Source organism: Coenobita brevimanus, chromosome 33 (assembly GCF_032717465.1).
Source record: "Coenobita brevimanus isolate Jiangsu-jjx chromosome 33, ASM3271746v2, whole genome shotgun sequence".
NCBI classification, from domain to species: Eukaryota; Metazoa; Arthropoda; class Malacostraca; order Decapoda; family Coenobitidae; genus Coenobita; species Coenobita brevimanus.
The window spans coordinates 41,217,491-41,284,369 of NC_136986.1; the positions used below are offsets into that span (position 1 = coordinate 41,217,491).

The 66,879-nt window shown below is 40.2% G+C and overlaps 3 protein-coding genes and 1 non-coding gene across 4 annotated transcripts; 1 reads left to right on the plus strand and 3 right to left on the minus strand.

The window, feature by feature from the left end:
* Window positions 1–12,579: 12,579 nt before the first annotated feature.
* LOC145395739 (uncharacterized) lies at window positions 12,580–16,801 on the plus strand. Its single transcript, XM_080269276.1, has 3 exons — window positions 12,580–13,117; window positions 14,485–14,761; window positions 15,242–16,801. Exons 1-3 carry the CDS (start codon window positions 12,962–12,964, stop codon window positions 16,561–16,563), a joined length of 1,755 nt encoding a protein of 584 aa, XP_080125402.1. The 5' UTR covers window positions 12,580–12,961; the 3' UTR covers window positions 16,564–16,801.
* Window positions 16,802–28,051: 11,250 nt separating this feature from the next.
* Window positions 28,052–28,170, minus strand: LOC145395984 (5S ribosomal RNA). The gene has a single exon (XR_013896711.1). It is a non-coding gene; the product is annotated as a 5S ribosomal RNA (ribosomal RNA).
* Window positions 28,171–29,102: 932 nt separating this feature from the next.
* On the minus strand, window positions 29,103–37,325 carry LOC145395740 (leucine-rich repeat-containing protein 58). The gene is made up of 4 exons (XM_080269277.1): window positions 36,705–37,325; window positions 33,330–33,546; window positions 29,976–30,177; window positions 29,103–29,301 (listed from the first exon to the last, which is right to left on the minus strand). The coding sequence occupies exons 1-4, from the start codon at window positions 37,310–37,312 to the stop codon at window positions 29,105–29,107; spliced, it is 1,224 nt and encodes a 407-aa protein (XP_080125403.1). The 5' UTR covers window positions 37,313–37,325; the 3' UTR covers window positions 29,103–29,104.
* A 2,611-nt stretch (window positions 37,326–39,936) lies between these two features.
* LOC145395909 (equilibrative nucleoside transporter 1-like) lies at window positions 39,937–60,345 on the minus strand. Its single transcript, XM_080269434.1, has 9 exons — window positions 60,246–60,345; window positions 54,920–55,001; window positions 53,759–53,913; window positions 52,406–52,551; window positions 51,608–51,840; window positions 50,032–50,254; window positions 47,550–47,635; window positions 46,608–46,807; window positions 39,937–45,896 (listed from the first exon to the last, which is right to left on the minus strand). Exons 1-9 carry the CDS (start codon window positions 60,254–60,256, stop codon window positions 45,785–45,787), a joined length of 1,248 nt encoding a protein of 415 aa, XP_080125560.1. The 5' UTR covers window positions 60,257–60,345; the 3' UTR covers window positions 39,937–45,784.
* Between the last annotated feature and the right edge of the window lie 6,534 nt (window positions 60,346–66,879).

The following is a 66,879-nucleotide window of genomic DNA, read 5'->3' on the forward strand; positions in this document are numbered from 1 at the left end:
TTCGTATTTGCCAGGATTAAGTTACAAACACCCCTGCAAATGGTGAAAATCTGTGAGTATCTGATGCCCTCACAAAGGTGCCTCTGAAAATTATAACCTAACTACATCCTCCTAACAAGAACATGAAAGACAGAAGGATGAAGAGTTACGACAGCATTTTACCCAATCACTATAATGATGAGAAATAGGGAGGTGAGTATGGAAGTTAAGAAGTCACTGCATGATAGTATTGTGATCCCTACTCTGACATATGGAAGCGAGGCATGGACCTTGCAAGAAGGGAACAAGTAAAGAGTGAGAGCAGTGGAAATGAGTTACTTGAGAGGCGCATGTGGAGTGACGTGGAGGGACAGGTTGACGAATGAAGAAGTGAAGGAATGCTGTGGGGTGGATGTGGTTGAGAAGATTAGGAGAAATACACTGAGGTGGTTCGGACATGTGAAGAGAATGGAGAATGAAAGACTGACTACGAGGGTGTATGTAGGTGAGGTGGAGGGAGGAAGAGGTAGACCAAGGATGAGGTGGAGGGATGGAGTTGAGAGGTATATGAGGGAGAGGGGGGTGAGTTGAGGGGAGGGTAGTCAAATGGTGGGTGACAGAGCAACTTGGAGGCGTTTTGTCTGCGGCCACCCTTTGCGGGATTAGGGTGTTGGGCTATAGATAGATAGATAGATAGACAGACTATAGTAACACCCTTTCTTTTTAAAATTAGGCTACAACCAAATTATTTTATTCAACTTACAAAAGATCTTCAGTGGTAATAGGTTCTTTTCAGTAGGATGACATACCGGTAATACTGAACATTTTTTGCATTCTGGATATTAGCAGATGGTTTTATCGTGTTTAGTATTTTCAAACTATCTATCTATCTATTGCCCGATGCCATAATCCAGTAAAGGGTGGTCATTTGTCTCTGAGTTGGTTATTTTACAGGGAGGGGCACTAACCCTCCACCAACCCACTTATTGACACATAGGGAAATTTTAGAGGGTTTAAATACAAGAGATAATGATAATAGTACAGTACCAGTCAACAGATACCGGTACCGATATTTCAAACTGGAGGGTTTAGATACACCAAGAGATGACAATAACAGTACTGGTCAATGGATACCCATAAAAGATAATGAATCCATACCAAGGTGATGACTTTGGGTTTTCCCCTTCAATAAGAAAGGTTATTTCTAAGGTGCATTAAAGTGTCTGGAGGTAGCAAGAATACACAAAACTAATACATCGGCATAGTAAAGGGTTAATCAAGCTATAGCTAACCCCTACAAGTTTTAAAGTCTCCAATAAACTGAATAAAATCATTTAGTGGTGCGAAAATAATAACATGTGGAGAGGATGGAGAGGGAGAGACTGACAAGGAGAGTGTATGTGATTGAGGTGGTGGGGGGGAGAGGTAGGGGGAGGCCAAGGATGAAGTGAAGGGATAGAGTTGATAGGTATATGAGATGGGGGAGGGGATGAGCTGGGAGCAGGGCAGTGAAGTGGCAGGGAATAGGGCAACATGGAGGCAATTAGTTTGTGGCCACCCCTTCTGTGATTAAGGCATCTGGCATTAGACAGACAGACAGACAGAAAATAACATAAAAATACTCTAATGGAACAAGGTAACTTCTTCACAACTGGGGATTTCGCAAGAACTACGGTAAATAAAAACATCTGACACTTGGATGAATAAAATGACAAGGATGATGTCAAATACAGTACAAAGAATTAAATCCATTCAATCCAGTAATTCATTTTCACTAATCCTGATACCACTGGGTGATTTTATTCAGCATAGGACCGACATTTCTTCCTACAGGGATTTAATACAGCTTTCATTAACACCTTCTTCAACAGAAATCCTTCCTAAACAGAATGAAACTATCTGAAACCAGCGAGAATGAAAATGAAATTACATCAAGAAAACAACAGTGCTAATGGATGCTGTTTCTACTAATTCAAAAACAAAGTGTCTCTCCTACAATGAAAAAAATAATCTGGCGGTAACAAGAGTATAATACAAGACATCAGCAAATTATAATGGTTAAGCATAGGATTAGTGCCCCTCCCTGTAAAACAATTAACTCTAAGCCCTTGGCCACCCCGTCTGGGATACATGGCATCTGGCAATGAATGAATGAATGAATAATTATGTCTGAAGGGGTGGATCATCTATTTACCATACTGCTATGTATTAGTACTTTTTTTCAAATTTACATTATTATTAGACCCTCAGAAGTATAACAGCCCATTTCAAAGCTATTTTTTTTTTTTTTTTTTATAAAAACAGAGGAAGGAAGAACAAATGAAGAAAAAATAATCCATACACCAGATTACTGGTATCCACCATTCATAAAAAATCTGTAACAGTTGGACTTGAACAGCTGCAGGTTGAAGTTTGGCAGAAAACAACTCCAGAGAAGCGTATTTATGGCAAGAATGGCCAGCCACTCACTCCCGAGCATCATTTTATGTGAGCAATAAACCCCAACTACCGTACCGCTTGGATATTCACGTGTTTAGAGCCACATCAGACTGAAGCATCTTAACTCACCAGACAACCAGGCACCGACCTGGCTCTCATAAAGTAACCACTGAATGTAGTAAATGGTTTCCTTGGTTACAGACACCTTGTGGCTTGTCACTCAAAGCAGAGTCACCTAAAAGTCATACAGTACTACATCCAGAGTAAAGACGGTATTTTACTTACTATAAAGTAAGAGGATATTTTACATATTATACAACATGGTGTCCTGCAGAGTAAGGTATAGCGAGCAACAAATCAATTACCCAGTATCTTATCTCTCAACCACAAAGACTGTTACCACACACGTCCAGTGTTCTTTATCTATACCTACATTAGGCTAGATTAATTTAGATTAGATAAGATTAGTGTCAGTAAAATTTTCCCAAGACAAAACATAATTGTGAGTAACTTTTATTTATAGTAGAAGTTATAGTCCTAGGCTCATCTGAAATGTTAACCCATTGGGCTGCAGGCTTAAGTTGTCCTCCTCCTGCAGTCTACCATCCTCCTTTTGGAAGATAGCGAGAGAGTTGAGGGATGTTTGTGTACCTGGGCAGCTCCACAGTCCAGTTATATCAGTGCCACCACATGAAGGCATCCCTCTCCAGTACCACTCTTTATTTGTACTATCCCCTAACAATTCTAGAGCTTATGGCTGGTTTCTTGTCATCTGAATACTAAAAAACAAGTCTCCTGTAATCCTCTAACAACAAACCTCCACTACTTTATTCTTCCTACTAATAGCAGGTTATACAGTATTCAACACAGGAGCAACTAAGGAATTTATTCTTATTATTACTGTATTATTATTATCATTATTATTATTATTGTATTGTTCTTATTATTAATACAGTATTATAACATTATCATTAATATATTATTACCAGTATCATTATTATTATTATTATTATTATCATTATTATTATTATTATTATTATCATTATTATTATTATTATTTGGGGGACAGGGCGAGAGGTGATTTGATTTTGTCCACCCCTTATGGGATTACGGCATTAGGCAATACATAGGCAGATTATTCTTATTCTTATTATTATTATCATTTTTATTATCATTATTATTATTTCCAAGTGTTACTGTCTCCTATCTGTTTTATTGAGCCCTGGAGAGACTTAAAACTAAAGGGATTTGAGACAGCTATCATACCCTCCCTCGTGACAAGAGATGCTGGAACGGGACACCTTCATCTAGTGGCACCAACATAACTACATGTGTGAACTGTCGGGTTAAACAAACATCCTTAAACTACTTACATTTCCTCCCCAAATAAATATGGTGGTTGCAGGAGCAGGGCAATTTAAGCCTGAATTCAAGGGTTAATGTTTCAAATGAGCACAAGGCTACAAAAACAACAACTACAGTATATGAGATCCTTTGTAAGATGAATGACACTGTCTGAAGGGAACAAAAATAAAACACAATGAATGACATACAAGTGATGGGCTTAACACTGCAGATGGAGTCATAAAAAAACACTTGGTAAAGCAACGACCATTTAAAGACAGGGGCTCGTCCCATCAAGGAAGACTATCTACTCAAGTATTTGAAAAATAAATAAATAAATAAATAAATAAATAAAACCCTTAACTATAATGGGTCCTTAGTCAAATAAAATAATTCAGACACTGCAAAAAATAATATAAAATTCTTACCCATTAACTGCAGGTCTTTTCTAAACAGAACGAAACTGTCTGGTTGTTACAAGAATACACAAAATATGGCATCATTTTATTGAATGGGTTAAAACTACATAAAGTATTGCATCATAATGTATCTGATGTAACATGTATCTCTATTTGTATCGTTCTATTTCATTTATAAAAAGGCTTGAACAAGCTTGCATGCGCCAGCCTTGGTCAACTAATGGCTATTCTCCATGCCACACGATCTCTGGCGGCCTCCCTATTCGATCCCTCATTCCTGAGGTCACACTTATAACCTCATCCCAGGTCTTTTTCAGTCTGCCTCTCACAACCCTATCCCAAGCATTCACACTTCTCATTTTCTACACTCAACTGTCATCTACCATCCTCTCCAAATACCCAAACCTTCTCATTCTACCCCTCCTCAACACCAATACAGTATAGTCTTAAATACTGAAGCTTCATGCAACTTAATTCCTTAAATATGAGGATGTACTTTTTCTATTATGGTGTTCTTCCAACCATTAGTCAGTTTCATTCAATTTAAAGGAGACGTCACACTGTGAAGGAGTTCATGAGGGCTATATCTAATTCCTTCAGTTTGAAAAATCTGTTACAAACTAAACTAAAACTGTCAGAAGATTCCAGAAAATAAACAGCGCATACCTATAAAAATATATAATCAACCTGATGGAATTAGACACATAAAAATATGCCAGTACATACTAAGAAAACAAGTGCCTGTTGAGTACTGTAGTGCTGCACCTGACCTTTCACTGCACTCATCAAAACTGAGCCCTTTAGGTGAGGGCATCCTTTTTACTTAGTTTTAGCTAACTTCACACAATTTTATTTACTTCTTAAGACCCCCCAGTAATTAAGGGTATTACTGAATGCTGTCTAACTCATCTCACTTCACTAACAATAGTCTCTCCTAAGCTGAATAAAGAACAAAACAATATGAAAAATCTGCATACCAATTTCTGTACATCCTCTAGCATGCCGAACAGTGGTAGTTATTTTGCATGTGAAACGTCCCCCCAAGCTGAATTACAGGTGTACCATGATGTGAAAAACAAGCCACAGTATGTGACAGCAGGTTTACTGAAAAATTTCTCCATTTAACAAAGATTACCGTACATACCAGTATCCTTTTTACATAGCTAACACGATCATTTTTCCCAACTGCACAAACTTTACGCTCTTGTATTTAAGGACTTATTGCCAGGGCTTATGAAATAAAAAAAAATGAAGAGAAATGCCATTAATTTAAAAAACAATATAGTGAAAACCTTTATCATCATTCATTCATTGCCAGACGCCAGGTATCCCAAACAGGGTGGCCAAGGTCTTAGAGTTAATTGTTTTACAGGGAGGGACACTAATCCTCCACCAACCCCACCTGACACGTAGAGATGCCAACAGCATCTGGTGTTCCCAGGCGGTCACCCATCCAAGTACTAACCAGACCCAACGTTGCTTAACCTTCATATTATTTTTCTGGCACACTGTGAAGGCTGTTTTGCATGCGTTTTATCAAACCCTTGAGTCGGGGGATGTCATTTTAAGTTTATTCTTACTATATTCTGATTATTTAATTTAGCTTATAACAAATTCTTCACAACTGATGGGTTATACACAGCCTTAATAAACCCCTTCACTACCACAATGCTTCCCTCAGTAAAAACAAACAAACAAACAAATAAAAAATATCTGGATGAAGGAAGAATAAACGGTAAATTTTCGGAATTACAGTACATCCATCTAACTGACACTGAAATTAATATGCTCATTGCTGAATTTATGCAATTCTAAGCACTTTCTCTTATATAAGCTTTCGTCACAAATCCTTATCTTTGTACTTAAGAAAAGGAGATGAGGAGGAGGAGTCTCTAGCTCCTATCTCCGTCTTTCATTGCATCTAACTTAACCTAACCTAACCCAATTTAAAATCGTCTGGACGTAGATTCAATAACAGACACAGCTACGAGACAAGCAACCCGCACTCCCACCCCTTACCTACTTAGTACTAAAAAGTGCATTTGCGACGGATGTATACAGAAGATAAACTGATGAAAATTGCATAACTAAATGACGAACACATGAATTTCATGCTCCGTTAGTTGGGTATAATTCTGAAATAATACAAATAACTTAAAGGATGCTACTCGGATGAATAGTGAAAACTTCAATTTTTATCCTAAGCAAATGCAGCTTTTAAGTTTTTTACCCCATCCCCTCTCATTTAGGCAACTCGGAGGCTTGTTCATCTGTACATCAATGGGGTTACTGCAACTCTTACTGATATAGTCCATGTTCAGGTGGCCCATCCCTCACAAAATTATCTTCACATTAACATTCTTTCAGTCTGATATTCACAAATTTTTTCCCCCCATTTCAAGTTATGAATTTCCAGTTTTTGCTCCTGCTTATTCTGTTCAATGGCATTTTTCATACTTTGTCCTTCCTATCACCAAAAATTTCATTCATTTTAGGAATTACTTTTTCAACTGAAGGGGTTTTCTACGGCTTTTGTACATCCCTTATGCTCGTCTTCTTGGCAGTTAAAGAAGCTTCCTAACACCTCTTCCTTACTGATTTATTTTTGGATATTGCTAGCTAATATCATTCTATACACTATCTATGCAGAGTATGGTGATACTGGAAGGATTTAAGTAACACAGAAAAGGTCAAGAAGGCATAATACATTATTTACGCTGGGTATGGCAATATTGGAAGGATTTATGTAACACAGGTCAAGAAAGCGTAATAAGCAAAATAAGTCACAATGGAAGATGTGTTAGGGAGCTTCCATAACTGATGAAAATATTGGTCTTAGTCACTCAAGGTCTCTCCTATGCTGAATAGACTCACCCAGTACATGTATAGGCAAAACTAGAACCAACATAAAACATCCCTGGACTGAATGAATTAATAGTAAATCTGAGGCAAAAAATATGATAATTAATATTTGCCTAGTTGTAAAAGAAAATAAGCTAGCCATATGCAAGAAGAAAAGTGGCATTATTTGGAGTAAACGTACTTGCAACTCAGCATGATTAGTTTTTATCATCTCATTATCTGAGGGAAACTATTTTACAACTGCTGTTCATCTATAATGCTTAACAAATCTGATTCAAAATTATTCCCCCATCTTTTCCTACCCCTTTCTTAATAATTTACTTGTTTTCCACACTCCAGTTGTACAAACTTTTAAGCATAATTTACTGGCTGTCAGGTATAATTCTTTTCCCACCAAAGTAATAAACTAGAGATTTCAATACAGTAGTTTCTATATATTGGCCAAAAACAATGACAAAACTACATAACATTAACATAATAAAGACGTACTGCTTAAAATTCAAGGTGATAAAAAAGCAACTCATCTTTAAGACATTCCAAAAACGACAAAGAAAAATAAAAAGGTCAAAACGAAAAGGCCACATTCATCCAATTCCCACATACCAATAAATAATCTCAAAAACCAAAATATCACAGTCATGCTTTTAGTTACGAGTGAAAGCAAGGTTAAAGAAACTCAAATGTAGACTCAAAAAAGCACATGTCTCAAAATTCGTAAAAATGGCCAAAATACCCGCTCTCCTCGTGTAAATAATCGTGAATAAACTTACCTTTGGCGTTCTGATGACCTCCATGCCTGTGTCAACGTCGAGTAGCGTAAAATCACGTTATTTTCCATCCACCAATCACTCGCCAAACGTCATCAACAACTCCCATCTGTCAGTAGTTCTTAATGATAACTGTTTCTGAGGCGGTTCTGTCAGGGATTACCAGAGTTTATTAAGCTCCCATACTGATAAACTGGTATCATAAAAAAATACTGTGCCTAACGGGAACTTATGGGAATTTTTGGCTCAGTGTATGAGGATATTGGTAATTGAGTTAGTTTTTAAGAAATGGATAAACAGGCAGACGACGGATGTAAACATTGGTAGGACATCTGGTGACCGAGTCGTGAACTGATGGGCGCGTTGTTTGAAACTTATATTAACCTTTGCTTGGGAGCTTCCTCGTTTTTCTTAATAATCTAAGTTTTCTTGCCATTGTTTTACTTGGTTTACCTTTCCCTGTCATTCCCTTTTTCTCCTCTACCATCTCCGATATAATGTTTGTAATGTATCTTTGCTATGAGTATGTATTCCAAATTTCAAGTCTCCTAAAAATTTCAAAGCTTTTACTCTAACATTGTGAAACGGTTACGATCTCGTATTTTAGCTTCAGCTTTATGAAACTAGAATCCCACTTGATGTCAGAACTGAGGACTGATAAGTATGTTTGAAGTTTCAGTAATCCCCTGCTCATTACTGTATCCTAGAACTGCTATCATGAATGCTGAGTTGTATTGATACATTAGCATTTAAATGACCTTTGCTACGAAGAAATGCTATGAAAAGGATGTAGAGCCGTGCTATTGTCTTTTCCTGTCACTTAACTACGTGAAATACGATGAAAAAGGACGAAAAGCAGGGTCAAATCAGAGCAAATAGAGTCTATCTATCTATCTATATACCTAGGCTGCTTCCCCCAAGGAAAGGGAGGTAGCCGAGACAGGACGACTCACTCTCCATTTACTCATCCATTCAAACACATTCATTCGCATCTTAGCCCCAAAGGGGAGAACGGACAGATCCTCACCGCATCACACCGCACAAGGGTCAACTGCGCAATGCAAGCAGTGACATCCACAGCAGGGCCCGACAGCAGAACTGGTTTACCCCTGCCACATCACAACAGACCCATCCCCTTACCCGCACCTAACCTGACTAGCTGATCAGACCAAATGCGGGAGAATATCCCCTCAGGGCTGCGTCATCACTTATTCATTCACAATTTCTCTCCATTTATTTCTGTCACGCACAGCCACTCTTCCTTGCTCAACAGACATCCCTCTGGCATCCAGCGCTCTCTTCACACTGTCCATCCATCCTATTCGTGGTCTTCCTCTCAGTCTTACACCTCTCACATCAGATCTAGTTATCTTTTTCACCAATCGCTCATTATCCATTCTCTCCTTTATCTTGGCGAAAATAAACTATGCTCCCTTTAATACCATCGAATTAAAGATTTACTGTAGATTGGTTTATATTTTATTATGCATGTTTACCTCGCTTTTTCCTTCTGATTTCAAAGTGGGAATAATGATGGTACGAAGGAAACGTGGTAACTTCTTCACCACCACTATCATCATCAATATTATCATCATTACCACCACCATTATCATCATCATTACTACCACAATCATCATCACCGTCTTAATCACCCTCTCTCTCTCTCTCTCTCTCTCACACACACACACACACACACATACACACACACATCCGGGGACATTCTCAAAACCTTTATGTCGTGACGTGTGTGATTCATTCTCATAACCTCACACTCGCACATGCCACACACACACACACACACACACACCTTATCCATGACTGTAGCAAGAATAAGGTACATCATCATCATCATCATCATCCGGAGTCTGTTCAGTGCAGGACATACTCGTACTGTAGGTTTCTGACAACTGGATTAGAGAGAGAGAGAGAGAGAGAGAGAGAGAGAGAGAGAGAGAGAGAGAGAGACGCCTTCTCACTGTGGCGCCGATGCATCATGTTGGTCGAGCTGCCGGATGCACTCATGGTGGACTGCAGCGTCAGTGTGTGGTGGCAGCAAGAATATATTTTAAAAAGGACGCAACCGTGGGGGGAAAAAAATGAAAATAAAGACCGGTAGCTACACAAATGAATCCCATAAATCCCAAAATGTCTGTCCGTATTTCATGCCTGGTACTTGCACACGATTTCACTCGCCCGAGACAAGCCCTTTCGTTCTCAGAGTTTCATTGAAGACAACAGCAAACCCCTGAAGTACGAATTTCCTAAGCTGAATAAGGTACTCTGGGGAAAAAGTGACGGGAGTTATTGCGTAATCCGTCTGTCTGGTTGAGCAGACCCATCAACCGCAGGAAAGCAGTTGTCCCTGAAGGGTAATCCCCTGTAATGAACAGAAATTACGGTACAAAGCGCCTCGCCTCAGCGAGTTGCGGGGAAATGTTGAATTTGGTTCTGTATGAACGCATTTAAGTCTCTCAGTTAACAAGGGCACAAGAGCAGCCCCCAAATCACCCGCTTATTTGAATATATGACTACCACCCAGCTTTGTAAATGGCTTCGTGGGCTTACAGGAAGGCATTAAGCCACTCAGTGTAATTCAGCCACCTGAAGAAGTAAGAAAACTAAGAAAAAATGTCAGGAGGGATGGAAGAAGTAGGAATACAGGAGCTCAGATACAGAAAAATAATGATAAAGGTGAAGGAAGTCATGGCAGTGAAGTTAAAACTGGACATTGCTAACTACACTTACAACCAGCTTTTCCATGTTTCTGTGAAGGCAGGAAGTGTTATATGCCCAGTAACGTTTTGACGGAGACTGAGATTTCGCAACCTCACTCTCTAAGATTTATTCTGCATAATTATTACACCTCATTAACCCTTTGTATATTATAGATCTAAACCACGTCAATAATTAAACGATGTAACTAATATATGAGACAATGCTAAGCCGTACTATGCAAAATAAGTCGATACGGAAAAAGTGATTCGAAACCCCTTTTTCTGAAACTGGCACTTGAGTCACGGGATGACGTCAGAAGATAGCACACAAAGATCATCTCCCCACATCCTTTCATAACAACATCCCTACTTTCGTTATTGCTATTTTTGCTGTTGTTTCTCTCTCTCTCCTAATGGTTAAAGAATGTTCTCGTCCTGTCATACACACATTTGTTATATTTGTAAAACTATGTCAGAATAACACAACAAAATGACCATATCCCTTCACATCAGCCTTCCTCCCAGCTTCTGCACAACATACATTACATTCTAGCTTCACATAGCACCATCAACAACAAAAACATCACATCATCATTCTCAAACACGCAAAATCCTACCTGAGACACATCATCATCATTAGCAATTCCCAAAGCAGACGGAGTGGACGAGAATCCATAAACAGAAAAAACAAAACAAAACGTAGTAGTAGCAGGACTAGTGGTGGTGGTGGTGGTGGTGGTAGTAGTAGTAGTAGTAGTAGTAGAAGTAGTATGTCTAGTAGTAGTAGTAGGCCTAGTAGTAGTAGGAGGAGTAGGAGTAGTAATAGTAGTAATGCAACCCCAGGCTCGTTTGCATGTGAATCCGACAAAAAATGTAGTAGTAGTAGTAGTATAGTTGTAGTAGTAGTACTAGTAGTAGTAGTAGTAGCAACCCCAAGCTCGTTTGAATTTGAAACCGGTGACGGGGACGTTTGTAAAACCAGGCAGCTCCACTACACATCCATACCGGTCCACTACGTGAAGGCCTCCGTCTCCACCACCATGTCTGTACTGAAGTGGTTAAAGGATATCTACAGAGGAGCGGAAAAGCCCCACACTCCCTACCAAGTACCCGTGTGACGTTTATCTGTATGACACACGGGAAGCAGGGCAGTTGAAGGAGTGATAGTGACGCCGAAGACATCACACAGGCACGGTGGGCGACTGTGGCGAGATGGCAGTGAAATAAGAAGAGAAATTAATGAAGTGACGCAAACAGTGATGTACAAGAGATATATTTGTAACGGCGACGAGATAACGGTTAAATAAGAAGAGAATTTAGCAGTGAAGTAACGCAGACAGTGACGTACAAGAGATATATTTGTAACGGCGACGAGATGACGGTTAAATAGAGGAGTTAAGTAGTGAAAAAAACGTAAACATTGAAGTACAAACGAATATTTTTGTAAAGGGACAAGTGCAAAATAATAAAAATCAAAACATTGGCGACGGAGCGAACTGACAGGATTAACCAAGAAACATACGAAAAAATAAAAATAAAAAGTTGATATAGTGAAATAACTGAAAACTAAACGATGATTTTTGTGGAGCGACAAAATTGGATTACGAGTTTCAAAGGAATTCGTGTACTAAATGACTTTCAAAGGAATTCGTCTACAAACTGACTAGATTTGAAAGGATAGATAGGTAGTGCTGCTCAAGGATATTCTTTCTTCTCTATCTCTTGGTGACGTAAAACTAAAAGATGGCTTTCCAAGGAGGGGCAAGTGACAGTGAAGAGGGGTAAGTGTGGAGTACTAAGAAGAGAATAATTTATTGACGAAGAAGAAGGAGAGGGAAAAAGAAAAAGAAGGTGAGCTTTTAAATCCTCTCTCCAGTCAATCTTAGCAATACAGAAAGGGATGTAAATTAGCTATTGAAGAAGAAAGACAGGGCATCATCCAAATCCTCTTCTTAATCAACCTTGGTAATATAAAAAGGGAAACAACTTATACCTTGAGAAATGAGGAAGGAGAAGTAGCAGCAGCAGAAGACGAAGGAAAAAAAGAGGAAGGAACATCAGCAGCAGGAGAAGTACAGAAGAAAAGAAGAGGAAGAAGCAGCAGAAGAAGAAGAAAAGAAGAGGAAGAAGCAGCAGAAGAAGAAGAAAATAAGAGGAAGAAGAAGCAGCAGAAGAAAAGAAGAGGAAGAAGCAGCAGCAGAAGAAGAAAAAGAGGAAGAGGAAGGAGCAGAAGAAAAAGAGAAGAGGAAGAAAGAAGAAATTAAGAAGAGGGGGCATTCAGATCCTCTAGAAGAAAAAAGAAGGAAGAAGCAGCAGTAGAAGAAAACAAGAAGAGGAAGAGGAAGAAGCAGAAAGAAGAGAAGAGGAAGAGGAGGAAGCAGAGAGAAGAAATTAAGAAGAGGGGGGCATTCAAAACCTCTCCCGCATCACCTACGCAATGCCCTCCCCAGTGAAGACGAAGGCGGTGTGGGTGTGGGTGTGGGTGTGTCTGTGTTTTGCGGGGACGGAAGGTGTTGTAAGAGTGAGTGGGGGGACTTCATTCTGTTCCTTAGCTGCTCCACTACTGCGCTGCGTCTTTGCCAACACTACGGAGGTGAGACAGACAGATGGATAGATACATAGATAAGGTGGATAGATAGACAGACAGACAGATAGATATATATACTGAAAGATAAGGTGGATAGACAGATAGATAGATAGATACAAATAAGGTGGATAGATAGATAGATACATACATACACACAGAATGATAAGGTGGATAGACAGATAGATAGATACATATAAAGGTGGATAGATAGATAGACAGATGCATAGAAAGATAAGGTGGATAGACAGATAGATGGGTAAGGTGGATAGACAGATAGATGGGTAAGGTGGATAGATAGATACGGTAAATAGAGATGCATACAGCGGATGAAGATAGATTTAGCAAAAAGAAATAGATATTCTGACACGTATAAATAGATAAATATACTGACAAATAGATAAAATGATACCAATCGAGACACTAATAAACAAATTAAAATATACACACATACATAAAGACACATACATACAAATATATACAGGCCTACATACATACATACATTACGTGACTGATATATAGTGGTTTTCTTTTTTTATGTATCTCACTATACTGTAAACCTATATGGAGAGAGAGAGAGAGAGAGAGAGAGAGAGAGAGTATAATGAGTCAGCCGTGTGTAATCCGTTTTCGCAGTATACATTTTCCTAATTCTTTTTTTTTTTTTTTCTGGATTCCATTTACCACAATAAAAAGTTACATAAGGCTAGGATGGTGGTGGCGGTCGTGATGATGATGATGATGATGATTGATGATGATGGTGGTGGTGGTGGTATGATGATGATGATGATGATGGTGGTGGTGGTGGTGGTGGTGGCGGCGGTGATGAAAATTCTCTTTCCTGTGTGTGTGTGTGTGTGTGTGTGTGTGTGTGTGTGTGTGTGTATGTGCATACGTGTGTGTGTGTGTGTGTGTGTGTGTGTGTGTGTGTGAACTGTACAAAGGACTTCCAGTACTAATATAAAGCAAAGATACATAACTAACCAACGAACAGAAATGGGGAAGGTGACGTTGAAGTGGTCTTGGTGTTGAAGCGGTCTTTGAAGTGATCTTGGTGTTGAAGTGGTCTTGGTGTTGAAGTGGTCTTGGTGTTGAAGTGGTCTTGGTGTTGAAGTGGTCTTGGTGTTGAAGTGGTCTTGGTGTTGAAGTGGTCTTGGTGTTGAAGTGGTCTTGGTGTTGAAGTGGTCTTGGCACTGGTCTTTGAAGTGGTTTTGACAATGAAGTGGCTTGAATGGTCGGAAGACGGAAAGATCAAGAAAGGCGGGACACGAGAGGAGGACCGAGAGAGAGAGAGAGAGAGAGAGAGAGAGAGAGAGAGTCATTGTCTTCACCCTTTTGTATGTGAAATCTGAACCACGTCTCATCATAACCTGCAGGATGTCGAGCTAGGGAAGGTGGAGGCGAGGGTGAGGGAGGTGAGGGTGGAAGCGGCCCTCGTTCTCCGCGCCTTTCCCGAGTGCCATTTGAATCTCCAGGTTATGTCATCATCGAACGTCACTCTGCAGGGCGGCGGTTCACCCAACGCCACGACTACATCAGGCAATAATGCTTCCTCTGCCACTCCTTCAAATAACACCACTGCCATTCCTCCACGTAGCATCTTTTTTCCTACTTCAAGACGCATCACCTTTCCTGCGACGTCGTTGAACTATGGTAAATCTTTGTTTCTTTTTTTATATTATTTTTTGCTATTTAAGTCTATGATATATAACAAGAACTGTTGGTCAAAATTCTATCGTTAACTTTAAACCTGAATTTGCCAGTTATCTCAATGCACAGCACCAATTACAAAGCAGCAGTAGTAATGATTGTAGTGGTTGTAGTAGTAGTAGTAGTAGTATTAGCAGTAGTAGTAGTAGTAACAGCAGCAGTAGTGGTTGTAACCTATGGCTCATCAAGACATGAACCCATCTACCTGAACCCAGTGTACTGATGGCTGAAGCTACCCTTTTCCTTAAGTCCACCATCTTCCAACTGAGAGATAGGGAGAGAGCTGAAGGACGTTTGTATGACCAGGAAGCAGAATCACAAAGTTATAATGACACCACCACATGATATAAGAGCTATAACAGTTCCCTGAGTTACAGTGAAAACCGACTGTGCAGTATATCACTTATGCTGTTTCTTCATCAGGCAAGGAACAACTTGACAGCAGAGGAGGTTCAGGAGTTGCAGATTCTCCAAACAGTGCTACTGGAGGACATGTGGATGAGGGTCAGTGTGGAAGGAAAATTTCAGTCACCCAGTCAAAGGTCCTCTGGATAAGGGGAAAGTTTGAGAAGGCTGACTTGCAACTGAGTCAAGTGCAAGAGGTGAGTGGGGAGATCAGAAGGCTGGACGTGCACCGATCCAGTATAACCAGACTAGACATTACAGCAAAACAGGTGAAACTCAAGGACAGCAAGGTCTGGGCAATACGTAGGCTGGAGGTTGAAGAAGGGATGCTGTGGAAGAATGTGGAGTTGAATCGGATAGCTCGGACTGGACTAACCATCTCAGGGCAGAGTGAAGAATACAGCTTTGCAATCAGTAACACAAAAATGGGTGTGCTTGAGGGTGGGGCAGTGCAAGTAGCTGGGGTGCGTGTGGCTCTAAATGACATCAGCGTTGGGGTGATGAATGAAGGGGCACTGAGAGTGGAGCATGGAGGGACACTAATCCTAACCAATGTAGTGGTGCAACATGGGTCACACTCCTCCCTGGTACTTGGTCCAGATGCTACTCTTATCCTGGACCATTTCACCCTAGACAAGGAAACCATCATACACCTGCAACTATCCACAACTGGTGCTAACACCACTATCCTTCCACTCCTGGCACTCAAACCTCAACAGACTGTCGAGGCTGCTTCCCAGCCAATCTTTGAAGGGTTCCCCTGGTACTGGCTGATTATAATGACAGTGGTTGGCCTCATAGCTGGGTTAGTTTTGGGCACAGCAGCCATGTGGCGACCTAACTTGGCCAAAGCCCTGCCCTTGATCTCCCTGGGTGACCTGCTCAGGAAGGAACGGGCACAGGAGGAAAATGAAGGCTACATCAATGAGACGCTTCACTCACAGTGCCTTAGCCGACAAGACTCTGGCCTCACTTCCTCCTCCTTTGCTTCCTACACACCTGGACGGGAGCGACTATCCTCTCTGCAATCCCCATCAGATCAGCAACACTCTTGCCGAAAGTCAGATGTCCCTGCCGCCTGCCTTCAATCAGACCTCCCACCCCCTAATCGACTATCACACCTCCTACCTTCGGGCCAACACTCAGGGCTCTCATCTTCTTGTCGGCAATCCATTACCTCACCCTCCTGCCGTCCCTCCGATCCACTACCCCCTGTGCCTACCACCGGTAACATCTACGAGGTCATTCACCCGCCTGCCATCCAACAGGAGATCATCTATGAAAATGCTGATGCACTGATGGCACCCAAGGCTAACAGCACTTATATGGAAATGAAGTAAGGCTTTATAGGACTGACCTAAAATATTTCTAGCTGAGGAAGTGCAAAAGCAGAAGGGTCTGTTAAAAAATGGATACAAACAGCTCAGTGAAAAAATAAAAAGAGTAAAAGTCTTTGAAAAAATGGTGGAGAGAGAGGAATACAATAATGTACAGTATACTGCTGTGGAATTACACAACAGAAAAAATTCTGTGAAAGAGAAAGAATTGCATGAAAAAGTCATATAGTAGAGATGCTTAATCACAGAAAGGGATATTGGTAAACAAATTTACATTAAAAAACAAAAACAAAAAGTGTAGGAACCATACAATCAAGAAATGAGACTGAAAACCGAAAATTCTGAGTTGCTAGTGAATAACCCCGGTTTTTCTGGACAAGCAGACCCATCAACCACAGGCAAGGAATCATCCCCACAGCCCAGTTCCCATGTGGTAGACAATGCCTCACTACAGCAAAGTACAGGAAAGAATGTGGTTTTGTTCCTGGATGGACACCACATTTGCATTCTTCCACACAGTGAACAGGGGCATCATAGTAGGTTTCACATCATCCCATTAATTGGTTATGTGGTTACATGTGACCATCACATAGCACTGCATCCGGTTTGTACAGTCTCACTCAAAACAAAACATGCTATCGAAAGCCGTGTCACTTCCCATCCGCTGCGTAGCTAGCATCGCATCCAGTCTGAAACGGCCTTTAGGCTTGTCATTCAGTGTTGCACCACCTAAAGTGGAAAGAGCAATAAATGGTGACAGGAAGGATGAGAGAAACAGGAAGAGATGAGGGCAGGCAGAAAAAGAATGATAAGCATGAAGAAATAGATTGCACAACATCAAGTAAGTGGATAATGAGTACCACCTGCCACCAAAATATAAATAAAATAAAACAAATGAAAACCAAAACAAACATTACTACCAGCAGACTACTGTAAATATTCAACTTACGAGAGACACACCTAAACGTGACCTTTAAATTAGCATCCTATTTATCAGTCCTTCCAATATTCTTGCTACTGCCTTCAATTTTATTCTGCTTATGAGTAGCCACTTCAGTACGATTATGTTACTCATGCTCGTATCATACTACCTTCAAGAAATTTCATTCACCTTAGGAAAAGACTGGAAACAGACTCCTTTCATCCCTTCAATACGGGTGGTCTTTCCGAAGGTGAATCAAAACTTCTGGAGGCAGCACAGAATAAAATAAACGGACATAATTGCAGTGAAAACAGAGAATAAAATGGACATAATTGTAGCAAAAGCAGTATATAAAATGGACATAATTGCAGCAAAAGCAGAAAAAAATGGACAAAATTACAGTTAAAACAGATAATAAAATGGACATAACTGCGGTGAAAACATAATAAAATAACTGGACATACCTGCAATGAACGCAGAAAATAAAATGGACATAATTACAGTGAAATAGGAAATAAAATGGACATAACTGCAGTGAAAAGATAATAAAATGGACATAACTGCAGTGAAAGCAGAAAATAAAATGGTCAAAATTACAGTGAATGAACAAAATGGACATAATTGCACTGAAAGGAGAATAAAATAAATGGAGATAACTGCACTGAAAGCAGAAAATACAATGGACAAAATTGCAGTGAAAGTAGAAAATATAATGGACATAACAGCAGCAAAAGAATAAAATAAAATGGACATAACTGCAGCAAAAGCAGAAATAAAATGGGCATAACTGCTGTGAAAATGGAATAAAATGGACAAAATTACAGTGAAAGCTGAAAATACAATGGACAAAATTGCAGTGAAAGTTGAAAATTAAGTGGATATAATTGCAGCAAAAGCAGAAAATAAAATGGACATAATTGCAATGAAAAGCAGAAAATAAAATGGACATAATTGAAGTGAAAGCGGAATAAAACAAACAGACATAACTGCAAATAAAGCGGAAAATAAAATGGACATAATTGCAGCAAAAGCAGAAAATAAAATGGACATAACTGCGGTGAAATAGTTAATTCGAAAACCACATAGGCTTCCCGCTGGACCGACCCATATTTTATGCCACAAAAGGTCAGGAAAATGTCATGAACAGGATAGAACATAGGATGTGCTCTGCCTGACATTTGATTAGTCACTTTTATCTGGGGTGAGAGAGAGAAAGAGAGAGAGAGATTGAAGTGATGATGATAATGAATACAGAGGGAGAGATACCAAATCACCACAGTACCACAGAAAAGAAAGATACTGGGGATTGCCAGATGCCATAATCCAGTAAGGGATGGCTGTTTGTCTCTGAGTTGGTTGTTTTACAGGGAGGGGCACTAACCCTATGCCAACCCCCTTACTGACACGTAGGGAACACGTATGGGTTGGTTATACAGTTACCACCCAGCATTGTAAATGGTTTCCTGGCTTGCAGGAAACCATGAGGCCTGTCACTCAATGTAAATCCACTTGAAAAGGATAAAAAGAATTATAAAGTGATGGGAGAAGAAGGAAGAGAGGAGGGCAGACACAGAAAAAAAAATGATAAACGTGAAGGAATAGGTAGGCATCACTACATAAAGTGAGTGGATGATGGTTGCCACCACCTACCACTCACTGCAGTCAATAAAGGTGAAAATACATGACACTTAAATATATTTGATTTATTAAGCAGCATACAAAATTCAAGATATCAAGAACTCTAACTCAGCTGCCTATATACTGTGCTGTAAGCCAACAAACGAAAGCTTGTAAAAATGAATCCTATGAACACAGTAGTATAGTTACTGTATTATTAATGCTGTGCAACATGCTTAATAAAAGATATATCTGTACAGTATCATGAATTACTATTAGCTGAGTACTTTCTAAACAAGAAGACACATGTTTGCATAGAGGTACAATATCATTTGAAATTCTAAATATTTAATTGACCACTTACTGCACTGCCATCCCTCATACATGACTTGCTGATGACAAAAACTCTCGAGTGCCAAGTAACATCCTGAACACAACATAGCAGACCATCAGTATTTGTGGGGTTAGGTTCAGGAAACTGCTGTAGGTCCACAAAGCAGCAAATATCTCTAACGGACTCCCAATTCTTTATGCTATGTAAAGAAAATCATGCAGAAACCACCCCAAGCCTTGTTTTAAATATAATAAAAATGAAGAAGCCTTTATATGCATTTCACTTTCCTGTAACACTCAATATCAAGGTCAGGGAACAGAACTTGAAACCAGATGACCTGACCATATCATTTAAGAATAAACCCAGTTCTTTACATGCATTACCATCACAGCCAAAAAGAGTACAGTATGTGATGCCTGGGAGCCACAGTACGGTATGTAAACATGTAACAAAGGTTTACGATTTGCAGATACAGCATAATAAACGTAACTTCAAAAATCGTATAACCGAGGACAATCGCTAGCCAACAACCAGTCTCATTTTACCTTGCTCTAGTCCTGAATTGTCCAAGGCTAGGCTACAACAATGCTGATCATTTAAGCCATAGGAGAAAACCCTACAGTACATCCCTGGCAGTGTTTGCATAATAAATCCTCCTACCCCTCAACACCGCCTCTTGGACCATAACCATAACACAAGACCTTCCACAAACCTCCCATCACCATCATCCCTTGGATCTCAATCATACCACAAACCCCCAACCATCACCTCTGGGATCTGAATCATATTATGTTAACACAAGGCCCTCCCTAACCACAAATGCCCATCACCAATCACCATGCTCTGTAAACTGCTATGGGCTACTATACTTGTGGAAAAAACAGCTGTATCTCACACTGTACTTCATCCACCTTATACTGGCCTAATTTCTGTCCTTTTGCAGCCCATTTCCCTTGTCACAGTGGCAGAAAGAGACAATATTATGGCCCTACAACCTTCCCCTACCATTTCTTTGTGACTAAACTATATTCTAAATTTCTTGTCACAGCAAAGATGGACAGCAGGCAATTTTTGGTCAAGGTAAGGTTAGCAAAACATAGCAGACATTCCCTTTATATCCATTCATCATCCAATCCCTTACTAACCATTTTTATCCAGTGTGTAGGGGCCCAGGGCTAGGCGAATCAGTCAAGACAATTAACCCATTTACTTGAATGATGTATTTTTCATTATATTCTTGTTACCTACAGACAATTACTTAGCAAAGACTTCTCCAACTGAATGGATTAATAATGGCTGTATTTTATCTCATGTATCATCTAAGCTGAATTAAACTACCTGGAGCAACAAGAATAAGCAATCACTGGAATGAAGGGGGTTACAGTGAAGGTGGTCAGTCACTCACCCCTGAGCAGAGTTATCATGAAAGGAAACTTGGACAGTAAAGGATGATGGTATCTGTAGGTTTATGTACTGGTATACAGAGACAAGGATGGCTAGATGGATGAGTGCTGTGTATGTTTTCCTTAATGACAGAACTGCAATTGGAAGAACTTTACATGAACAGCTCAGAGGTTAACTGGGAACCGAATGCACTGATGATGTGATGCACAGTAGGAGACTAAGGTAGTCTGGATACGTGGAGAGGATGGATGATTAAACTGGGTGAAAAGATATGTCTGAATGTGGTGCGCAGAGGACCAAAAGGAATATCTCACAAGACTTGGGGTAAGGCTCTATAAAAATGACATCACAATTATGGGACAGAACACAGATGCTGGCAGAGATCTTGAGATATGGACAGCCTCCATAAGATGAACAAGACTGACACATAGAATTCTCTCTCTAAATGAAAGGAAAGGAATTTTTTGATAACATCACACAAATATTCTTCAAGTAACAGAACCCCTATACAGCTGGTGTTAAAATTAATGTGAAGAGAAATTATCACACTGTTGGCAAAGATATACTCTATTTCTGAGCAGTTTGGCCAATTAATTTCAGTGAGAAGCTCACTGGCAAAACCAATCACAAATAAAGCTTGTCCATAGCTCACAGCTCTTTTTATCAACCTCCGAAGTCATATATAAATTCAAAATGTACTCTCATTGAGCTCTTGCCTCTCCTGACACTGAAAGGGCTCTCCCTCCATGCTAAGGGATCTTTGTATGTGGCAGGTGTTATGAGTGTAATGCTGTATGGTAGTGAGACCTGGGCAGTAATGGAAGAAGATATTTGTAGGCTCAAACATAAAGAAATGACAATGATAAGGTGGATGTGCAGTGTGTCCTTGACTGCAAGGCCTGAGGGGGCTAGGTTTATGATGGAAGGGTTGAGTGGAAGGAAGGGACTGGAGTGTATTGATGTTGTGATGAGGAGGGGTAGATTGAGATGGTTTTGGGCAAGTGGAGAGGATGGGGGATGACAACTGGGTGCAGAAAGTGAGAAGTGTGAACACTGAGGGTAAGGCTACAGGAGGCAGACAGAAAAAGACCTGGAACGAGGTCACAGAATGTGACCTCAGAGAAAAGGGACTGAATAGGGAGGCTGCCAGAGATAGAGGAGAATGGAGAGTTAATGACATAGAAGATGACTAAATGGCTATAGCACAAAGGTGTCGCAAAAGCAACTTAAAGCATGTTTCATTCGGATGATTTTTTTTTTTTTTTTTTCCTCTGGGATGAAACAGAGAATTTTTGAGGGCTAAAAAAAAAAAAAAATGACACCACACTTCCTCTCAACAAATATCCACAATGAGGTTGGTCATGGTACAGCTGCTTGTCATTTTTCTTTATTACTTACTATTCTATTTTAACGGGATACTAAACCAAACACCAAAACCAGCTATGTACTTCCCAACAGTTGCTGGATACTGTTGGGAGAAAAGAAATCTATGATGCATAATAAGATCTGTAATAATGTGTGTCTCAGCTTTGGTTTTGACTACATGTTCAGCTGCGTTTTCAACCTAAATACATGAACCCAATCCAATACAGGTGAGTCCTGTTAATGGGATATGTTAATGTGGGATGGCTCAGATGGCAAATACTTATGTAATGGGTTGAAAAAAAGGACAGCGAAACTTGTATAGCTGAGCACACAACTCATGGGAAAAATATGGACTGACCCAGCTAGTGTCACCAAATTTGAGTCTGTGCCTCCCATTCCCATACCATCAGTTTCTTGTATAGTGGATGCTCGAATAACGTGATCTGCCTGCATAAATCTAAATCTCCCTAAATAACAATATATGAAAACAATCTGTCATAGTCCTAAGTTCATCTGAATAACAGTATATGAACACAAAGTAATATATACCTAAATTCATCTAAATAATATATGAACACTATTATAAAGCTAAATTAATCTAAATATGCTTGCCATGGAACTTATCACAGGGATACTAACATATTGCAAGGTAGCGGGCACAAAGCAAACAGGCATTATTCACTTACAGTATCAAATTTCAAATGCCATATTATAAAACTTATATCTACATACATCCATCCATCATCCAATCCTATGTTGCCCCATGAGAAGCGTTGGAGCCAGGGGCTAGGCAAGTTGGTCCTGACATTTAAGATGGGAGTGACCAGCCTCACTCATCCCTGAGTAGCATTACATGAGCAATAAACGCCAACCACCCTTTGGATATAAGTCTGCACCCACTCAATCCAACTGGGATGCCTTAATTACCCACTAAACCACCAGGCACCATAATTTGGTTATATGGTTACCACCCAGCACAATAAATGGTTTTCTGGTACAGAGGAAACCATTTGACTTGTTACTCAGTGTAGAGTCACCCACAGGCAGAAGGATGAGGAAAGAATGAGGGAAAGAAAGACAGAAGAGGGAGTGTGAAGTCACCCATACACAGAAGGAAAAAAGAATGAAGGAAAGAAAGACAGAAGAGGGAGTGTGAAGTCACCCACAGACAGAAGGAAGAAAGAATGAAGGAAAGAAAGACATATATAACATACACAAAAATTACACGTTTCCCTGTACTGGGGTAGGCCAGGATACAGCGGATGTTTTCTATGGACTGGAAGCTAAACCAAGTGCCAAAACCAGCTAATTACTTTCCAACAGTTGCATACAACTGTGGGGAGAAAAAGAAATTTGAGATGTGTAATAAGATCTGTAACAATGAAGGAGTTTCTGCTTGGACTATGACTCTATGTGCAGTTGCTCAGATGAAAGACCATCAAGTGACACTATTTGTGGCTGAATGTTTCCTGCCTTTGAGTGATGATTGTGTGGCTAATTAAGGTGACTGCACCCATATCTCACTCTCAAATTAGTACCTCAATTAGTCAATCGTAGGCATCCATCTCGTACCTACAATAATAACTAGTCATACTCAAATCACACTTATCATTACCACCAAATATGAGATAGGAAACTAATGCTAACCTGCACATACCTCAATTAGATAGTGTGTGTCAGTTGGTATAATGACTAAAGAAAGTAGGATGTCCCACACAATGCAGTACAGTTTAACATAACCAATATAAAACCTAATTTACCTACGGTATCCATTTATTTATTGCCAGACGCCTCAATCTCGTAAGGGGTGGCCACAAACAAATCGCCTCCATGTCGCCTTGTCCAATGCCATTCACTGCCTTGCTCCCAGCTCACACCCCCCTCTCTCATATATCTCTCCATTCCATCCCTCCACCTCATCCTCGGCCTTCCACTCCCTCTCCCCCCCTCCACCTCACTCGCATACACTCTTCTCGTCAGTCTCTCGCTGACTACTACTGAATATTCAACAGAATATAACTCACCTACCTGCATCAGTGATCAAATTATTATCACATGAACGAGCATATCAGTACAGTATAGACTGACATGATTCACATACCTTATCTTAAAATGGGTTCATAATGCTACATGTAACAGAAAAGAGTAATCAAAAGCTCATGAACACAATAACAGTGGCATAAAATTAAGAGATACAACACAATATCAAATGTCATAAGAACTATGTAGCTTCAGCTGATGCAAGTGATTTAACAGTGAAGTATCAGTACTGTATTATATTACCAAGGCTGCACAAAGACTTAATGGTCTAACTCTAACTTTTCTGGAAATGCCAAGCTAAAATCTCAGCCTGTTCTGTAATGCAATGTCATATTTTTGTTACTGCCAAGTACATTCAGTCAGACCAGATGATCTACAGCACTGAGATGTCGTCAGAAACTATCCCAGGTAATGTATTCAGTACGATGACAACATTCTTCTCCTTTGTACTCATATCAGTTAATTTAATTCAGCTCAGATAAGACCTCTCATTGTGGTGAAGTTAAGTCTGGAAAGGGTCTCCCTCATCCTAATAAATCTCTCTAGCAAAACCCAAAATACCTAAATGACATATTCCTTTACAGAGCTAAGGAACACAGCTTCATATTAATTTATCACATAAGGGTCACTCTCAGCTGACTTTATACTTCCAGTGTTATCCTTACCATGTATACACTAAATACATATGTTTCCATCCTATTTATACATGAAGAGGGTGCAGGTTATGATGAAACTGCCTTATCTCTCCAATAAACAAAAATTCTTCCACTTCCTTATACACGGTTCAACACACAAACTGGCACATAACTCACACTGAGGGAACTCTTCACTGAACACTTCAAATGAGGAAATATATATCAAGCACTTCAGAAGGTTAGAATGATAAGTAACTGCATGACAAGTAACTGAGAGGCATATGAGGGAGGGGGGAGTGAGTTGAGGGGAGGGCAGTCAAATGGTGGGTGACAGAGCGACCTGGAGGTGTTTTGTCTGCGACCACCCTTTGCAGGATTAGGGCGTCCAGCTATAGATAAATGGATGTATGGCACTAATTCCCTCACATACCTTGCTGATTTCTTTCCCCTAAATCTCTATGCTACTCAGTCCTTTTGAAAGAACAGGAAACTGAAAGATGATAAAGATGATTTATGATGATGATGATGATTTAAAATTATACAAGTTTTAAATTCTCCAAATGTCTTATCATACAGTATACTCAACTACTGTAATAAGTTCTAAATTCTACACAATGACATCATACAGTACAATAACTACGACACATGTATAATATTGAACCTTGCTGGCATTCGGTGAGCTTTTTTTTTTTTTCTTTCTTTCAAATGATCTGTTCTGAAAAATTAAACTGCAATTCACCACCAATAACTATTAAAACTCATCACATCTGGCATTAATCCCTACAAAATAATAATGATTCTTTATCATTTCATTCTTAACCCCTTCAATCCAATAATGTATTTTCTATTTCAATCTCGCCATCTCCAAAATAATGTACATGGCTTGGAGGAGCTTTTTCAAACAAGAGTGGTTAGATACAGACTCCATAAACCCTTTCATTATTTGCGGTCTCAAGAAATTTAATAAAATCTAATAAAACCATCTGGAAAGAGCAAGACAAATGTAAAATACTACCTCACAACAAAAGGAGTTAATATTAGCAAAAGAACTTTATTCTGATTCGTAGAGGCTTTTCACTGATGCAGCCTTAACTAAAATAGCTCTCCCCTGAACTGCATATAATCATCCTGAAGTGGCAAATACAGGGTCGAAGGGTGGTCCAGTAATGGCACTCAAGAAACTTAGCTTCCAATAGATGTTGTGGGAATGGCTCAGACTGCTGGTGCGGGCATGCGTGTGGCAGTGGGCGTGGGAAACAAATAAATGATGCAGGGTAAAAACTGACAATGCTGGGCTGTCCCCACAACACACGAAAAAACTGACCAGCATGGTGTACCAAGTGTTATATGTGGACCACCCTCTCTCAAATAAACAGGACATCACCATACTCAAGATTAGGTTTTCAAAATACCTACATCATACACTTCCAATAGGCCTGTAACCTACATAAAATTTCTATATCCATCTGTATAAAATTTCTATAACTCTGTATAAAATTTGATATACAATACTAAATACTATACATTATCCTTCAGTAATATATCCTACTTATTGCTATATATATGTACTGTAAGTGTAAATTGTAACATGCAGTTTTCACACACCTTTCATGGGCTTTTCGTGAAGGGTTATGAAGGACAAATGATCCACAGGGGACGAGGAACACCACCTTCTGTCTCTGGGAAAGTGGCCCACCCCCACCCAATGCTTTTATATGGGGTTATAGGTGTAGGATGGCTTTTGGAGTGGTAGGTGAGGTGTGTGTGTGTAAAAATCGTGTCTTTGAGGCTGTGTCTGTAAGTGAGAGAGTCTGTATGTCACTGAAGAAGCCTTACGAGGGTGTTGATATTTAAGAACACATTAATGGACAATACTGTACCCTCATACACTTAAGGACACACTACTGTACCCTCAGCTACTTAAGGACACACTACTGTACCCTCAGCTACTTAAGGACACACTACTGTACCCTCAGCTACTTAAGGACACACTACTGTACCCTCAGCTACTTAAGGACACACTACTGTACCCTCAGCTACTTAAGGACACACTACTGTACCCTCAGCTACTTAAGGACACACTACTGTACCCTCAGCTACTTAAGGACACACCACTGTACCCTCAGCTACTTAAGGACACACTACTGTACCCTCAGCTACTTAAGGACACACTACTGTACCCTCATACACTTAAGGACACACTACTGTACCCTCAGCTACTTAAGGACACACTACTGTACCCTCAGCTACTTAAGGACACACTACTGTACCCTCAGATACCTAAGGACACACTACTGTACCCTCAGCTACTTAAGGACACACTACTGTACCCTCAGATACCTAAGGACACTACTGTACCCACAGCTACTTAAGGTCACTATACTGTACCCTCTGAAACTCTAAATAATATACACAACTATTAAAGATCAAATTTCATCATACAAAACAATGCCATTCACTAATATACTGCAGATATAAGTAGTATGTAGTATAAATGATCATCTGAAAAGCAAAAAATATATAGGTGTAGATAAGCAGAGTATTTAACATCAGCTACAAAAAAGATGTTATTTGGAAACAAAATATACTAAAAAAAAAAAAATGCCAAAGATATCTACACTTGGACAATTTCTCTGCGTCATTTAATGTGAGTCAAAGTTTCGTATACACTCAGTGTATTATCAGTTACATGAGGAAGCACTAAGGAAAATATTCCTCAATTTACCCCTGCATGGGGATGAAGTGATTTAGCTATGATAAACTGTATATATAAATATATATATATAATACATATACAGTATACATACTATATATATATATATATATATATATATATATATATATATATATATACAGTACAGTAAAACCTTGATATAATGGACTTCAACAGCCCGGAATTTGCTTTCATCGGACTCGAGGACCTACCGGACTAAATTCCTATATATCAGAAAAAGTTTGATAATGCCAGAAGCAGTCCGGACTGCCTGACCACTTCAGCTATGTTCACCACAATAAGGCAAATAAAAGACATGTTTGTCAGTGTACAGTACAGTATCATTCATTCATTCATTGCCAGACGCCATGTATCCCAAACGGGGTGGCCAAGGGCTTAGAGTTAATTGTTTTACAGGGAGGGGCACTAATCCTCCACCAACCCTACTTGACACGTAGGGATGCCAACAGCTTCTGGTGTTCCCAGGCGGTCACCCATCCAAGTACTAACCAGACCCAACGTTGCTCAACTTCGCTGATCGGACGGGAAGCGGTGTACTCAACGTGGTATGGCCGTTTATTATATATATTATACTATCTGATTAATGTAGTGATGTTATAACACAGTACAGTACCGCAGTGGTAGCCAAAACAGTTTAAAAACCATTCATGCTATCCAGACTAAAGTCTGATATATCGGAAAAAGTCCAAGTTAGCAGGGGGAAGTCCGGATGTTGCTTTTATCGGAATTTCGCAAATTTCGGAGAGGCTTAGGTCCCAATTAGTCCATTATAGTAAGGTCTTCCTGTATATATACCATAGTGAAGGAGTTAACTTTCAGTTGACACTGCAAAAGATATGTTTCCCACCAAAATCTGAATACTTGGTCTTGGCATAAATACATAAATTCTATAATGATTGTACATTCATTAATTACTTCCACATTTGATTACTGCTGCTTAAAGCATATCAAAGTATTCTACAGGCTTAATTTAGTTAATACAATTCTCAGCAGGAAAATACATAAAAAATAAAAATGACTGTGGGTTGTCTCCTACATGGCTTTGAATATTTCATAACATCTCTTCCTTGGCGCTTTCTTCTGCATACTGTACTACTCCTCAGTGGGTGCTGGAGAGGGATGCCTTCATGTGGTGGCACTGATAAAACCAAACTGCTCCACTACCCAGTTGTACAAAAATCTCTTAACTCCCTATCCCATAAAAGAAGGATGGGTAGGGCCATGTAATGAGGAGGATGGAGGTGAGACGGTAGCATATGTATTCTGGGTGAGAAGAACCACCTAAGATCACCCAATCCTGAACCTCCAAAAGAGTTATATATGCAGTGTACACTCCTATGGGAAGAGCTATTACAAAATGTCTGAAGTCAACAGGAATACAGTCCTAGCCTAAAAGAGAGAGAGAAAAAACAAAATCACTACTATCCAAGAAGTGGCTACCGTACCCTACAAGAAGAAGAATAAACAAGACTACAGAACCATCCGAGAAGTTGTTACCCCAGGAGAACACGCTTCAGTCTGGCTGCAGGAGGTTCGTCCTCCTCACTCTCTGACTCTGAAGTGGCGCGGTAGTAGTCTGGGGTCTTGGAGGAACAGCGTGAGGAGCAGAGGTAATGCATCAGCGGCAAACGGTACATCCCACAGAAGTCAACAAACTTAATGTGTTCCACGCACGATGTGAAATACATACCTGGAAAAATTGTAAACATAATTAGGATATAGCTGTGACTTCCTGCAGTTATACAGTTCATTTATTTTACCTAGGAAGTGCTTTTTCGTCCTTCTGCAGCTTTTTTTTTCCCAAACCTCAAAGGCAGAATATACTACAGTTCTACAGCCACTGCACAGCACTTCATGACCAGCACCACATTCTTGTGTTAATTTCATTACAAAGCAGCACTGACGATAGTGCTATGGCAATTTTACACCTAGTTAAAGTGAACAGAGTGCAGTTACTGTTAAAAGGTTAGGGAATTAATAAAGGAACAGTTTCTCTCAGTTTACATACCAAGGAATAAAACAAATGAAAAGAGCTGTGCTTTTTTTGGACTAATCCTTGGCTTATAATGAGGGCTCCCTGTATAGGAGGGATGGTGTTGCTGTCGTCCCAGGTTCATTTGAATGCCAATCTAGTGGACTGCAGACTGATGCTGCCCTTCTGCAATTCACCATCCTCCTTTCACGGGATAAGAAGGGAGCTGGGGGATGTCTAACTAACAACTACCTGGTTACCCTGATGCCAGTGTGTGAAGGGAAAATACTGGTTTGTTCCTAATTTGTTTCTCTACATCATCCAACAAAAATGACCTCATAACTCATGTCTACACCTGTCTAAATACAACATATAAAACACAGACAACTCACCTTTACATTTAGGATTAACACATCTTTGGCCATTACTCAAGTACGTAACTAGCGTGTGAGGTAGGTCGTAGGACGTGTACGCTACCCGTTTGAGTTTGATGACCCGAGCTGCCAGTTCAAGGAGGGAGGGAGGATTGTACATGAGCTCACGCGCACACGAATTGACGAATCGTGTTACCAGAGGGTTATCACGCAAACTGAGCTGCAGGAAGAGTAGAATTGAAATACAATTACTCCCGACAATATTTAAGAACATTTGGATACTTTTTTTTTTTAGTATTTGTAAGTTTTTTTCTTTTCTTTTCTTCTTTCTTTTTCTTTACATCTCTATGATACTGGTACACCCGGCAACAGTTCCACCTGGGCCCCCCAGTAGCGAAATATAGTAGATGTGGCAGCAGTGTGTGTGTTTGTTCGTCTGTACATGCTCGAAAAATGTTCGGATCGTCAACTATCTCACTCCATTGTGAATGTGATTCGGCCTTTGAGTTCACTCCATAGATGGCGGTGTGTGGTTATGGGGGAGACACAGGAGGTCAGGACGGTAGGTGGGTCGGAGTTGGGGGGGACGAACAGCTAGGTTGTTTGTATTGGACATGATAATAGTTTTCCCAGCCATTATCGTGGATCGTTTCAGGTTACTGACACTTTGTATTCCTAACAATAAAAAAAAAAATGAAATATTGTTGCATTGCTACCAGTTACAATATATTCCACGATGATTGGATATCCTCCATAACTTATTCCCCCCCCCTCTCTCTCTCTCTCTCTCTCTCTCCCTCAGGTCATTAAGTAATCAGTATACAGTAATCCCGCATATTTCGCGGTAGTTACGTTCTTGTAACCCCCGCGAAAAGTCAATTCCGCGAATACTCTATTAACAATTGAATCTTACACTTGTGTCCACCATGCTGCCCATCACACAGTCCATGTCCATACTGATTGCGAGACAATTCGCCGTCAGACAATTCCCTGTCAAAACATAGACGATTCCCCTTCAGAACAATTCGCACCCTGGACGATTCCCCGCCATTCTATAAATATACTAATCAATACTTTTATCAATATACTTATTAATTAATCAATAGTTTAATAACTATATTTCAAGGGGATCCAGCAAAGTTTATGTTCAGTAGCGTAGGTTCTGGATATTATTTATTAGTTGCTCCTTTAGTCAATAATTAACTTGTTTCTTCCTTGCTGTAGTTGCCTTTGAATTATATTCTAGCATCACCCATAGCTATCTTCATTAATGAAGGCGAATTGTTTTGTGTTTGTTGTGACTGCGAATTGTCCCGAAACCTCCATACTCATCCCGAAATACCTTCTTACAAGATTGAAAGCACATACTCCATTATGAAGGAAAACGTAAACACCGTACTGTAATACACAGTTATCTACACATTTATTCACAAAACAGTACAAAATAAAAAGATGCATCAACTGGTGATAGCACACACTCGCACGGTCGTTTCTTAGCTTGTCCAATAACACAATTTTCTCTGCTAAGGTCATAACTTTTCTTGATCGTTTTGTCACTTTAGAGTTCTTTCTAATTGTATTATTAGCCTTTGGTGAGGCTGGCTTACGTCCTGGGGCCATGTGGAAAGCAAGTGGGAGGCAAGAGGCTCATATCATAGTGCGGTTACAAGAACAACATACACGTGAGGCAGTCAGGCGTGGACTGAGGATTATGCGGGGCAGAGAGCAGTGTTGCCATACCCAAACAACGAAATTATGCTAGGGCAATGAAAAAATTATGCTAGATTGAGCAAATTTGTTCCAAGTATAAAATGAATTATGCTAACTTGAAGCTAAATGATAAAATTCTGTACATATTCGTGCTACATATTAATTATGTATTGTTTACTATGAAAATATTAAAATGAACCTACATACAGTAAGAGGATAAATATCGGTTTTCTGCCCATACTGCTTTTTTCCACGAAACTTACGTTTTTCTGATGGATTTTGATGTGATTCATTCGATTTTGAGCATCATTTCCGTCGGAAATAACCAGATTTTGAGATTGACCCCCCCCATCCCCCTGCAATAATGGGGGAGTTTTGGGGAATCGGCGGTTATAGAGAAGGGGGGAAACAGAAAATGGTCATTTCCGACTGAAATGAAGCTGAAACTCGAATGAATCATACCAAAATCCATCGGAAAAACCTAGGTTTCATGGGTATAATACAAAGCTGAAACTTATCCTAACCTAACCTAACCGAACCAAACCGAACCTAACCTAACCTAAAACCTAACCAAACCGAACCTAACCTAAAACCTAACCTAACCTAACCTAATCCAACCTAACCTAACCTAACCTAATCCAACCCAACCAAGCCCAAACTGAAAGTAACCAACTATTCAAACATCATCTTACCTTATCTCTCTCTCTCTCTCTCCCTCTCTCATTTGTAGCTTTTATAAAATTATTCCAAAAATATTCCATTCCATTCTAAATTATGCTAGAATGATGCTAAAACTTCTAATATGCTAAAAAATATCCCAGACTCGAAAATTTGATCAAAATTATGCTAAAAGAATAAAATTATGCTACATATGGTAACACTGGCAGAGGGGCCGTGGGAAAGGGACAGAGGGTGGCGTGAGTTTACCGCGCTACAATTGGAAGCTGCGGGAATTTCAAATTTTTTGTTTTCTCTATATTCAAGGATATTTTAGTTGAACTTATTAATGCTAAGAAAATCCGCGAGAGGGCAAAACCGTAGACAAAAAATCCGCAAAAAATGCGGGATTACTGTATAGCATTATCAGCACAGATTAAAGAGGATTTGTCTTTTAATTAAAACTGCTGACAAAGGCCGATTCACGTTCACAATGGAGTGAGAGAGTTGACGATCCGAACATTTTTCGAGCATGTACAAACCAACAAACACACACACTGCTGCCACATCTACTACATCTTGAAACTTGGGGGCCCAGGCGGAACTGTTGCCGGGTGTACCATATTGAATACTTTAACTAATGGTACTTATAATGACTGGTACACCAATAGTATTTCAGCTTCTACATGTACTACTAATGCTCAACAATTATCTGTTCATATTTGGTGTCAGTGAATATTGATTTATGAACCCTTCTTGGGATACAAACAAACTCTTGGTTCTAATTAAGATCATAAATAGTGGAGAAACTGCACACCACACAGTTTATTTATGTGCAATGACCTAGAATGAAATGCTTCTCCCTTAGCTATACATTTACTAATACCTGCTGTAAATTAAAGATTAATACTGTATATACTATAAGAAATACATTTGGTTATAGGTTGGTTCCCAGTGATTATGAATATTTCTGATAGTTTTTATTCCATCCAAAAACAGACCCACCTCCATAAGCCCCCTAAGCTTCACAATGCCAACAGGGAGACAGCAGAGGTTATTCTTGTGTAGAAGGAGTGAGCGTAGGCGTGTGAGGCTGGAAATGGCACGGGGGAGGTAACGCAGGCGGTTATCACACAGTATAAGTGCCCCTAGCTGGTGCAACTCCCCTAACTCATCAGGCACAGTCTCCAGCTGGTTGCCACCAAGATGCAGCACCTGTAGGCTATCAACACAGGAGTTTACTACATTAATCTTAACAATAATACACTGGTTCCCCTCATTACAAACTTGACTTTCTGAGAGTTGGTTAGTAAGGTGAAATTCACTGATACACGTCACTGGTGAACAAAGGGAGAAATTGAAATACTGTAGCCACCACACCTGCAACCAAATTTATTTGTCACTGTCACTCATTAAATCTTAAGTACTGAATACAGTACTGTACTGTATATACACTACTGTAAGAATCACTGAAAAAAGGTCAATAAATGCTTTTTAAAAATGTTCATATTTCCAAATGTCCAAAACTCTGAAAGTTTGAACATAGGGGGACAACTGTACACTACAATGCAGGACATTAGTTTATAGCTAAGAGTATGATAAGAAATGCAAAAAAAAAAAAATATATATATAATAATTAATAAGGATAAAATTGAAAAAAATAAAAAAATAAAAATAAAGTAACTTTATACAAAATTTATATTAGCTATAAGGTCTAAGGACACATTAGCCTATATTGGTAACTCCTGAAAATACAGCTACGGGTAACCTCAGCTCTGCTTGAAGAAATGGTACAGTATTCATTTTCAGGCAAGTCTAACTACAAAACCATTTATTTAACTTTAACAAGATTAGCTAACTGATATGGGAGCTACAGGTACCATACCGGTATGTATTACAGCAGTAGGCCTATATAAATAGCTGTCATATATACATACACATGATCTATCTATCTAGGCCTATATATATTTATGGTAGAGAGAGAGAGGGAGAGAGACAGAGAGAGAGAGCATTATTATGGAATCAACATTACCAAACACAATACCGGTACAACACACAAATACAGGCACAGATACACGCAGCATACAAAAAACACCACCATAACTATTTACTGAAGCAACATCATTAGTCATTAAGAAAGCACAATACAAGAATACAGGAAGAAAAATACACAGCAAAGCCTACAAAAATCCCATGTTGTACCGTAATACAATATATGACGCTAACATGGGAACCGTTCATTCACTTTGAAAGCAAAATCCATCATTCCCACCCACCGATGTAACAGTAATTATAGACTATACATACACATACATGAACAGAGAATTCTTGGGTAACATACTGCATATTATTTACGTACCGTACGGAAGGATAAGGAGTGAATGGGATAGTGACGAACATTTTGGTATGTGAGGACAATGCATAGGAAGCCATGGTAAGTAGCCCCCCCCCCCCTCACTAAGTAATGGTACCGTACTAGTAACAGATAAGAGTTGGCCTCATGTTATCCCCTTTGTTATAGTAAAGTACAGTACATGAATGGGCAGATAGATAACCAGTCTACTTCCCTTCTATCTATCTATCTATTGCCAGACGCTTCAATCCCGTTTGGGGTGGCCACAAACAAATTGCCTCCATGTCGTCCTGTCCCCCGCCATTTCACTGCCCTGCTCCCAACTCACACCCCCCTCTCTCATATACCTCTCCACCCCATCTCTCCATCTCATCCTCAGCCTCCCCCTCCCTCTTCCCCCCTCCACCTCACTCACATACACTCTCTTCATCAGTCTTTCACCCTCCATCCTCTCCACATGGCCAAACCACCTCTGTGTTCCTCATAACGCTTCCTATCACATCCACATCCACACCACAACGCTCCTTTATATCCTCATTCGTCAGCCTGTCTCTCCATGTGACTCCACAGGCTACTCTTAAATAACTCATTTCCACTGCTCTCACTCTTGACTTGTGTCCTTCCAACAATGTCCAAACTTCACTTCCGTACGTTAGAGTTGGTATCACAATACTGTCACGTAGTAACTTTTTCACTTCCATGCTCACTTCCCTGTTTCTTATCACTGCTTTCAAGGAACCAGCAACATTTCTTCCCTGCTGTACCCTTTCAAGCACTTCACCCTCCAAACCTCCATCCTTACTCATCACACTACCCAATGGCACTAAACTACAAAACCTTCATTAACCCCTTATATACTTTACCTATGCAAGGCCATCACTCCAACAGGGACATTCCAACCACAGTACTGGGTAAATTACAAAAAAGTTGTCTACTGAAATTCTACAGCTACTTATAATGATGATTTGCCAGTTTCCTTTGGTCTACAGTATCAGTTGCAAGGAAAGAAAAAAAAAAAAAAAATGACATTCTGTAACACATCACTGAATATAGCTAATGGAAACTGCATGTTTCTTGAAACTGGTTCGTTCATGGCCAGCCACTGTTAATAGGATTCCAAGGAGAAAGCAGGACATTAGAAATGACGACGACGATGATGATGAATGATGATGATGGTGATGAATGATGATGATGATGAATGATGATGATGATGAATGATGATGATGGTGATGAATGATGATGATGATGAACAAAGTAGTCTCTTCTGAATATGCTGTTAGAAAGAGGCATCCTACACTTTTAAACAATTTTCTGTTACAATCAATTCTGTCAACCACCATGGTCACATTAACTTAAATTAGCTGCCACCCCCACTGCAATAGGTCAGGGTAGGGGTATTCGAAAAGAAACATCACTACATGTGGCATTCTCACACCTTTTGAACCCACAGCAGCAAGGTGGCTACAAGACCTCACGTTAAAAATAACGAGTTCGCAGGAACACTGCATGCCAAAACTCTTCCTAAGCTAAATTTAATAATCTAAGTGGGCAGCAGTGTGAAATAAAAGATAAATGTTGTAATATAAATGCTATATATACTCTGGATGAAGTGATTAAGAAGGGAACATAATTAAAAGTGTGTGACATGGAGAAAGGGCCATTCTGATTTTTAAACTTATTTATGCTTTTCTGGCACTACAATTTTGTTTTTCCCTTACTTTTCGAGAGCATGGAAAATGTTTTATATCCCCACCTCGTAACTCGAATAAACACGATAATGGAAGAACCTTTTCTTGGTAAATCTGCAGTTTCAGAGTCAAGATTACTCAATTTTTTAGACTAATCTACCATAGCCTAACCTAACCCAACCCAACTATGCTAATGGTAAGTAATCTACTTTAATTTACTTAATGAACCCTATTAGCCTAACTGTGGGGTTATTGCAGGTTAGTTAAAAAATGCACACACACACACACACACACACACACACACACACAAAATGCTCTTTTTCATTATACTGTAGTTACCTCTGCATGGCTTTGATTTCGGGAAGAACTTCGGTAATGAGGTTACTCCCCAAGTAGAGATATCGGAGCCCGACCATCTCGTACAGCTGCTGCGGGACTCTCAAAAACTTGTTCCCGCTGAGGTTTAACTCCCGGAGACATGAGAGCGTTGATAGATCTTTCGGAAGCCCATCGTCAGCGAGGTTATTATTTTGCAAGTATAGGGTTTGCAAATAGGGAAGTTGGAGAATGAAATCGTTAACATGGGTGAGATTATTGTTGGACAGATCTAACATTTTCAGATGGGAGAACTTCACGATTTCAAAGGGCACGGTGAGGAGCATGTTGTGTTGTAATAGCAGTTTCTGGGTGATGCTGTCCTGCCCACCGTCCTTGTCACCATCATCCCGATCACCATCTTTGCTATCACCACTCTCTCCCCCGGTCACCGTAGAGTTAGGAGTTGCTAATAAACTTTTCTGCTGGACATTTTGCTCCCTAATACTGTTCCTGAGATGCACTGCTAGGGAGTGTGTGTCCAGCATTAAGTAAGAGTAGTCTAAACTACTAACTTCAGCTGTGTTCTCACTGTCCGAGCTTTCAGAAGAGTAGTACATATTCACTGCCATATTGTACACTGCACAGTTCACGGTACTAAAGCTACAAAACGGTCAGGAGAGATAGTAACAGCCTTCTCATGATGATACACGTCCTTCTACGAGCCCCCCAACCACTACTGACGCAGGGGTGACAAACCTTTCGCTACACTTATAAAAATTGCTAGAAGACTACTGAACACAATATTTAAAAATAAAATCTCTACAACAGTTCCATTATTTTTGTAAAACTCTCAAGAATAACAGTGAGATGTTTTATTTTCATAAATGTCTCTTAATTCTGAGCTAATCATCAACAACTGTTGCTATGTGTAAGTGAATTTATATCTAGCGCAGAAAGGGCTAGCTCGCCAACTCTGCCGTGACGACCATGGCAACACAAAGAATGGCAATGCTGTCTTTATTTACGTCACCTCAGCTGTGTCTGCAAACATATGTAACAGTTTAACACTTGCATCGTGTACTTTCTTGAACACTAAGTACATACCAAACGCACACTACATTAAGGATATCATGCTTAATTATGTTTTACTGATCACGTGATGAGAATGTGACCCCACACAAAAACAGCTTCATTGGATAAACAAAGCATTATGCATCTTGAAATGTCACTCCGCCCAATTGTAGCACTGCAGACATGCTGAGTTAGTAGTGAGTCTAGTGGGTCATGAAAGTTTTTACAATAATTTTTATTATGGGCGAGTAAAGACCCAGATTAAGCTGAACATTCCTTCATACTCAGATGCACGGTGGAGGGCTGAGCCTACGTCCTCAATGGCATCCAACTATTAAAACAAATAAATAAAAGGAGGGGGGGGGGGATAAGTACTATAGGCTACACGTGCTGCAAACGTGAACACATACTTCCCGGTACTGGTTGCCAATAAACAGCGACGTTCACTGAATATAATTTCCTTGTCTCTTCCTCTTCACCCGCCCCTTTCGCTTTTCTTCGTCAGCAGGAAATCGATAGAGGCACATTATCTCTCCCTTGTATATTGGTACAGTCATCAGCATTATGGCATGGTAAAAAATGAATGATTATTGAGTTCAAAATAGGAAAAACGTTTTTGTACTTCAGCGTTAATGTTCATTGTCTAGTACCATTTCATTCCTACAACCATTATATTCTGCCTCGCTGTCTACTACCCTAACATTATCTTCTGCTTCACCGTTTACCTTTTTACCGTCTGCCTTGTATCTGCTTTACCTTCTGCTATCATTATCGGTTTTGCTATCGGTGCCTTGTTATCAGTCCTACCCTTTACACTTGTGTCTGACCCTTCATACCACTACCGGTGCCTTGTATCAATCCTCCCCTCCTGTATTACCCCTATCGTTCGTTTCGACCTTTTTGGCCTTGTATCTGCCCAAATTTTTTACCACTGTCTTGTGTCCTGCTCTTTTCTCCTACCACTATCTTCTACTTCACTATCAATCGTTTTGTATGTGGTCTACCCTCCTATACTACTGCACCACTTTCTTCTGTTTTACTGCCTTTGCTTTGTACCTCCTCTACTACCAATACCTTCTGCTTCATTGCCTGTGCCTTATCTGCCCTGCCCTCCTTTATTACGATCATGTTTCACAAGCTGTGCCTTCCTTATATCCGTCCTATTCTCCTCCATTATCACTATCTTCACTGTTCTACTCCTCTCTGTTACTGTACCACTATCTTTTATTTCACCATAGGCACACCTTGTATCCGGCCTAACCATATCTTCTCTTTCACCATCTGTATCTTGTATCTACCCATCCCTCATAATGCCCCAGTGACCTACCCATTTTAACTCAAAATGGGTGACACACCATGACTCACGTGGATGATAACAGACCTCAGAATGTCCACACAATGAGCATGTGACCTATCCAAAAATGGGGCATCTATGCTCCCCTCTCTCAGTCACAGTTCTCCCCTACCTCTCTCTCCCTCCTCCTTCTCTTACACTTAACCTCAAAGTTTCCCTCCCTCTTTATCATTTTCTCCTTCCTTCGCCAAGGAATATATACACCTGCATCTTTCCATTTATACCTGGAGGATCAAAGTCAGGTCTGAAAAATGCAGCTTCTGAAGAAACCTCCGAATGGGTATAATTTGTTCATTCTTCCTAATTTTTTGGACTCCATGCACTGAGCAAGAGTATGCACCCCCTACAATTTCTCTGCATCCCTGGCAGTTCATCTATACTCTTTGGGATTTAACATTTTGAAACTTTGCCAAAGGGTTGTTTTGAGGATTATTTTGACTGCTCATTGTAAATTCAAAGTCTCTGTCAGCTCTGTGGGATATGATAAAAAGTCAGACTATCATCCTATTCTTCACTGCTCTGTCAGAAGCACCAAGGCAGGGCTACACTACTTAGTCCTGGCAATTATGTGTTATTGATTGTTGTCCCTGACTGGCATTATGTTAACAATACCCTTATGGGCCATATCCAGTTGGCATGCCTAAACTCGCTACATCACCAGAGCAGCAACATGATTGCATGTACAGTATACAGAATTACAGTATTACTGTACCACCCAACACAGTAACTGCTTTCTGAGGCTACAAAAGACCATACAAAAAATATCCGCAACAAAAATTCAAATAAAACACTATAACAGGCAAAGGATATGGGAACTTCATAGTTTTCCTCTTTTATTGAAGATTCACAATTGGTAAAATAAATATTGCTTTATCCTCTCTGGTATAATGTTTTAACATTATGCAAGGGAAAAGAAAAAAAATTGAGGCTAACAATTTTACATTAGAGTATTCTGAAGCCCCTTCTAAACAAGGACAGCAATGTTTGCAGGAAGTACAGCACCCTTTTTTCATTATCTCCATTGGACACCTCACAGATCCAAACAGTATTACATTCACTCATGTCCTACAACTAAAGTATAGACTTGCGTCTCAATTCTGGATAGATATCTGCGGAATGCCCATGATTATTAAATATGATCAGCCTGCATCCAACAACATACACAGAGTGCAGGCAACAGCAATAACATTTCAGACATGTTTCATCTTTTAAAAGTGCTGCAAATTATCATCAGACGTTCAGAGTTAGTACATGTCCAGTACTACTTAATCTAGTCTGCAACTAACACTCAACACTGGTATACCATAAGACCAACAAGATGCATTCAGTTGAACATAAAATTATGAGCTACAACTACCTGTTCAACAGGAAAATACTGGTCTGCAACAAGTTCTGTAAAATTGTACTTTTAAAAAAGGTACTTGACTGCCACAATGTATTACTGGTAGAAAATGTACAGCAGTGTTAACAGGTCAACAAGGCTTAGAAGTATTATTATGCAAGCAGTCATGCTAATGTCCACTTTCCTCTCAGTGGAAAGGCTCCAACATTATAAACTTGGTGAATTAAGAAAGTTGCATGATAATGAAGCACCACCTTGTCCTATCACATCTCGTGAGGTGTATGGACCTGATGCTAGACTACCATAGGCCAGAACATTGACAGATGATGCCAATTTATTACTGCTTAATGTGTAGAGATATACTACACATCAGTATGAACCATAAACATGTTACGTGTCTAGAAAAACTACATTGTCTATGAATGAAAGATTGAATTGTAGTAGCTGGTTTTCATGTGCCTGGGATGACCAGGAAGCTTGTCATGAAAAAAAAGATTAGATGAGATTTGAATATTCCAACACAGTACCATACATGTTTAAGTTGTAATGAACATTCAACAATTCATAACCTGGCAAGCACTTCCAACCAATTATGCTGTATTTTATGTTTATTGTACATCATAAACTGAACTGTTTGTTACTGGACTTTAGGAAACTACAAAGCTTAAGTTGTACCACTGAACAAGATATTTTGTACATCCATATTAACACAGTATCCTGAGACACTCAGAGTGAGTTTTGTCTAACCTGACAAAGATCTCTAATCCTTTTCAGTTCAGTTGACAGCTAAGTGTACTCAGACTGGAGGCAATGAGGAAATAAGAACTCATTCTTACTTCATAACTAAGCCTCACAGAATTTCCTGTAACCGCAACTTTGTTTTCAACTATGGTAACAAAGGTGACTTATTTCTTCCTCATAACTAAAAATCATCTAGTTTCATGTAACCATGATTCAATATTCAAGCTGTGAGTGACCACGAACTGTTAGGTAAAAACAAACCATACAGTAGCAGCCATCCATTACACTTCTTAAGCTATCTCTTCCTATAATCCAATGCAGGTGAGAACTAAAAAGGATAGGAAACTTCTGAACAGTATCATCAGTCACTACACCACAACATACTTCTCCACTTATGTATTATCAGATTACAAATGAACACATGGCAAATTATGTGTACCATCAAGTGTAGTAAAAAAATAATGTTGCATTCTTTTACCTAGTTTTAAAAATGATGATGACAGCTGGTGTGCCCTTTAGCTATCAAAACCATCATATACACCAGTATTGAGTAAATTCCATCTAACATACTAGTAAACAGTATCATTAAGCTGGTTTCTCCTTACATTAGCCTCCTCATCAAGTTTTCAATTCCAACCCCCAGGACTCCCCCCACCACCACCATCATTAACATCATCCAGACCTCCTTTCGCACCCTAGGGCAGGATGAGGAGTAGCAACGTCCAGACAGCCCATGTTTGCCCAATTCAATGGGCCACGTTTCAATTCATTCATCATTCAGGCCCAGGGAATTGTGGCTCCATCAGATGGGCCAAAAAAAATTCACCACGTTCTGCAGCTTCACGTACACCTATCACTCAACTTCCATATTAGGTACAACCTATTGTGCTGAAGGAGGTTATTCCTAACTTGTTAAATATGAAGTGTCTTTCCCAGCTTTATCATCCTCGCATCTTTTTTTTTTTTCTCTCTCTCTACCTAAAGATAGAGAAAGTATGGGAGGTAAACAAAGTCATCTGGAGATAGCAAGAATAAAGTATGAAAGTTAGTAGTAGTAGTAGAAGTGGAAGTGGCAGTAGTAGTAGCCCCAGGTTCATCTGAAATGTGAATCCAGTGAAGAGCAGGCTGAAGCTGCCCTCTTCCTGCAGTCCACCATCCTGATTTTGGGGACAGTGAGTTGAAGGACATTTGTAGAATCAGGCACTGAAGCTGCATGGTTTATCAGTGCCACCATATGAAGGCATCCCTCTCCAGCACCAGGAAAAAGTAAAAAGGATGTTAATGTAGAGAGAAGGATTCAAAGTTAAGAAAACCTCTTTATAACAAACATTAGTCTCAGTAGCAAAAATACAAGTAACTTATAGTGCAAAACAATGGCTATAAATTATGAAGTGCCATGGTACAATATCTGAAGACAGTGTGATATCTCAAATGACCATACTTTCATGAAATACTGTGGCAGATAATGAATCAAGTGTGAAAACATTTTGTGTGAATAATGACAGACTGAAACGTGATTTGATGTGGAACACTACCATAAATAAACAAATATAAAACATCACCCTGACCTTTTCTCAGTTAAGGATGGGCTGATAGGGGAAAAAAAAAGATAAAAACATAAATGAATAAATAAAAAGATAAAAACAGCATCATCTCCTTGAACTTTGTCTCTTCCTGACAATGGGGTGAACTAGAATGCACAAACCCTCAGAGAAAAAATAAATAAATAAACACTAATAATAATAATAAAATTCATTCATTCATCATCCAATCCTACATTGCCCCATGAGGAGCATATAATAATAATAATAATAATAATAATACACCAAAACAAAAGACAAAACTAAGCATACAAACATTCAATTGTGTTAATGTTACAATAAACTACACTCAAATTCTTAGGTAACACAGTAAAGGTTTATTCAGTATCCATTGGTTAACTACGACTGTACACAATTAAATATACACTAAAGAAATCTGTTTTTCACCGGGAGTTATCTGAATGTGAAAATATGACACACCTAAATTACTACGACAAGAAAAAGTTTGATGACAACCCTATGCCTTCCACGTCTCATTCCTCCATGAATGTTAAAGAATATCCTCTCTTCTCATATTTTCTTACTGTGCTTCATATTGCTGTCACATAAAAATATTCCACGCAACACATTTCATCACGACAGCCAGCAAGGGAAGTGTCAGCAAACTTTTGACTGTGATGGTGCTCAGTGGAAATAAAGCAACCGTTAGAATGAACCTGGAAAACTCTTGTACATTAGTGACATATGCCATCATCCCAACCCCAATTTCCAATGATGAAATGGAATGAAATGATCCAGAAATTAAAAGGGAATGCACAAAAGCAGGGGAAATTCATCACCATCCCTGCCCTCTCTCCCACCTTAGAGATGGGGTGAGGAAGGATCAAAAACAAAGAGAGCATATAAGTAAGAACACTAACAAACTTGACATTTAAGTTAACAATGATACATTGGGTTATTTAAGTTCTCCAGTGGTTCTGCAGTGTTACAAATTGCTTCTGTATGATGATGTCTTATTTCGTTTTGTGCTTGTTACCACCATTTTTATTTACACTTTTAATAGGAATGGGAGAGTGCCAGTTTTCTGCAATACAAGTATTTTTATGAATAACTCATCTTCAACTTGCAATTACTCCGTGATGGACAGCGTTATTTAGAAAATTATATTGTCCAAGATGATGCCCAACCATACCTCTGCAAGAAAGAAATCATAGCTACCTTGGTGGATGTGCAATGGCAACAACTTCAATGATTTTTTGAAAGAAACTGCACTAAGGAAGGTGTAGTAGTTGAAGTACAGACTTACTACTAAAGAAATATGCATTTTCTGCCTTGTGATACCTGAAACACACTCATTTAACGCTGGCAGGTATGAGGAAGGAATGCAATTGATAAATGGACTATGGATGTCATTCTCCAAAACCAGGGTACATGAATTTGTCCTATTACATTACTGTTTTTTAAAGATTAAGAGGGGCATCTTGTAATGAACAGGTTGCAGATATTGTCCCTCATACCTTCAGAAGATGTCTCCTTACAATAAACCGGTCAGTGAGGTACGAGCGAGGCCATATAAATCCAAAAGCATTGATATGTCGCCTTACACCCCAAGGATGACTAGAGTGTATTGATGGCTATCTACCTACCAAGTTTCATGTCTTTACGACAAACTGTCTGGCCTGTGGCCCTCTTGAAGATTTTCGACATGCTGCATTTGGTGCATGTCACGTGAACACCTGGGTGTGATGAAACCTGTCAAAACAAATCTTATGGGCTATCATATGATGCAAACCACACTGTGATCAGCCCTGTGGTTGCTTAGATATAAGCTTCTCAAAAGCATTACAGTCAGGCCGCTCATATTTGAGAAAATGCCATTAACTGACAAGAGACTAGCGAGGGCTTCACCCTAACTCGTAATCAAACCATCTGGCAGTGGTAAGAAGATAAAAGATAAGACATCATCATACTAAGAGGTAAATAACTAGACAAAATACAGTAAGAGCTGAAATACTGAACGACAATATGACTTTTGATAACTTGCCTGAGATTTTAATAATACAGTACTATGCCTAAGCTCACACAATGCACGAAGTTCCTGGTGCTACAGTGCTCTGTAGTGGTTAGCTGTACACTACTGCACTATTACTCATAAAAGTTCATGTGTGTGTGTGTGTGCGTGTGTTTGCTGAGTGCAAATAGGAAAAATGATTGACTTCACACACACTGACCAACACACATTAACTTTTACAAGTTACAGTACATAGGAAACTTCTTTAAGTTAGTCACTTGCCCATTTATAAACATTCACATACTGAACACAAAAAGTTATTCTCTCACTTCTGTGCCTTCATCCTATCTGTCTTCTGCTTTGCAATGTTCTAGTCATCATGAATACAAAAAAGTATGCAACTAGTCTCTGTATTCCATTTACAGAAATTAAACACTCTAACACTCTGAAACCATTCTCTCTGACCATACACACAATAACTTCAGTAGAGTGACATATGGTTCTTGGTATCCAAATATTAAATACTACACTGTACAATAAACTACCACTAAGTTTTGCTTTTAGGACTTAATTCAATTATGCATATGCTTCTAAGTAACTTAATATCTTGAGTTTAACTTAAACCACATTACATAACAGTCACATACATAAGAACATTTTCAATGCATGAATGATCCTGCAATACAAAAATATTTAGGGTCACAATTAAAATGTTAAAATTCTGAAAAATTTCTTACTTATTAAGAATAATTCCTGTTTCTTAGGTAATCCAGAGGAAAGTAATCCATGGGTAAAATTATCTATTACCGGGTACTCATAATACAAAGGGAATCCGCATACCCTAATTAACCCCCTCTGAGGTGTACAGGTTGGAGGTTAGGCTACTGCGGTCCAGGGTATATGACCAACCTACTCCCCTTGGTGGCGTTACTAAAAACCTCCAGCCACCTATTGGGGCCAAACCTGCATTGGCGTCACTCCAATTGGGGCGTCCAAACCACCACGAACAGCAACAACTCTGTTCTAAAATGCTACACTGATCTATCCTATGAGAGCAAAGGCAAAGGACGATAGGCCTCCCGTGAGAAGGCCAAGCCCCAACATGGCTGCCATCATACTACTTGCCACCTCAGCCTTGTCCTCTGTCACCATCCTGTAAGAAAGGCAAGAGGGCATAATTATACACATAGTCAAACTACTTTTCATCTTTTTTTTTAATCCATGTCAGGTAGAGTCAGCATTCTTGGGACTTGAATAGTGAATGAATGAGAGTGTGGCCCATTCAACTGGGCACTCTGTTAATTAGTTCTCCCTATGTGAGTTTTTTTCTTGTTCTCTGGACCACATTTCTCCTTATCCCTGGGTGGGAAAAAATGAGGCTGGGATGATAATGATGACTATACTCCTAACTTACCACCCAAACACTTAAAACAGTTGCTGGAGGCCAGAGATTTAGGGCTGGCAGAGAGAAACAAGGGTGGGGATATGAGCTTTTTCCAACCACCTCTGGTAACTGATTTACAGCAGCCTGCTAAGTCAGGGATGTGTTCAGAACACATCCCTGACTTCCATCGCTTTACTGGTAGCAATGAATCTTTAAAAGGTAATTTCTCCATAATTTACTATGAAAAAGACAATCAAAATATGACTTATAATGAGGTAGGAGTTTTATGTACGGTATATAGATGTATAACCTTTATTACCTGTAAATGGCAATTAACGATGATACCAAATGTCAGGCAGCCAACACACCACTAGTGTGCCACCACAATGCATTTTGAGCGAGTTTTTCAATGGCCATATGCCCTTACTGATAAAAGAAAGTAAAAAGTAAATCCATTCAAAAGCAGTCAACAATACTTACTTTGGTCCATACATCATAGAGAGAGCGGAGCAGTAGCCATTAGAGAGCGAAAAGAGCATCATGAAGAGGATGTACCAGGCGTCATGTGGGAAGACAGTGGGAATGACAGAGTTGGGGTTGTGGTTGCAGAGGAGGAAGAGCGGGATGAACACTACGCGCAATGCCACCATAACGTACAGCACCCTCGACCCTCGCCTGGGCTGGGGGGGGATAAATAAAAATAAATAAATAAATAATCCTACCCAATCCTTGTTCAATCTAACCAAAATATCACCATCATATACAGCATCTTCAACATTTACATAACCTATAAAATAAAAATAAAAAATAAATATATTAACAGTGTAAAAACAAGGTAACTAAACAAATTATCTATCTACAGCTGGAACAATTAATCTTGCAACAGGTAGCCAAAATAAAGAATTAATAAATTAATGGTAAATAAATAATAAATTAACATAAAAACAATAATCTGTCTTTGTTTAACCTATTCAGCCTAGGGATGTCTTTCAATTCTAGGCTGCAGAGACAGAAGAGTGGAATGAACATGCAATACAGTACTACCATTCACATACAACACCCTGGTCCCCCTCGGTTCCAACGTAGTTGCAAAATACAGTATTTAAACAATGCTTGGAGTACGTCCCATGGTAAGGTAGTAACAGCCACTCAACAGGGCCAAAATAGAGACTTGGAGAAAACTGGGAGATTTTCTCCTACTGTTTGGCCAAATAACAATGGTTCTTATGAAATGCTGAATGCTGTTAAGAGTACGTACAAATGTGCAATGGCAGCAGTAAGTGTGGAAGGTGAACGGAGCAAGATCTTGTATTTGAATGCTGGACTAATACAGGGATTTGTCATGTCGCCTCTGCTGTTCATTATACATTATACAATATGTGGCTGGTGCTATACTGTAGGTTGATGATAAATTTAACTTACCCACATAATGAAGCCAGCAATCTGACGTCCCAAATAGTCTCCTACGTTGAACAGAAGGAAAGTAACAACAGGCTGGAAGTACACATCTGGAAAGAAACAGAGCCAACATAATATACTGCTCAGATATGCTATGGAAAAATGTAATAGTCAGTGTAACTGGAGCTGGTTTCTCTATTAAATGGATTCCACCTGGTCCAATACACATTTGATATCATTACATACTGTATAAAGCAGTACATGATGCATTAGGTGATCATGATTGGGAATGAGTAGGCAATCCAGTTTATACAAGTGCTGGTATCATCAGTCAAACGATGCCATACTTCTTAAGGCATCCCCACAATGAGATCGTCTATGGTACCGCTGATGTTTTCTATAAACTGGAAGCTAAACCAAGTGTCCAACACAAGCTAATAATTTTCCAACAGATGCTAGAAACTGTTGGGAAAAAGGAAATCTATGATGCATATTGAGAAATGAGTTACTTGAGAGGAGCATGTGGAGTGATGTGGAGGGACAGGTTGACGAATGAAGAAGTGAAGGAACGTTGTGGGGTAGATGTGGATGTGGTTGAGAAGATTAGAAATACACTGAGGTGGTTTGGACATGTGGAGAGAATAGAGAATGAAAGACTGACTAAGAGGGTGTATGTAGGTGAGGTGGAGGGAGGGAGAGGGAGGGGTAGACCGAGGATGAGGTGGAGGGATGGAGTTGAGAGGTATATGAGGGAGGGGGGGGTGAGTTGGGGGGAGGGTAGTCAAATGGTGGGTGACAGAGCGACTTGGAGGCGTTTTGTCTGCGGCCACCCTTTGCGGGATTAGGACGTCGGGCTATAGATAGATATTGAGAACTGCAACAAGCGTATCAGTCTGACAATGAATCTGCAGGTATTTACTTGTATCTGAACTTTTCTCATCTATGAGTGATGATTGTGTTGCTAGTTACAAAGCTAGTAGCCACATTTCACTCTCATGATGGTATCTCCCAGGGTTGATGGTAGCCACCCAACTACTGCCAATATACTGTCAGAAAGAACATAGGCACTCACTGGTATCTGCTATTTTTCTAAATCATCATCATCATAATTACTGATATACATATTACAGTATATCCATTGTAATATAGTTGGTCCTCTAATGCAAGGTTTGCTTCTTTCTAGGATTTCTCCTTCATTTCGGGATCCTACCTCACCCCATGTCTAAGTGAAAATTTGAACTGGGATGATGATAATGCTGAAAAATCCTGGTTTTCTTACATTGCAATGTACATAATGGAGTGGGTAGATTCAAAACAAGAAAACAACAGGCAAAAAAGTTATGACTCCATTGTAAAGGCAACACTATTCTCACACAGTTTCATCTGTTTTATATACTAGTGTGGGTAGTCCTCATTCAAATATGTTTCATTCTGCTTTTCCTCAGTCTAGAATCAACAGATGTCTTATAGGAGCATTTTGCCAGCACACCACCTAGTTCTTAACACCTCCAATCCAGTGATGTCTTTTTTAGTTTACTCTTCCTACCTCCCAACAGTTTTAGAGTATTCGCCTGAACGCTCCTCATGGGGCAACGTAGGATTGGATGATGGATGGAAATTTGTAGAAGAGGAGGGGGGTTAGATACAGCCTTCGCTAAACCCATCAATAAAACAGGTCTCTATGTAGCAAGAATAAAGTGGAAAAATAAATAACTAGACTGTTGTTATTGTGATCACAGTCATCAAAATATGAACCTGTTGGACTGCAGGCTGAAACTGCCCTCATCCTTCTTTGGGGAGCCAACAAGAGAAGTGTGGAACATTTATATGCAGGCAGTGGAGTCAACCAACTACATCAGTGCTACCATGATAAGGCATTCATGTCATCATATCAACAAATTGAAGAGGCCCCACTGTCATCAAGATTGAAAAGGTCCTGTTACTGCATAATCAGATTAAAATGGCCCCTGTCATAGCACCATCAAACTGGAAAAGTTCCTCTCTGTCAACACATTACCATATTGACAAGGTCCCTGTCTTCGTACCACCAGACAGAAAAGATTCCTCACTGTCAACTCATCATCAGATTGAAAAGGTCCCTCTGTCACTGGATCGCAATATTGAAAAGGTGAAGTAAAAACTGCTTACAGTATACAACATGAGATGGTAGGAAACTTATTCACCCAAGTCTCATTTACAGATGCAAAGGTAATTTTATCACTGAGGGCTGGGAATGCAATGAGGGTCACTGCAAACACACTCCCCACTGACATCCCAAATGGCCAGATCTCTTTGCTTCCCCTCAATCTAATGATGTAATTTTTTCCTGTTATTTCCAAATGGCTTATTTAACTTAGGAGAAATTTTTCAAATTGGACGGATTAGATGAAGCCTTCAATAATCCCTTCACTTCAAAATGTCTACCCCAAGCTGAATGAAACAGCCTGGAAGCAGTCATGAATAAACTAACTCATATTGTACATCCCATGCAAAGACGGAAACTTACGAGCCCAGGTTTCATTGGCAGATGCAGAGATGACCTTAACACAGAGGGCAGGGAATGCTCCAAGGGTAACTGCAAATACACCCCACACTGACAACCCAAGTGGCCAGATCTCCTTAAAGATGGCCACCTGAGCATCGAGGCCTCGGGGTGCTGCTACTCCTGACTCACCCTTCTCTTGGCTCTTCTCTGGGGCCTGGCAGTTGGTGTAGTGTTTGTAGAAGTCCTGGGGAGGCATCAGTAAGGAAGATAAGCTATAGTACCATATATGTTTCATGTACAGTATATTTTATGCATCAGGACCTTCCTCCTAACCTACTTTTGCCCTGACTCTTCTCTGGAGCCTGACAGTTGGTGTAGTGTCTGTAAAAGTCCTTGGGAAGTATCAGCACAAACAATAACCTGAACAGCAGGTATTGCATATACTGCACGTACAAAAATCCACAGGCTGACTTAATCAGCATTATCCTGACTCTTATTCCCAAATGGTATATATCATACCTGCACAGTTATACCAGCAGCTTGAGTTCATCATTATTATCCTGACTCTTATTCTCAAATACTGTAGCAGGTAAACTGTGCCAGCACAACCTAGCCTCGGTCTTCTATGCTCCTCATGGGGTAATATAGGATTGGATGATGGATGGATTAAACACACACACCATATTAGCAAAACCTTGAAAAGAACTTCAACTGCAAGTAAATACAACAATTTATGCCAAGAAATTAAACAGTAAGATCAAAATGGAACATGAATACAATTATCACGTCCTCCCTTCTTTATATGAACATGTTGTAATGGTTATGTACCTATTAAAAATCATGTTATAATAATACATAAGCAAACATTGGATTTTTAGCACATAATTATATGCTGAACTTGACTGTACTTCTAACATAACTCTGACTCTACTGATTCATCCAGTACTGTGCTATATATTGTACTCAAGCACTCTAAAAACAATAATACAGTACAATAAGAATAATAATTTCAATAACTTTACTGCTTTCAAACTAAGCAGAGTTCATCAAAAGATACTACTAACCAGCCCTGTAAAACCATAAACCAAGGTAAACTATCTTATGTTAGGCACAACATAGAAACTTACAACACTCAATAAATAACACCGGAGTATAACTATGTGGCTCAAAGAAAGACACTTGTTTCTTGGATCCTGATAAAATGCACATACTTCCTGCACCCTAAAATAAATAAATAAATAAATAAATATAAATAAAAGTTAAATATAGATAAACTCGCCAAAAAAATGCACACGACAAAGATGATACTACACACACTCAGTCCTGGATATGCAGACAACACTAAAGGCTTACTACACTATCATTAACAAAGGACATACTGTATAATTAAGGTACAGAAGCTATCAAACATATTTATAACCTCTGATATCAGGAAAAAAGCAAGACAAGTCAAACACAAAACAACAATGGCAAATAAGAAGTAAACAAAGGCAGAGATGGTGTCCTTGGCCTGGGCAGAACTATCTTAGACATTAATATAAAAGAAATATCACTGCCAACAAACCAACAAGGTACAATGGTTACCAAACATACTCACGGTCTTAGACATGTAGAGGAAGGCTAGGAGGGTGAAGCACAAGACCACAACAGCAAACATAAAATAGACAAAGGCTGAAATGGTGTCCTCGGCTCCAATGGACAGCGATATGATACGCGCCCCTGATGCAAACACACCACCCAGCGCCTGGCCAGACACCACTGCCGTCATATACTTTTCAGGAAACATGCCAGCAACACCAAAAAGTCCACCTTGGAAGACTGCACCAGAGCCTGCAATGATGGGATTAATGGGCAATACAGGTACATCATTTTGTTTTGTTTATAAAGGCTCCAACATGCTTGCATGCATCAGCCTTGGTCACTTACTGGCTGCTTTCCATGCTGCTCTTATCACTCTAAGTCTCCCTATGAAGTACTTTATCCTGAGGTCACACTCTATGACCTCGCTCCAGGTCTTTTTCAATCTGCCTCTCACAACCCTACCCCCAGTGTTAATACATGGGAACAGATTTTGCCACTTCCCCAGTTCAACAAGAATTAAAACATTCTGAGTTTGAAAAATGTCCCTTAATCCCTCTCAAATGGTCTGGAGGTAACTACAGCAAATTACAGTCAATAAGTTTTTCACCGGGTAGAACTGGGCCATTCTTCCAACTTAAGTATCAAATCACAGTTATGATGTATGAGTGAGTCTTCTTGTTTCCTAATCTAATCGAGCCTTCAGTATGATTATATTTAACCTTCAACTGAACTGAAAACCATTTGAATCTTGATCAGGTTAACCCCATACGGCAGTATGTTATTTTAGTATGGGAGTTAATATTAGTTCCCTTACTGTTAATTAAAATGATGATGATGATGGTGAGAATGAAGAACCCAAGCTGCCACTCATCGGTGTTGACTTGTGTGAGTATCGTCGTCAGGGTGAAGAATATGATCATCAGACTCAAAGAAACAAGGAGACGGAGGCGTTGGGGTAGTCTGCAGAAAGAAAGATACAGCATTAACACTCTCAGGTTTATGTGATGCACTGAGCGAAGAACCTAAGAAGCCGGTCCTCAGTACTGACCCAAGTGAGTATAATATTCCTGAAAAGGCAAAGAACACAGTTATTATTATCAGCAGCAGCTCCAACCTCAGCCTCATCTGAATGTGACCCCTGTGGATTACAGGCTAAAGCTGTCTTCTCCTGCAGCCCACCATCCTACTTTTGGGGGACAAGAGAGGGAAATGAAGGGAACTTGTATGACTAGGTAGTGGAGCAACCTGGTCATATCGGTGCCACCACACGAAGGCATCCTTTTCCAACACCACACAATTACTGGAATGATGATACTAGACAGTGAAGGCCCTGAGATCTGCTGACAACACTACTGTAATAACATTTTGACTGCTATACTCTGTTCATCTCTTCACCTTGAATGCCGAGCTATAGGATTTTAACATCAGAGTATGGTGCTAACACTGCAAGTAAGAAAAAAGTGCTACGCAAACGATGTAGAGCTGTAGTACTATCTTACTCTGCCAGTGAGCTACATGAAACAGGCTGCAAATGGGCACATAGCTCCAGCAAATTACAGTGAACAAATTAGTACTAATCCTGAAAAAAGATTATGCTGGTGTGGAATGCACAAAGAGATTTAGAATAAAGTTAGGTATTACTGAATTTTGCAAGGGTATACTATATTTAAGTTCCATTTTCACTGCTGGATGACGAAGATGATGGATAAGTTTGGCCAAAAATTCATGACAGAGCCAGTACTGGGAAATGAATTAATTCTATTGGACCTAATAATTAGACACAAAAGCACCCAGGCTGTAATTATGTTATGGGACAGAGCTCTGGAACAATTACTTTTCAGATTTGGAGGATTCTACCTACAGCCAGAAACCTTAATCCCAGAAGGGCTGGCCACAAACAAATCACCTCATGTCATTCTGTCCTCCATCAGGCTGCCCTTTTTCAATTTACACCTGCCTCATCTATCTGCATCTACACCCCATCCCTCTCATCCTTGAGCTCCCCATCCCCATCTCATTCATATTCACTCTCCCAGTCAACCTCATTCTCTACTCTCTCCACATTTAGGGAATTATACAAATAAATTCACAATACAATAATCACAAGGAACGACTATAACTACACTGTATACTATAAATGACCAAGCTGCAGGCTACTGGTACTTACTTGTGGCTGAAGAGAGCATTGATGAAGAGGAAGATGAAGTTTGGTATCTGGGAGAAGCACACTTGCATGGGTGTGTATAGGCGCTGAAGGTCCGTCTGTGTGGGGCGGTGTACTGTTTCATTATTGCTGGTGTCACGGAATTTGTAGTCCCAGTACTGAGGAGAGAGATACACATATTACATACAAGTCTGACAGGGTACTACTGAAATTACTACCACTACTACTATTACCACCACCACCACTGCTTCCACTAATATATATACACCAACTACCACTACTACTATTACCACCACCACCACTGCTTCCACTAATATATAGCCTATACACCAACTACCACTACTACTATTACCACCACCACCACTGCTTCTGCTAATATATATACACCAACTACCACAACTACTATTAAGCACATTATGGAAGACTGCACTGCACACAATTATCTACGCCAACAACACAACATACATTCCTTGAGAGCTCTGTGGGAAAGCCCAGTCTCAGCCATGGCCCTCCTTAGGGATTCGGGGCTGTTCGGCCAGACTGCCTAGGGAACAACTACTACTACGACTACTACTGCTATTATTCCACTATTACTACTCCCACTGCTGCTACAAGTCATCAAACTACCACCACCACCACCACTACTACTACTAGAAACTGAAGGTGTAAGTGGGGTTATCATTACTACTGGTGTCAAGGAATCTGCTGTCCTAATTCAGAGGAAAGAAAAAGATACTGAATATAACTTTCTAATATGCTGTTAATATAAAGAAGAGTGAAGAATGACAAACAGAAGAATGAATAATAGGCTCATGTGTACAGTATTACGTGATGTGTGTATGTTATGTATATATGTGTGCATGTTTAGAGTATACATGTTAAGCAGACATGTGGAGAGAATGGAACGAGAGACTAATTACGAGAGTGTATGTGAGTGAGGTGGAAGGGAGGTGACTGAGGGTAAGAGAGAGGGAGGGAGCAGAGGTTCAGTATATGAAAAAGGGGAGTGTATGTTGGAGAGAGAGAGAGAGAGAGAGAGAGAGAGAGAGAGAGAGAGAGAGAGAGAGAGAAAGAGAGAGAGAGTGTGTGTGTGTGTGTGTGTGTGTATGTAAGAATCAAACCATACACATCAGAACCATGTCCTCCAATCTATTGAAAACTTACTGATTGTGCAGTAATGAAGAAGTTCCATGGCAGTAGAGTTCCCAGGCCTAGGAGCAGAAAGCATGCATACACCACACCTCCTCTGTAACAATAAAAACATTTAAACATTTCTATATTTGTTACATTACTCTTTTCACTTTAACCTGGCATAAACTGACACTCCTTCCACCTTTTAACAACAAAACATTGATTAAACATTTGTATGTCACTATGATTTTCACCTTAATTTGGCATAAAAATGACACCCCTTCCAACTTTAACAACGAAAACAACTGGCTCAACAAGTATATATTTGTTACCATCCTCCCGTAAAAAAAATTAACTCTAAAGCCCTTGGCCACCCCGTTTGGGATACATGGCGTCTGGCAATGAATGAATGAATGAATATAATCTTTTCACCTTGACCTAAACCTACACGTCATTAAGTGAGCAAGGCGAATGCATGCAAACACGCTGGAGCATTTATAAACGATACGATGACAAAATTACATCCCCTTACTGAAACTGTATAGGCTGTGAAGATATAACGTAACAGTTTTTGCCCCACTTGGACCCTCTTCATATTATAATAGGCAACTTCAGATCCACAGAGAAATATGGTGTCTGGCTTCCATAGAGTTTAACACAGTCGACCTCAAAGTGGACAAAGTGCAGTGTGTAGGAACAATATACTGTATATATTTTTTTTTTCCTTTGGTTAGGTTGCGTCTGCATTGTGTTCTCTCTCTCTCTCTCTCTCTCTCTCTCGCTTGCTGGGCCTGTTCGAATTTTGTTTCTCTACTTCTTATTATTTTCCTCTTCTCTCACAGCAAACAAGTAAAAAACAGAACTTTCAATCTATCTGTTTATCGAAAGAGCCTACTGTTGATGTCTTATACTATTTTTACTCTAACTTGGCCTATGCTTGCCATCTCTCCATCTTGAATGCCGTGTTGTAGCAAGATTAACACTGTAACATGATGCTAGTCACGAAGAAGTATAGACAGAATGAAGACCCTCTATTGTCTTCCTGTGCCAATGAGCTACGTGAAATAAGCTGCAACGGTACGAAAATGTGGGCCAGGTTATGTGAAAAGAGTATAGTGCTAAAGTTTTATTTCAAAGCTGTGACACATTGAGGCGGTTTGGCCATGTGGAGAGGATGGAGTGAGAGACTGACGAGGAGTGTGAGTGAGGTGGAGGGGGTGAGAGGGTGGGGGAGGCCAAGGATGAGATGGAGGGATGGAGTGGAGAGGCATAAGAGAGAGGGGGGTGTGAGCTGGGAGCAGGGCAGTGAAATGGTGAGGGACAGGGCGACATGGAGGCGATTTGTTTGTGGCCACCCCCTTACAGGATTAAGGCATCTGGCAATAGATAGACAGATAGACAAAAATGCTTCTGGTCTCTTACACATTTCATTATTCTCAGCTGCACACAGAAGTATAACAGAAAAGAAAAACACCTATGTATTCCCCTTAAATATGATACACAGCTGTTCTCTTCCTACCAGCATCCTGTTATCTATCCTAAGTTACAACAATCCATCTACTCGTATCTACCTGCCAGACTCCTTAATCCTGAAAGAGGTAGCCACAGACAAATCGCCTCCAAATCACCCAGCCCTCTCTCCAACTCACATCCCCTTCCCACGTACACCTCTCCATTCTCTCACGTTCCCTCTTCCTTCCCTCCCCCTCACTCACAAATACTCTCCTCGTCAGTCTCTCATTGTCCATTCCCTCTACATGACAAAAACATCTCCACAACGCTCCTGAGATAAAAAAGACTGACTAAAAATTCTGGATAGGGGAGCCTTCACACGGTGGCACAGATAATGGCTCCGCTGCCCTGTTATACTGTACAAACATCCCTCAACTCCCTCCCTATCCCCAAGAGGAAAATGGTGAAGTGAAGGAAGAGGACAACTTCTGCCTGTTTATATGAACCTGGGGCCACACACACACTACAAACACGCAAAATACACACGTAAAACACAGACACACACACACCCACTACACAAACACGCAAAACACACACGTAAAACACAGACACCCCCCAACACTACACCCACCCACCCACACACGTAAAAAAGACACCCCCCACACTACACACACAGCAACAACTAAAATCCTCAGTCAGCCGGAAACAGAAACTGGGACTTCTATCCTGCCACTTTATCCTCAAATTTAGAGTCTCATCCTAGGTTACCTGGAAGCTTCGTAACAACTCTTCGTTTGTGATTTACTTTGAATAGCTACGGCACCTTGGCATTCTCTTGTATTTTTTTTTTTTTTTTTTTAATGCATGGAAGAAGGAACCAAAGGCCAGGAGCCCGCAAACCGTTCTTTCCAAGAAAAAAAGAAGACAAATTCAAGATCCGTTCATTTCGAGATGCCTGGACACACTGCGTTTGAAAGACTGGAGATCATAGGTAGTAGGAAATACAGACAGAGGGAGACGGTTCCAGAGTTATTTATTTCGTCTCAAGATCGATAGCTTTATTCAATGACATGAGAATAATGGTGTGTAAATAAGCAAAATTAATCGCTACGTACAGTACTGTTGCTCAAACAAAATAGGGAGAGAGTCTAGTGATATGGTGTTGTTCATTACATAATTAGCCACTGCACATACCGTAGTTAAAATTAAACAGTGGCAGAGTCTAGTCATTATGTGTTCGTTATATAATTAGCCACATTCCACAGTACCGTATACCGTAGTCTAGTTATATGGCGTTTTCGTTATATAATTAACCACAATGAACAGCACGGTAACTGAAGAAAAAAAAAAAAACGCGAGTCTAGTGAATAGCGTTTATCGTTATTTGATTTACCTCTTGTTTGTGGCCACCTCTGACGGGATTAAGGCGTCTGGCGATATAGATAGATAGACAGATAGATCAACCTCTCATTTATGCACACACAGCGACATGAGAAGGCCGGACACACCTTCGTTATAACTCAAAAATTAATGAACAAACTCTGAACACTGCTTCGTCTTCTCCACTTCACCCTTTCAGTTCAACGATTTGTTTTTCCTTCCAATTAAGCTCTGAGATTATTCCGTCTCCCTCTGTCTGTACTTCCCACTGCCTATGATCTCCAGTCTTTCAAAGTGTGTCCAGCCATCTCGAAATTAACGGGTCTTGAATTTGGTTGATTTTTTTTTTTCTTATGGGTTCCTGGCCTTTGGTTCCGTCTTCTTTGCATTAATAAAATATAATGAAGACTATGGCTAACTCTACTTCCAAAATTACTTAAAATTAACTGACTAGCAGATAAATACGTTACATAAATAAATAATAATAAGTCGCATGGCAGAGGAAGTTAAAAAATATATATATACAATAAATCGAATGTCAGAGGGAAAAAATATTGATAAGGCAAATAAATACATAAATAAAACCTCGCATGGCAGTTCAATAAAAATAACTCGCATGTTAGCTCAATAAAAATACTGTAAGTAAAAAAAAATCGCATGACAGCTCAATAAATAAATAAATCTCGCATGGCAGCTCAATAAATATCAATAAAACCTCGCATGTTAGCTCAATAAAAATAAAACCTCGCATGGCAGCTCAATAAAAATAAATAAAACCTCGCATGTCAATAAAAATCAATAATGAATAAAACCTCGCATGGCAGCTCAATAAAAATCAATAAAGCCTCGCATGGCAGTAGTGGTGGTTTGTCATTTTTATCTCTGAGCTGCAGCACACACACACACAAAAAAAATCAGGCATTAAGCTTATCCCTACTCATTAACAACCTCCTTTACTTCTCATTTTTCTTCGTCTTTTTTCTCTGTTGTTCAAGAGATGCCTTCAAGCGATGGCACATAGTAGTAGTAGTAAAGAAGAAATAGTATAGTAGTGGTAGCAGCAGAATAGCAGTAGTTGAGGAGGAGGAGGAATAGTCTCAGTGCATCTTCGCCTCGATAAAAAAAAAAAAAAAGAAATGAATATACAGTACATCGACATTTTATAAACGTCCCTCAACTCCCTCCCCATCCCCCGAAAGGAAGATGGTGCACTATCTATCTATAGCCCGACGCCCTAATCTCGCAAAGGGTGGCCGCAGACAAAACGCCTCCAAGTCGCTCTGTCACCCACCATTTGACTGCCCTCCCCCCAACTCACTCCCCTCTCCCTCCATCTCATCCTCGGTCTTCCCCTCCCTCCACTTCATCTACATACATCCTCTTAGTCTTTCATTCTCCATTCTCTCCACAAGATGAACCGCATAAGGAAATATAAGCCTGCAGTCCACGGTGTTCACGTTCAACAATAACCTAGGGCGGTGTTCTGAGGGGTTAGGAAGCTTAACACCTCTCCCTTACCGGTTTATTTCTGATTCTGCTTCGTTATTATAAACCTTGTGTGTTATTCAAGCAATCTTTTCCCACATTAAAAGATATAAAAAGGTATTAAGTTGGGAAAATAAATCGGTATGGAAATGGTGCTAGGGAGTCTCCTAACCCCACGAGAATAGGGGTCCTTAGCCATATAGATATCTCGTCGGGAAAGGCAGCTCCCTAACATCTCTTCCTAAGCGATTTATTTTGCATATCTTGCCGTCCTGTTATTTAATCCTTCCAATACCGCCAGTACTGCGTAAATGACGTACAAATGGATATTAACTAGCCATACCCAAAAATAAATCGCTAAGGAAAAGGTGTTGGAGAGTCTCCATACCCGAAAATACGCATCCTCACCATCTATCTCCACAAGCCAGCCATATCCAAAAATAAATCGCTAGGGGAAAGTTGTCAGGGAGCTCCAATCACGAGCATACGCGTCCTCATCATCTATCTCCACGCACAGGATGCGGTTATCTATCATCACCATTTCCTTTTGAACCTTCCCGCCTAAATTCAAATATCTGGCGGGTAACTGGACGATTCCCCCGCCTTTTTGACTTACAAGAATAAATAAGGGCTATAATTATTTTTTTTATTACTATATACCTGCCAACTGTTTCCTAGTTAGCCTACTTCATATATTAAATTGGTTTTATAAATGATCATGGAGTAACATCACTAGTTATGGGACGAATAACTGAAATTACATCAGTACGGTAAGCCTGTTCCTAAAGCACATTGAGTACATATTTGAGCAACGCGTACATCAGGCTAAATAAAAAGGAACGTTGAGTACAAGTTACTGATGAAAAGTACTAACTGAAAATGTACATCCAACGTTAAAGGCATAACTTTCTGCTAAGCACATTACAAAGCCTAATTATAAAGTAAGTTACATTATTAGAATACAAAAGAACATCCTGAGTACTAATCTGCTATGGGTACAGCAATCCTGGGAAGTACATTGTTAATTAGCCTTAGTACTCACTTGGACACCATTGTGAAGATGAAGGGTCACTAAATAAAAAACTTCCCGCAATTCCTTATCTCCCGCCCAAACAAGCACTTCAAATCAACGGATGCTGTTAGTGCAAGTGAGATAAGTCTACTGGGAGAGAGGGAATGTATGTCCACCCACCTCCGAGTCACGCTTTGCACTGAGGGACGGTATAAAAAGAGGTGCCAAGCGGGAGCCAGATGAATCCGATCGGTACCATATTCTTCGGCTAAAGATGAATTTTAAAACCTCACAGGGATATATTTTACTGAGGACACATTAACAGTCTCTTTTTTTATCATTTTTATATTGACAGATTGCAAAAATATGATACAAGGGTGTGCTAATCCCCAATAAACGGGAAAAAACTGCGGAAGACGTGTTAGCAACCAGACTCCGAAAACTCCCAGACTCCCTCCCTCCCTCACACCACGTGGTACCACTCCATTTATCGCTTTTTTTCTTTCCACGAACATGCCGGCGCGTGAGAGCACGAGGGAGAGAGAAAAAGAAAGGGAGGAGGAGGGAGAGAGGGCGAGAGGGAGTGGGGGAGGGGGAGAGGGGGAGTGAGAGGAGAATTTTAGGAAACGTCCCGGCACTGAGACTGTACCACGTGGCTCTCTCAGCTTCAAGTGATAAGTTGGAGCCAAAATTATTATTATTATTGTTATTATTATTATTATTATTATTTTTATCAGAGAGGTGGCAATGGATTCTGAATTCGAGATAAAAATTCTGAACAATGAACTCTCAGATTTCTTTTATAATCTATTTTCCTAATCCTTAACTATCTATCTATCTATCTACCACTAGACATCTTCATCCCGTATGGGGTGGTCACAAACAAATCGCCTCCATGCCACTCTGTCCTCCGCTATTAGGCTGCCTTTTCTCCAACTCATATCCCCCTCACATATACTGTAGCTCTCCACTCCATCCATTCTCAGTCTTCCTCTCCCTCCCCTTCTCCACTTCACTCCCATACTCTCCTAGTTAGTCTCTCATTCTAACGATGTCATTTAATCATACAAAAAAATAAAAATACAAAATCTAAACCTGAATTCTATGTTAAATGAGAGAGAGAGAGAGAGAGAGAGAGAGAGAGAGAGAGAGAGAGAGAGAGATGGCAGTGAAGTTAATAAGATGGTGCAACAAGGAAAGAATTTGCCAGAAACGTTTGAGAGAGAGAGAGAGAGAGAGAGAGAGAGAGAGAGAGAGAGGGTGGAAGCTGGAAAAACACAATTAGGCAAAAACGTTTTTAAGAGAGAGAGAGAGAGAGAGAGAGAGAGAGAGAGAGAGTTGGGAAAACACAACTGGGCAGAATCGTTTGACACAGAGAGAGAGAGAGAGAGAGAGAGGGTGTGGAGGCTGGAAAAACACAATTAGGCAGAAACGTTTGTGAGAGAGAGAGAGAGAGAGAGAGAGAGAGAGAGAGAGAAATCGCCAAGTAGTAAGCAAAGATAGACGAAAATATTACGTTATTCTCGTGGGTTCAGGAAACTCCCTAACACCTATTCTTAAGCGATTTATTTTATTACACCATACTGTGCTCCTGTTACGTAAATCCTTCCAGTATCGCTTCACTCAGAATAAATAACATGCAGTTAGATGTTAATCACCCATTTAATAAAAATAAATCGCTAAGAAACATGTGTTAGGGCGCTTCCGCCACCTTCACTTGGCCCAGATTTTCGTAATTTTGTTGCATCTATTATTATTATTATTATTATTATTATTATTATTATTATTACTGAATTATTATTATTATTATTATTATTATTTTTATTGGTTATTATTATTATTATGATTATTATTATTACTTTTATTGGTTATTATTATTATTATTATTATTGTAGTTGATATTAGTACTGTTGTTATGGTACGTTTTATAGAACGTTTCAGCCAAATTTCTTCTCATCTCTCCCACTTTCTCTCTCTCTCTCTCTCTAAGTTCCTCCCAGAATCCCCAAACCTGCTCTCACAAAACCACCATTGTTCTCTCTCTCTCTCTCTCTCTCTCTCTCTCTCTCTCTCTCTCTCTCTCTCTCTCTCGTGACCTGGGTATAATTTTCTTTAACTGCAAACATCTAATCATACTATTAGGACAGTAAGAATTGTCCATCTCTCTCTTCATCTCTCTCTCTCTCTCTCACTCTCTCTCTCTCCATAAGCCTTTATCTCGCCAGTAGCTCACATCCCCTACACACACACACACACACACACACACACACACACACACACACACACACACACACACGATGCCTCTGCTTGTCTGTCTATCTGTATGTCTGTCTGTCAATCTGTGTGTGTGTGTGTGTGTGTGTGTGTGTGTGTGTGTGTGTGTGTCATAGAGGTGATCATAATGTCATACACAGGATATCAAGCGCTCTAAGGGGCATTTCCATCATGACAGAGAGAGAGAGAGAGAGAGAGAGAGTGTTTTTCAAAGAGAATAACATCACCCACACGACTGAGTGAGAGCGATACACATAAACAAGACAGCCCTAGAATTAACACACACACACACACACACACACACACACACACACACAGTTACATGAGCCAGTCACATATCTCACTTGCCCTTACACACACACACACACACACACACACACACACACACACACACACACACACACACACACACACACACAGTTACATGAGCCAGTCACATATCTCACGCCCTTACACACACACACACACACACACACACACACAGTTACATGAGCCAGTCACATATCTCACTTGCCCTTACACACACACACACACACACACACACACACACACACACACACACACACACACAGTTACATAAGCCAGTCACATATCTCACTTGCCCTTACACACACACACACACACACACACACACACACACACACACACACACACACACACACAGAGTTACATGAGCCAGTCACACATCGCACTTGCCCTTACACACACACACACCAATCAAAACATAACATCCGCTCTCCCTTTGCAAGAGCGGATGTAAAAAGTGATATAAGATCCATCTATCCTGCGAATGAACACGTCTCTCTCTCTCTCTCTCTCTCTCTCTCTCTCTCTCTCTCTCTCTCTCTCTCAATAGCTTCGTTTAATCTGACACCGCAAAACTTACATCATTAACACTGACTAGCGCATAAGCATTGCCAGAAACCTTCTCTCTCTCTCTCTCTCTCTCTCTCTCTCTCTCTCTCTCTCTCTCTCTCTCTCAGAACAATTCCTCTTTGAACATCATCGTCATCATAACCACCACCACCACCACTACCATCCTATCACCACCACTTCCACCACCACCACCATCATCATCATCACCACAACCACCACCACCACCACACAACAACAACAACCCCCACCACCATCCTCCTCCTCCTCTTCATCATCATCATCATCATCCCTCACCTAGTCACTGTCATGCCTCACACGCCTCACCCATTCATTATCCCGTTTCATATCCCTCTCCGTTACCCATATCACGTTCCTATCTACCTGTCTATCTATCTATCTATAGCCAGACGCCCTAATCTCGCAAAGGGTGGCCGCAGACAAAACGCCTCCCAGTCGCTCTGTCACCCACCATTTGACTCCCCTTCCCCCGAACTCACTCCCCCCTCCCTCATGTACCTCTCAGCTCCACCTCATCCTCGGTCTTCCCCTCCCTCTCTCTCTCCCTCCACTTCACCTACATTACGTTCCCCATGTGCTTAATTCAGTGTCATACAGATTTTACACTAGGGCAAGGTGTCTTCAGGATGTACAGGATATTAAAGAGAAGGTTATGTTTTCACCCTTCTCTGAGTTTTTACAAATACAAAGTTAATATTGGACTTCGAATTCTGGTGGACAGGCTGGGAGGTATGCGCTCTAGGAGATTGTGTAAAAGGGCAGACTAAAACCGTAGAATTAACTGACTTTATTAGACCGTACAAGTATTTGTCTGGCAGGTAAGAGGAATTACAGCAGAAAATAATACATTGTTATTGGCGGGGGACAGGGCGACATGGAGGGGATTTGTTTAAGGCCATCCCTTACGGCATTAATGCGTCTGGCAATAGACAGACAGATAGATAGTTATTGGGGTTGGCGGAGGTATGCGTTCTCACTGTGCTATAAGTTCTTCTTGTAATTAATGCCCTTTACAAGCATCGGTGACCGCTGGAAGTTCCCCGAAATACTTACACTGTATAAGCACAGCAACTGCAACACCAATGCCTCGACTGACAATGTTACATGAGCCTTAAGAATGAAGCTCTTCTGCAAGATGGATTGCTGATATATAACACTTGGGTCACACACACACACACACACACACACACACACACACACACACACTTTCTCTCTCCCGCTGATCAATCAAACAAGCTCTGTTCAATGAATGTATGCATTTAGTCTTACCACACACCTAACAGACAGGGTGAGGTCATTTGGTGTACGACTGTTTTTAGATGCGAGAACTTGAGGAACACCAGTGAACCCTTGTGCTGCACAGAAACACTGGTATGCACGGCCATATATACACAGTATACACACACACACACACACACACACACACACACATATATATATATATATATATATATATATATATATATATATATATATATATATATATATATATATATATAATATAGCAGCCCTCGCGGGTCTCCTCCTCTGGAGTGAGTATTATTCACCATCACCATCATTGTAAGTAAGGAAGTGAGATACAATCCTTTCCCCCACCACCACCACCACACAACCACCAGCACCTGGTACTGATAAGGCCGTGAGAGGTGACGAAGGCGATAACAAAGAACCACACCTTCATGACACAATCCCCTCCACACTTTTATTTCTTTTAACACCAAGGGATTTTTAGTCCGCATTTAGGTGGCCCAGGCTTCGTTACATCTCTCCTTTAGCGATTTATTTTACACATTAAAACTTAGCACCCTCCTGTATATTATTAAGGTGTAGCGTACAACATAAATCGGTAAAGAAAAAGTGTTACGACAGACCATTTAAACAGAGCCATTTATCTCTATGAACTCCTTCACTAACAAGACGATTTTTTTATCTACCTCCAAACTCTCTCTCTCTCTCTCTATCATTCTCTGCCCAGTCTCTTCTTCTGCTCCCTTATCTCACCCCTCCTCCTCCTCCTTCTTTTCCTTCTTCATATATCCCTCTCCTCCTCCTCGTCTTCCTCTTCTTCTTCTTCCTCTTCCTCCTCTTCGTCTTCTTCCTCCTCCTCCTCCTTTCCTATTCTCTTCTTTGACTCCCTTATCCCCTTCTCCTCAGTCTCCTCCCTCCCTCTCTTCCCCTTCTCCCTCCCTCCCTGTCTCTTTCTCCCTCCTTCCCTCTCCTCCTTCTCTCCCCCCTCCTCCCTCCCTATCTCCTTCCTCCTTCCCTCTCCTCCTTCTTTCCCTCCTCCTCCCTCCTTCCTTCTCCCTTCCTCCCTCTCTCCTCCCCCTCCTGCTTCCCTATCTCCTCCCTCCTTCTAACTTCCTTCCCCCCTCTCTTCTTCTTCTCCCTCCCTCACTCTCTCTTCCCTCTCTCCCTCCCTTCCTCTCTCCTCCCTCTTCTCCTCCCTCCTTCCCTCTCCTCCTCCCTCCCTTCCTCCTCCTCCCTCTGTGTGTGCGTGATAACCATGGCAGTTGGCTCAAGACCAGAAAATGTCCACACACACACACACACACACACACACACACACACACACACACACTAAGACCCCTAACCCCTTTTCTGCTCAGTTTATGGTCGGGTGTAATCAAATTTGGGGATAAGTTTGACTAGTAACCAAGAAGACTCATTCCTACCCTATCCCCTTTCAGCTCAGTTTATGGCCAGGTGTAGTCAGACTGGATAGTAATTTGACTAGTAACCAAGGAGACTCGTTCATATCCTAACCCCTTTCAGCTCAGTTAAGGCCAGGTGTAGTTAGATTGGGGGACAGATTTGACTAGTAACCAAGGAGACTCATTCCTATCCTAACCCCTTTCAGTTCATTTAAGGCCGGGAGTGGTTAGATGGGGGACAGATTTGACTAGGAACCAAGGAGACTCATTCCTACACTAACTCCTTTCAGTTCATTTAAGGCCGGGTGTGGTTAGACTGAGGGACAGATTTGACTAATAACCAAGGAGACTCATTACTAAATGCTCGTCGACTTTCACGTATCTAAGGCATGCAGAGTTATATATTTGAGAGAGTGACCTAGTTCAATAGTTTAACTCATTTAAGAATATATTATCATCATCATCACCATCAACATCACCACCACCATCATTATCATCAACATCATCATCATCATCACAACCACTACTATCAACACCACCACCACCACCATCAGCATCAGCATCATTGTCATCATCATCACCACCACCACCACCACCATCACCATCATCATCATCATCAACATCATCACTACCACCATCTTCATCATCAACATCATCACCACTACTACCAACACCATTACCACCACCACCACCACCATTATCATCATCATCATCATCATCATCACAACCACCATCTTCAACACCACCACCACCACCACCACCACCACCACCATTATCATCATCATCATCATCATCATCATCACAACCACCATCTTCAACACCATCACCCCACCACCACCACCACC

Bases quoted from the DNA above. Each gene is read 5' to 3' on its own strand.
- LOC145395739 (XM_080269276.1), top strand. From the start codon at position 12,962: ATGCCCTCCCCAGTGAAGACGAAGGCGGTGTGGGTGTGGGTGTGGGTG. The intron at 13,118-14,484 runs GTGAGACAGACA...CATAACCTGCAG, and splicing joins TCTTTGCCAACACTACGGAG to GATGTCGAGCTAGGGAAGGT. The intron at 14,762-15,241 runs GTAAATCTTTGT...TTTCTTCATCAG, and splicing joins TGCGACGTCGTTGAACTATG to GCAAGGAACAACTTGACAGC.
- LOC145395909 (XM_080269434.1), bottom strand. The intron at 51,841-52,405 runs GTAAGGGAACTA...CCATCATTGCAG, and splicing joins CATCATCATTTTAATTAACA to GCTCTGGTGCAGTCTTCCAA. The intron at 46,808-47,549 runs GTAAGTTAAATT...ATCCCCCCCCAG, and splicing joins TTGCTGGCTTCATTATGTGG to CCCAGGCGAGGGTCGAGGGT.
- LOC145395740 (XM_080269277.1), bottom strand. From the start codon at position 37,312: ATGGCAGTGAATATGTACTACTCTTCTGAAAGCTCGGACAGTGAGAAC. The intron at 33,547-36,704 runs GTAACTACAGTA...CTGTGTTGATAG, and splicing joins GAAATCAAAGCCATGCAGAG to CCTACAGGTGCTGCATCTTG. The intron at 30,178-33,329 runs GTGGGTCTGTTT...CTCTTCCTGCAG, and splicing joins AGCTTAGGGGGCTTATGGAG to CTCAGTTTGCGTGATAACCC.